This window comes from Ursus maritimus, unplaced genomic scaffold (genome assembly GCF_017311325.1).
Source record: "Ursus maritimus isolate PB19 unplaced genomic scaffold, ASM1731132v1 scaffold_10, whole genome shotgun sequence".
Classification (NCBI taxonomy): Eukaryota; Metazoa; Chordata; class Mammalia; order Carnivora; family Ursidae; genus Ursus; species Ursus maritimus.
In genome coordinates this window covers 46,999,464-47,071,552 of record NW_024423344.1, presented here as the reverse complement: position 1 = coordinate 47,071,552, position 72,089 = coordinate 46,999,464, and positions in this window count along the sequence as shown.

The window sequence follows — 72,089 nt, the reverse complement described above, 5'->3', positions numbered from 1 at the left end:
TGGGAGAGGAAGAAGCAGGCTCCCAGCGGAAGAGCCCTATGTGGGGCTCGATCCCGTGACGCCGGGATCACGCCCTGAGCCCAAGGCAGACACTTAACCGCTGTGCCACCCAGGCGCCCCATAGAGGATGTCAAGTGACGTGCTAAGTCCCTCTGTAGAAAAATCACTCCATCAAGCCACCTTCCATGCAGTTCTACATCCTTTCACTTTTCCTGTGGATCCCAAATCCTCATTCATCAGGGCCAGCCACTAACTGGTTATAGGTTTACTAAACATTCATCTTCCCGTGCTAAGTTCGGGGTAGTAAAAGCTCTAGGATATTTTTCACCCAGATGAAAGCTGATTTTCCTTTTTAAGCAAACAGAAGAAGTCCTCTTCAGACAGTACATCACGTTGTCAGTGTCTGTGAAAGGGTATTATCTATAGGATCAGTTGGCAAGGGAAAAAGGCCCTCAATTTTTCAGTAACTACTTTAAAATGGACATAACCTGATTTGTAGGCCATGAATGGCTGAAGACGACAAAGAAGGACCACTTACTTTTGAAAAATTCAGAAGTCTATTTATATTTCTTCTCCACATCAAGGAAACGTGCTACACTCACTACTTTCACTAATTTGAAAGAAAATTATCAAAGTTTTTGTTTGTTTTGTTTTCTTTCAGTGCTGGAAGTAATTTTAGAGGTCAGCCAAGACTCTCGCTTAACAAATGAGGAAACTGAGTCCTAGAAAGGTTTAGAATTCATCCGTGATCACACCCCTTCTGCCTGGAAAAGCTGGAAATGGATTCCAGTGTTTTACCTCCCTCACCACACTGCCTTATTTGAATGCTCCTTATAAAGCTTCTAACTAAAGATATAAAGATTTCTTTTTTCCACAGCTCAACATTTAGCTTGTAAATATCCTGATGAGCTGCACAACTTGGCGGAGTTGCAAATCCTGCAGAAGAGTAGGAGGTGGGAATTTTCCATACTTCTTGGATTATCAAAGGCTGAAATTAATGACAGATGCCATTGCTAGAAATCCGCAGATCCTATCAATGTGAAGTTAAATGTTTCCATTTTTTGTTAGAATATGAAGAAGCCTTCTTTATTCAGTGGGAGCAAATATAAGATATGGTGTGAGATCAACACATGGGCCCTCAACAGCCAGCGTAGATAAGATTGAAGGCTATGAAAAGAACATCCGATAACGACAAAATTCAACAAAATCTATAAATCAGAATGTATGCTGATGTAGGCAGAGGAAATATCAAGCCTAATTATTCTTAGCCATTTAAGACCATCTTTTCAGACATGACAACACCCTGTAGAATCTTCTTCTCCAGCTGTTCAGGTCACAACTTTTTTGCTGGGCTACAGCTGGACCATAGCCTATGCAGTGGAAAGAAGAGAAGCTGGAGGTCAGGGTAGAGAGTGGGCTGTATCAGGCCTTGTTCATTGTGCTAAGAGCATTTGAGAGCCATTAAGCAATGAGAAGTCAATAATGGATTATAAGTTAGAGAAGTAATTTAGTTAGATTTGAATTTTAAAACAATCCCTCTGGCTGATGTGTGGATAATCAATTAGTGGTATGAAAGAATAGAGGCAGGAAAAAATCTGTTGGCAAATATCCAAATTCTCCAAAATAAAAAGGTGATAAGGGCCTGAACTGAGGCATAGCAGTGATGATGGGGTGAAGTAGACAGATTTGAGAAATGTTAAGAAGGTAAAGCTTTGAATGAGGGAGAGGAAAGGAGGAGATGAGTCTAAGACACCCAAGTCTGACCTTGGATTACTTGGTGGATGGACATATTAATCACCGAGCCAAGAAAGATAGTTGAAGCATATTTGGGAGGAAATGTAACGGTTTATTTTCAGATATGTTGAGTTTTACTTACCTTGGCATGCAATGATGGAGAAGAAACCCAGCCTGGAGGTTTGCATTTGAGAGCGCTGAGCACATGAGTAGGTTACATGGGGGAAAGGATGAGTTTCCCGGTGAGAGAGTGCTGAGGCAACAGAGCCCAGGACAGAGCTCTAGCAAACATGACACTGAAGGGGAGGGGGTGGGGGGACATCCACTACAGGAAATGAAGAAGTCAGAGAGGTAAGGGGAGAAATAGAAAGTGATATTCAAGAAAACAAAAATAAGAGAGTTTCAGAAAGAGTATGAAACACCTCAAAGAAGTCTGACAAAATGGGTACTGAAGACTGAAGCTTTTCATGCTGAGCTAAGGAATTGGGGTGTCCCTAAACAGAGAGATGGGTAGGCAGTTCAAGAGCAGAAGTAGTGAAAGTGATAAATTTAATGAAGATGGTGAGAGCAATAAACTTTGGTGATGAACTAGAAGCATCAAGGAAAAAGCCTGTCAGGGAACATCGAACTCATGTTGAGGCCCACAAATTTGTAATGGCAAGAAGAAACTGAATATACTTGATATATAAGGTAAGGTGGGGCAGGGGGGGAATCCTTGTGCCCAAGACCAAATTCACCCTTGTGGTAGTTGGAATAATTATTTTTGTCAGATGAGTGCTTCTTCCCATGGACTGGGATGAATAACACTAACAAATTACACTAAGAAATTCTCAACTGTCCAGTTACTGTTTTTAGTTACCAAAATCACTACTATCTCAGCATTGAGCATGTTGCAGTATAATGAAGAGGTGTATTGACTGAACTGAGAAACATGCTAATCCCATCAGCAAGTCCATTACAAACCATCTCTCACTCTGGGTCGCTCCACAGACAACAAAAGTTATCTAATGAATATTGCTGTTCACCTACAGTCAATTTCATAGAGTGATCTTTCACTAACTTTGACATCAAATTTAAGGATTGTATCCTACCTAGGTTTCCTGATCATTCTGTCTGGGTAGGAACCTCTCCTGTGCGTGAGGGATGGAATGAAGCATGGAGGTCAGCTTGTGCTACGAGCACTACTGGGTCACACCTGCAGAGGGAGAAAGGGCTCTGTGTCCTTCCACGGTATCTACTTTTCTTTTCTCTCTCATTTTTAATCTCTCACTTTTTCGGTCTGGATTCTCTCTCTCTCCATAATTTCCCCCTCATTATTTTCCACTCATTCTTCTCTTTCAATTATGTCTCTGCCTGCCTGTTAACATTTTGTGTTGCAAAAAGGCATTCTGGACTTGGAGGCTAAATGATCTTGTGGAATCACTATGATTCTTTCTTTCTGATGATGGCCTTTCTTCCCAAGATCTCATTGAGATTGACCTCACAGGGAGAAATAAACATCTCTCTGTTTCAGGTATAATTTGGGAATGTACAGCCTCCCTTTTACTGCTCTACTCAGACAAGTCTGCCATGCATACTCCTCTCACAATTACTCATCCTTTCATCCAGTGAGCTTCCACCTCTTTGGACACACAAAGATAACAGTGTGTGCACACAGAATTGCTATACAGGGATCTATTTTGAGTTGGGAAGGATGTCTCTTGATGCTCATTACATCGAAAAGTCAAAGCTCTCTTATAAAGGGGAAACTCTCAAGTCATCAAAAAATAGTGACCATAAATTAGTTAGAATCTTGGCTCGTATAAAGTTCTGGCACAAAACAGACACTTAATAGATATTTGCAAGATAATTGAATAAATGATGATTTTGGATCACTACTATTAGAAATACATACTAAACGAAGTATGTATTAAATACATATTAAAGTCACTTTATAGAACATGTCAGGTCTCCAAAGTATTTATTTTATCTCTCCATATACTCTTAAAGAAAGCTGGATAGTCTGTGGGATTACTTATTGCCTTCACTCCATAGTAATTCTTTTTAGAAATGTTGAAGACATTAATTCAGTGCCTCAAAACTTGTTGTATAGTTCATGGACTTTTCTGTAGTCTTTTACCCAAATAGGGGTGTAGCCTGGAATTTCAGTTTATTACTCTCAGTCCTTAGCTGTGGCTCCCCTCTTACCTCTAGCCTGCAACCCCAAAGTCACACGAACTTATCATTTATCCCCAGGACCCAAGTTAGTGTGTGTTTGTTTATGAATTGATATGCAATGAGCCCACAGGAGCTCGGCAGTATTACATTTGAAATAAATAACACCCATGGCCAAGAGTTGTCCACAAAATGAACTTCACCTCGCTATTTTCATAAACCTCCAACCCCCACCTGCTGACTGCAAATCTCTTTCAGCTTCAGGAGAGCCAGATGTTCTTCACCCTGTGTACTCAAAACCACCGCTCTGAGCCCCAGGAAAGTGAAAAAGGAACATACTTCGCTGTCCACTGCCAAGGGCACTCCACCAGGATCCAGAAGCCTGGGAATTCTACCCTGGGGAAAGAAAGCAGGAGTTTCCCAGCCAGATTCACCTCCCACTACGGGAGGTTGTTTTTAATTGTTCTTTGAAGAGCCTTTCCAAGTTGTTTAAAGCCTTGTCCGCCCACTCAGGGCAGGTTTTGCTGGACTCCGGGAGCAGTCATGGTTTCTTCGCTGCTCTCCACGGGCGCAGAACTTTGGGCAGAGTTTCCATTTTCCACTCTCTCTTCCCACGACGGTACCCGACCGACTACTGATACGGTGGAAATGTGCTGGTAACAGCTGTGATCTTTTCCATGGCGAGCTTTTAACAGTTTGCTTATTGTTTTCAAAATATCCCTGGGCAATTTGTGTAAATAACATCCTTTCCTTTTTTTTTATTAGTGGCGAGCATGCTTTAAACAGCTTTTGAGTAAGCATGTCCATTTAAGTCGGTGAAATATCAACCAAAGGAGCCATTCTGACACAAAGTGGTGACTGATCCAGGAAGCTATCTCTTCTCCCCCTTTTATTTAAATTCAATCATAATGCAAAAGCTGGAAACTGTACCTAACACAGTGGTAAGAACTTACCATGCATCGACGCGTTCGATCCCTCAACAATCCTGTGATACCATTACCAATCCCCATTTTTCTGATAGGGAAACTGACGTTCAAATACATAGAAAATGGCAAGACTGGGATTCATCTATCCAAACCCAAGATCTCTAGTCTTTAACATTGTTCTATATCTTTCCAAAATTCTACAGTACAACATGGAAGAGTCCCCCAGGAACGTCATCATCGGTTTGAATATTGCAAAAGTGCTCCATTTAATGTAACTGATGAATCACTCAATTCTACTCCTGAAACCAATATTACACTGTATGTTAACTAACTTGTATTTAAATAAAAACTTGAAAAAAACGCTCCATTTATTCAGAGTGCCAGTCGATTTTCAACTTTACATAAATTGTCATTGAAGATAAAAATTAGTTTTTCAGGAGAAAGCCTATTTATTAATTTACTTTAACTTTGATTTTGAAACAATTTCAAACTCATAAAAAAGTGGAAAAAGAATACACAAAGTTCCTGTGTACCCTTCTCACAACTTTCACAAATGTTAACACCTTACATAACCACAGTACAATTAGGAATCAGGAAATTAGGAAATGAACACTGACAACAGTACTGTTAACTAATCTAGAGATCTTATTTAAATTTCACCAATTGTCCCACTAATGTTCCTTTCCAGGTCCAAGATCCAAGTTCCTGAATAACAGTAGTTGTCATGTTTCTTCAGTCTCCTACAATCTGGAACAGGTCCTTCAGTCTTTCTTTGCCTTTTATGATCTTGACACTTTTGAAGAGTACTGGCTACTCTGGTAGAGTGACCCTGAATTTGAGTGCGTCTGGCATCGAGTCATGATTCAGGTTAGTGTTTTGGGCAATATTTGTAAGTGCCATGTGTAATGTCAGGAGGTCCATGACATTGTTTGGTCTCATTATTGGTGATGTTAACCTTGATCACTTGGTCAAAGTGGTATCTACTGTGTCTTCACAGTTAAGTTGCTATTTTCTCCTTTGCCATGACTTCAGTATCTATTCTTTAAATTTAAACTCTCTTTCACTCCTTTATGGGTATATCATTTAATCTCTTTGGGCCCCAGTGTCCTCAGGTATTAATGGAATTAATAGTCACTGTTCTACTATCCATCAGTGCTGCTATGAGTCACAAAGAGCATATGTGAAAGTGCTCTGTCAATTTTAGAGGTATATAAATACGACAAACTCAGATACTGAATCAACTATATAAGAAGAAGCCACAAGTTGACAGATTATCCAGCATTCTTATTATGTTCTTTCAGACTTCCATTCAAAAGGGAAATTTAGGAATTAGTCTGCAGTCAGGCATGCAAGAAAATTTCTATGCTATGACGTACTCTCATAGACCACCTAGAAGAGACCAAATCTTCTTTGGGGTTTCTAGGGTTTCTGTTAATCCAAGGTTCTCTGGATCTCACATTTAAGTTAATAAACGTAAGAGAGAAATTTCAATATGTATTGTGATTTGGGATTACCCTACACAATGTGACATTGTGATTTCTCTTTAATTTTACAGTAACAGGCATGTCCTGATTCATTAACACAGGAATACAAAGCAATCATATTCTCTTATTTTTCCAGTGAGCAACCACATGACTTGTTAGTGGGAAGTCTGGCATCTCACTCTTGAGACCTCTCCTGGGAAACTTCCCCCGCCCACACACACACACACACACACACACACACACACACATACACACAGCCCTTTTAGGATTAAGAAGCTCAAGCTACTCAGTACCGTGGGGGAAAGAGTTTAATCCTGCCTTTACTGTTCTGCTTTTCTGCTACCACTGAATGTCACTGTTCAAAACCAGCCCTACCTGGTGCCACAGAAGCATGTCTATCCAGGGTGACACCTCATACCTAAACCATAGAGTATCCCATGTTCAAATGCTCAGCTTTTGTTCCAAAACAACAATATGGCAGCATAGCTGGATTCTAAGGGCATGCCAATCTCAGCCATATATATCTTTTCTAAAATAGCCTTTCTCTAGTATATGCCAAAATAGCCTTTCTCTAATAAAAACCAGCCCCCCCCCCACCTCATTCTTTTTGGTATGTTTCTTTTTCAAGAATCTTGGTGTGCTCCCTGTACACTGTGGTCTACCCATGCTGGTCCACCCAAGGAGATGAACAGGGCTGGGGTCCCTAGGTTCCTATCTACAATTTGGCAGACTCCTCTCTAGTGACCAGCAATGGCGATTAAGAGGTATGGTGGGGAGCTAGCCTTGGTCAGGCCACAAAGGGTTCCCATTATACTCTTCCCCCAGGTGGAGACTACTCAGCAGTCACTCCATAGTTATTTAACTAAAGAAACCATTCAAGAGATTCTCGAAAATGGTCTGTTACATGATGATTTACTATGATCATCAGTAAAGAATGTCTCTGGTAGTTACTATGCAAAAAATATAAAATTATCTGTTTAAGCCTCAGATACATATGAATATTAAGCAGGATCATATTTCCTTTTAAAGTTCGCAAAATGACAGCTTGAGACCTACCTACTCGTTTACCATAAATTAGTCAATTTCAAAGTGTCTTTGAGCCCCTTCTGAGAGGAGACCATGGTTCTCTCCCACAATCGCTCAGGTTTGGGTCCCTCATAGTCTCCATTGTACATTTACTCGTCATACCAGCACAGACATTTAGTTCACAACAGCTGGTGACCACCAATATCACCAGGCTTATGGCGTCTGGAGGGGCACTGCTCTCTCCTTCCAGCAAAGAAGAGACCAAGGGGTAGTGTCTGATCAGGTCTTATTGGAAGTTTATGGAACATAGAAGAGACTATTTACATACAGAGTCGATTAGGTTACACATGGGTGTGCTCGGAGCCCTCAGCCCCAAGGCCAGGATGACATTCCTTAGGAACTCCCTGAATGATATTTCTCTGCCTTCCTCCCAGTCTGCTACCATCTGGAAAAGGAACAGCCAGCCACCCTTCATCAGGTGTGCCCTCAAGCATGTCTGCTTTACTTGGATTCCATGAGGTTTCAGGGAAGTGAGAAAACATCCCAGTACCTCCCCAAACCTAGCAGTCTAAAGCCCACAATCCTGAGTTCTTACTTGTAGTTTCAAGATTCACCTCTTCCCAGGGTGATAGACCATGGGTCATTCACTATCCATATATGGCACTCCAACTTTAATGTATTTCCCCAAATCTGGCTTATTCAGCCGTAAATAGACACCAGTCTTTCAGTCCAGGTTCCATACCACCAAACCCCATGAATTTCTTGACTCCTCCAGGGTAAAGTATTACCTTACTTGAAGCCATTCCTCACTGAAATGACTCCAATTTTCCTGGGGGGGGGAGGTTGGGGGCTCCTCAGACAAGAAATGACTCTCCGAGGCCACACAATAATAAATATGCCAGGAGAGTCTAATTCGGCACAGAGAAAACAAACATTAGCCCCTAGGTACCAAGTGCTAAAACATACACTACATTTACATTAAACAGGAGGGAACTTAACTTTTTAGTTTCAAACATCTAAATCTAATTTATTTCACTATATGCAGGTTTTTCTTTAAGAACTAGGAGAAAGTACAGCTCTATCTTTTATATAACAAAAAAATGCCTATTATAAGGCTTCTCCCAGTTTGCTATATAAATTTGAGTTTCTCTCTCTAAAGGTAGAACATGGCTTGCAACTTTTAAATGATAGTCTTTCTCCACACCTATATTCATACGACTTTTTTTTTTTTCTAATTTTAGTCAAAGGACTGAATTTCACATGGATAGAGAGGAAAGCAGGACATTCCTGTGGTTTCACACTCACTATAGTCACTGTCACTCACACATTTGCTTCCTCCCGCTTGTTGACTCCCCAGCAGCCCTGTGGTCTCCACCGTCTACCCAGTGTCATTGGCACAGGAAAGTCTCCCTGTCCCGAGAGTCCAGTCACACCTTGGCAGGACTCCAAAGCACTCCAAGAGTTAGGACGCAGGCTTCAAGGTGTCTACAACCGAGGGGATTTAGAAGGAAATCTAGCAGGATCAGAGTCTCCGGCAAAGCAGAGGAGATGGTACTTCTAATATGGCTTAACGCTCTTCACTGTAATCTGAAAGCATCTGAGAATGATCTCTAGGGTATCTTCAGACTCAAACCCTATGACACTATAATATCCTTAGTGGAACTTCACAGGACCTTTGCCATCGTGAAAAATCTATGCAAAGCCAGGCTTTTTTTACTTTTTGGGCATTACCCCTGTACAGAAACATGGAAGGTAGCCATGGCTTTATGAAACCTAGGGTATGCTAACACAGAGTCATAGTGGTCCCCCACTGGAGGGCAGTCCTTCCACCTGTCTGCCTGTCGAGACCCTCCTTCAAGAACCAGCTCCGTGTTACTTTATTCACTGAAACTTTCCCAGCTCAGCTCTCATACATCTTTTCCTTTTCTGTGAACTTCCGTCACGCGAAATTCACTACCAGATAATTTAGCAATCCATTGCTTTTTCAACTTCAATTTATTTGGTCTTATCAACTGAATGATAAACCTGAAATTCAGTATTGAATCTTCTGCCTGTTGTATAACCCATAGCACCCCACAGAATGCTTAGCAATAGAGGGAGCTAAATAAAAATATTTGATAAACCCAAGCTGAAAAAATATATTTACACAGATAGGCTAAGATGCATGGGGTTTTTTTTGCCATAATATGGCTAAACTAATACCAGACCAATTTAGCATGCTGGAGAGGAGGAAGACATGGAAACATAAAACTCCTTATCAACAATCAGAAAGCTAATTAGCTGGCAAAGTATCATATTTGTTTTGTTTTGTTTCCAGAGGGTTCTTGTACTGCTGCTTAAGTGAGCCAAGACCTGCTCAGAAAACTTAGGTCCATTTTGGAGGATATAGGTTTATGTGAAGGTCTCCAGATCACTGTTGAAATGTGGTTTTAGGCTGGTTCAAAAACACTGAGTTCTGCTCTGGCTTCAAATAACTATGGGGACAGGAGACAAGGGAAGTAGGAAGCATCCAGAATTTCTAAAAAATGTATTAGGCTAAGAGGACCTGCTGCTGTAACTGTGGGTCTTCTGACTTAATGCAGTCCCAAAGCTTTAAAGGAGTAATTGTGGAATCCAGAGACCAGGAGATAACCAGGTAGATAAGAGCAGGAGAGTTGGAAAAAAATAAAAGGTTTGGTAGCTTTCTAGAATCTAGACTAGGGATTGAGTGTTTTGATAAGCTAGGTCCCTTACTCAGACCCTCATATGAGCAAGCATGTACATATAAGCATTGCTGAAGTACCAAGACAGTCTAGGAAATTAAAATGTTGGTCGCTGCTGGTGATCTGCCAGAAGTCATGCAGATAACGTAGGTCAGATATCTCTGAGCAGTTTTCTAGGATTCTTGTATTTTTGGAAAACACCACACTAAGAGATGCTATGAAAAAATGTTATCATAATCGGGTCGCAAACCCATTCCTAAAATTATCATCAAGTGCTTGTTTTAATTTATTGTCATCTTATCTGGCCCCTAAAAAGATGAAACTTGAAAATTATTTCTGACATCCACTTCATACAGCCCTGCTTTCAATAAGATCGCCTTTGTGTTTCCAATGTAAATGATTCAAACCAAAAAGATCTTTCTTACAGACGATTTCCGTATAGTCCTGGTAGTTTGTTCCTGCTTCATGTTTTATACATGAAGTTGCTGCGTAAAAAAATTTTCTGTCAACTGAACAAGTTCAATAGCAAATTAAAGACTTATTTTTCTTTAGAGAGAAAAATGTATGACAGTCGTTATAAATAAATACGCAAATGCACTTCCCATTGCCAAGATTTTCCAAAGAAAGCTTCAGTTTGCTCAAACAATAGGCGAGCTCCTAGATCTTCCAGCTACAGGAACTTGTGGGTTTTGGTAAATATTAGCAGAACAGGCCTATTCACAAAGGCTGCACACCTGACCATCTGCTCTCAGACACAGTGTACCCTCAACGCTTCTGGGAAAGACCAGTCTGAATTTTTTCATGGGTTGGACATAATGGAAATGAACAGACGTTCCACTTGTATTTGTCCACATTTCCACCAGTAACTAGTTTAGTAAACTCCATTTATTAGAAATGCATGGTAGAAAATAGCTAATAAGAAAAGAAATCTAGTTTTTTTCATATATATTCATAATATAAGCAGATACTTTTTATTCTAATTGTTGATTTCATTTATTTTGCCATAGTACACCTTCCCAAAGGTTTATTATGTATAACTATCTGGCCATGTATCTACCAATCAGAACTAATTAATTCTGCTTTTTACTGAAAACCATGCCATATCTCTTGCTATGAGAACACATCTTATATTTTTAATTTGTTTCTCATATATTTATGTGTCAGTGGCTGATTAATGTATTTGTCTAATGTATACTAAAATCTTTGATACTGTCATTAAAAAAAGAGCTAAAATATGTACTGAATGTCTTCCTAAGGACAAATTACATAATTGCAAAGATTTGACCAATCTTTTTCTGCTCTGTGTTTTGAAACATGACTGAGAGCTATTACCACTCCTATGAACGCCAGCTATCAGGAAGATGAGGAATAGCATTTCTTAAGCATCTACCTGGAGAAACGAGGGCAGACACATTTTTCTGCTTTATAAAAATACATAAATTTGTGTCCACGCTGTCAAGTAGGTTTCACATGAATATTTTCATGTTTTATTATTTCTCTTAGCCATAGGTACTTTGCGCTCTCTGCGATTATCAGTTATGAGCATATCTTTCTGGATTTGCAAAATGAAGACATCATCCAAGAATGGCTCTTTGGCAAAAAAATAAACCCATTGACTGTTTGACTGGCAGGCTTGTTCAATTATACTCTTGGTATGTTACAAATTCAAATGACATTTTCTGCATATGCCCAACATTTGAGAAAACCATCACATCCCGACTTGCTCATGGTTTTTCTCTGGGCTATCAAAATAAGAAACAAGGCTGTGTCTTCCAGACAGTAAGGCTGAAAGCAGTGCAAGGAAGTGTGATTCAGGTCAATGAGGTAATTGAGGAAATGTCATGACAACCAAAATTAAAATGAGCAGCCTCCTATTTGCATTGCCAGCTGCTTCTCAGGAAATCTTTCTGGCTGCTTTTTGTTCCTATTAGACAGGATAATGTGGCTGCAAATTACATCCAACCGAAAGAGAACGGCCTCACCCTCAGCTGATACTGTACCAGCAGACAAACCCGGGAAGGATGAAATGCAGAGGAAGAACCACGGCAAACACACACACGCATGCACACAGACGCACATCCACATAATTTTTCTCGCCATTTCTGCTGTGATGATGCTTGGAGATCGTTTTAAAGCTTTTAAAATGAAAAGTTCCTTTTAACCTCATACCACTCTAAATTGCCGCAGGACTTGCTTATACATCGTGTTGTGCAAAATGGTTCTGAAGGCCCGGGCTTCTTCCTCTTGTCACTCAAACGTTCCCCAGGAGGACAATGCTGCCATTGGAAGGTGTCTTCCCCTCATCAGGTCATGGGTTTCACAATCTGGAACAGTCGGCATGTAATACCAGTGTGAGTCCGTCCTAAGTGTCAGTCATCCAGGTACGCTTTTGCTGAGTCTTCTGCAAACATAAGATGTGGAAGGAGAGATCATGTCCTTTACTGTATGCCTCTGCTCCTTGGCGCCACAGATTTGGAGGTCGGCTGCAGTGAGGTTTCTGTACCCACATCCCAGTGAAGCGAGCAAAGGGGCATTGTCCTCTAGAAGACATTTATACGTGTGGCTTTCTAGGTGAATCTCCATGATTCACAATGACGTGGAAATCGCCATCAGTCGTTGGCATCTCTCACGGCTATTATCAGCTCAAAACAAATTAAGTCGTCACCCAGTTGACGCAGCTTCCTCCTCGCCTGTTGCAGTTGCTGAGCCACGCAGAGCAGATTGGCACCTTTGCTATCTTGATGGCACAAAACCCCAAAGAACAGAACCATTTTCACCGGCACAAAAATGTTCCAAAAGATGCTCGCTCTGTTCGATATACTTGTAAATTCATTGTAGACTAGTAAAGAATATAAAAGAAGTGCTCCATCTAAAGATAATCTCCCTCTCTCTATATATTTTTAATGTAAGACAGTGATTTCAAGTCCTAAATGGCAAATTCTCCGACAGTGCTAGGGGGAAATTACTCTTAATACCTTTATCCTGTTAAGTTACCATAGTAATAAAATCTCATTCTACTAAAGTAACTTTCTCAACAGGTCAGAGCCTGAAATTCTATGTTGTAAACTTCTAAATGCAAAAAAAAAAAAAAGGCATCTGTTTATTTATTGGATTTCAAACGGTAGAAATCTGACAGCTTTGAGGACTTTAAAAGATATTGAATCAATCTCTATAAAAGGAAAACACTCTTGACAATTTAATTCATACAGTGTATTACTATTGAAGAGACTCCTTGGTGATTTATGAAGGGCATGTTTGTGGGCTAGGTTTTGGAATTTTTGCATGAAAGGTAAATTTGTGCTCAGAATGCTTGCATCTTCAAAGGCCCATGAGTTTGGCTGTGAGTACATGTAGCATTTGGTTTGGAAACATATGAAAGAAACACTGTTATTCCTTGAGAATGTGATTTAACTATGAATTTACTCTGATACACTGATTTAATGTTTTCAGTTATTACATATGTACTATGTATATATGTCTGCATTGAAGGCATCTAACCTCCATGCTTCAGAAGCTCCTGGAGAGTTGAGATGATTTCCATGTAACTGTCAGCCATCAGTAGACACCAAAGGCAACTAGGCTTTTAACTTCTTCTAATGTTGAGTTGCTTCATTCAATGACATCTCCCAAATTCTATTTGATCTCAAGTATACTGTGAACTGATACAGAAAAGACTGACTGAGAATTAACAAGTCTAAAATTTACAAGTTGGGAAACAACAAATGTTGGTGAGGATGCAGAGAAAAGGGAACCCTCTTACACCGCTCGTGGGAATGCAAACTGGTGCAGCCATTCTGGAAAACAGCATGGAGTTTCCTCAAAAAGTTAAAAATAGAGCTACCCTACAACCCAGCAATTGCACTACTAGGTATTTACCCCAAAGATACAAGTGCAGTGATCTGAAGGGGCGCCTGCACCCCAATGTTTATAGCAGCAATGTCCACAACAGCCAAACTATGGAAAGAGCCCAGATGTCATCAACAGATGAATGGATAAAGAACATGTGGTATATGCGTGTGTGTGTGCACACGCACACACACACACACACACACACACTGGAATATTACTCAACCATAAAAAATGAACTCTCGCCATTTGCAATGACATGGATGGAACTAGAAGGTATTATGCTAAGGGAAATAGGTCAATCAGAGAAAGACAATTACCATATGATTTCACTCATATGTGGAATTTAAGAAATAAAACAGGAACATAGAGGAAGGGAGGGAAAAATAAAGCAAGACATAATCAGAGAGGGAGACAAACCATAAGAGATTCTTTTTTTTTTTTTTTTAAAGATTTTATTCATTTATTCGACAGAGATAGAGACAGCCAGCGAGAGAGGGAACACAAGCAGGGGGAGTGGGAAAGGAAGAAGCAGGCTCACAGCGGAGGAGCCTGACGTGGGGCTCGATCCTACAATGCCGGGATCACGCCCTGAGCCGAAGGCAGACGCTTAACCGCTGTGCCACCCAGGCGCCCCAAGAGATTCTTAATCATAGGAAATAAACTGAGGGTTGCTGGAGGGGAGGGGGTCAGGGGATGGAGTAATTGGGTGATGGGCATTAAGGAGGGCACTTAATGTAATAAGCACTGGGTGTTATATGCAACTGAGGAATCGCTGAACTCTACCTCTGAAACTAATACACTATATCCTTAATTAATTGAATTTAAATTCAAAACAAAACAAAACAAAAGACTGAATGAAGCCAAGGTAGCATAGATGATGCTTCTGGAGTGGCTACTTGGTTCATCCTCTTCAAAAAATAAGACACAATAAAAGGAAGAAAAACAGGGGCATCTGGCTGGCTCAGTTGGTAGAACACGGAACTCTTGATCTAGGAGTTGTGAGTTCAAGCCCCATGTTGGGCGTAGAGCTTACTAAAAAAGGGGGGGGGTGCAGGAGAAAACATGATCCTTAAACTTAAGACATGCATTCTACTTGGTAAACATAAATACACACATCTGAGTTATCTAGAGACTGATTACAAAGCAGTCTGTGAGCAAGTACAAGATTGTTTAGTACACACTGAGTGTGCGATTGTTACAGAGGTGATGAGGAAAGAGCCATCAGCCCTGGGCAAGTGGTGGTCTTTCTCCTCTCCTCCATGCTCCTCCCTTCCATCTCAACCTCCTCTCACCTGGGCACTTGCTCTCCAGGAACCCCATCACTTGTTGATCCAATATAAGGGAGCTTTATGGGATCCCAGACTTCTCTCTGTACCCCTTTGAATCATGAAACAAAATGTATTTTATTTCCCCTGGGACCAAAGTATCAACTACATCATAATAACCTAAAACAAAGGCAGAAGATGAGTTTGACAGGTCAGGCAACTTTTCAGTACCTCTCAAATCACTGCATGTAATCAATGTTCTTTCCTGCTGTCATCAGCAGAGACTTAGGAGAATAGAGGAGAGTTCAGAGGTATCTTTCTGAAAGAACTGAATTTGTAATTAAAGCATAGGAAAGACCTTGACACTCCAACCTTCAGGGATTTAGTGAAGTGAGTGAGGCACAAAAGTGTACGTTGGACACAAAATTTAAGTGGGTACCAAAATCTCAGTAACCAAGATAGGTAATATTTTAATACAGTACTTTTTAAAGTAAAAAATTATGCAAAAATATTCATAATGAACAAAATATCAAAAGTTTAAATAAAGACAGGATCAGTATTACTGATTTTTGCCTTTTGCCTCAAGCCAATGTGGCTTTGTATAAGGTACTAATCCTGTCTTTCAAAACTGTTTTATTTTATTCGTCATGGATTTTCAAGCATTAATTTTACCATTGAAAAATATTTCACTAAAATATTATTTATCTTGATTATCAAGAGTTTTGGTGTCCCCCTAAATTTACACCTGAGGTCAGGGACTCATTCAACTTATCCTAGCCAAGCCCAGTCCTGCAACAGCGTCCTTGATGATAAAGGAGAAGGGTGGAATGCCCAGATGAAGAATATGGTTCCCAATAATGTCAGAACATTAAAATTGAGTTTTTCTGGGATGAAACAATAATAAAAAGCCAGAAGGGAAAAAATAGGTCAGGGATATAGTTATATGTTTGTGAATTCTCATAGCCACAAGAGGGCATCAATTAAAATTTTGAGAGACTATGCTCTCCAAGACAGTATTAAATGAAAAGGACAGAGAACTAAGGACTAATTTGAGGATGACCATTAGTTCTAAATGACAGATTTTCCTCTAGTGATTATCACTCCCTGAGTATAACATATTCTGGAGCAGTTCTCAAACTTGCACATGCTTCTCAATCACCTCAATGGTTTGTTGAAGTACAGTCCTACCCTGAGGACTCTAATTCAGTAGATTTAGGGTAAGGCCTGAGAATTTATATATTTATATATCTGATTTATATATTTATATATCTGATAAGTTCCCAGGAGATGTTGATACTTCTAGTCCAAGACTCATACCTTGAGAACCATTGGACTTGAATAAACAGAATCTTTACTGTGGTTTATTTGGAAATTTCTATATGGAGAAATCATATTCTATCATTTCTTAATACTATAAACTCTTCTGGAAGAAACAAAAGGAATGATTCCACCATTCCTCTAAGATTAAACAGATAATTGCAACAAATATGGCAAGTTGGAGCAAGATAAGAGAGTGGCAGAGATTGCAAACTGGAGATTACATGCTCAGTGTAAAGGAATTGAAGTTCCATTAAAACAAAATAAGTCATGGTGCACCAGGCTGGCTCAGTCAGTAGAGCATGCAAATCTTGATCCTGGTGTCATGAGTTCAAGTCCTATGTTGGGTGTAGAACTTGCTTAAAAAAAAAAATAAGTCATAATGGGGTGCCTGGGTGGTGCAGTTGGCCAAGCATCTGACTCTTGGTTTCAGCTCAGGTCGTGATCTCAGAGTCATGAGATCTAACCCCTTGTTGGACTCTGTGCTCAGTGTGGATTCTGCTTAGGACTCTTTCTCCCTCTCTCTCTGCCCCTCCCCACCCCACCCCACCCATTTTATCTCTAAAAATAAAATAAATAATTCTTAAAAAAAAAAAAAAGCCACTATCTAAGACAAACAATTTCTACCTCTGACATTCTGGACCCAATAAGTTTATTACACTGGATCACCTGAGAAAGAAAGGGGTTCAGAGTCTCCATGGTTTAAATTTTGATAAGGGTAGCAACCAAGTTCCTGGGAAATTGGTTTGATTCTTGCTACTGAGGAGGGTAAGAGGATTGCTTGGCACCAGTGACATAAGTCAGAGCCCATTAAAATGCTGCCCCTTGCAATGAACCAAGTCCTGTGATCTTGGGAGCTTTGGTGAAGGTCCTCAAGTCATTCAGGGATGGAACAATTGGCATTGCCTGACAACTATCCATATTGGAATAAACCATTAAAACATGGGTTATGGCAGCCACAAGCATGCAGAGTTTGAGGAATGATGCTTTCCTCTATTTTCCCGTACCCCACTAATTTTGGGGTCTTTTTATATCCAAAAAGAGATGAAAAGAGCACTGAAAATCACTGAGTTTGGACTTCTCATAGATCTTGGAAAATAAAAAGCTCAAGCTGTGTTTAATATGATTTAGAAATGTGACATTTCTTGAATTCCAAGTGGAGGGAAGCAACCCATACTTTTTTTCAGTCAGAGAAGACCATTTGATAGCAGACCAGCCTAGTCTGTGACACTATCTTGACAACTGTTTGTTTACAGATTAATATTTGGAGTCCCATATGTTGCCCCCACCCCAGGAATTTGCTAAGAAGTCATTCCTGCTTCCTCCAGTATGAATGAGGTGGTACAACCTGTTTTCCACATCAAAATTAGTGAGTCAGCTGAGGATATACACCAGTTTGGACAGGCCAGGCAAGTTACCAACACGAAATGTCTCATGGCTAGACCTGGGTGCCTGACTGGATCTCAGTGTGAATGACCTTCCACATAGGCTGTTTGAGCTCCATTCCTTGCCTTACAAATTGTGGAATAGGGACAGATTCATGAGATGATAAAATGACCAATAAACAGAACTAATTCAGCAGAAGCAGGAACTCAGAACTAGAGATATGCAAGCAAGCAGTAAGCCATCTCCATCTTCAAGAACAGGTTTGGCAACCTATGTCCGTGGGCCAAAGTTGGATGTCACCTGTCTCCAGAAATAAAGTTTTATTGGAACAGACCCATGCTCATTTGTTTACATATTGTTTGTGGCTGCTTCAATGGCAGAGTTGAGAATTATGACAGAGATTGTATAGCCTACAAAGCTGAAAATATTTACTATATGGTCCTTTACGGGAAAAAAAAATGTGCCGATCCCTGCTCTAGAAAGAGAAAGAACTCTGAGGCTCCCAATTCACCTGAAATAAGGTCCAAGTGAATTTTATTTACATCTCAAGTTACTTTGGTCACAGACAAATTTGACAGAAAATATCAATATCCCTAATCTGGGGGAATCTGATGTATAATCCCCCATATAAGAGTTGACTTTAGCTTGTTTATAGGCTCTGACTTTAATAATCAATCTTTGGCTTCAAATCTTCCTATTCCTTTAGCTGGATTCCAAGCTGTCAGAATTACTATCATGGTTCACCCATTGATGTTCCATAAAGTAACAAATTACTCTCTGGCCCTGCCTGGCATTACTTTGTAAAGGTAAAATGAAGAAATTGGCTACTTTGTCCTCCCAGTTGCATGCCCTTCTTTCTTTGGAAAGATCTCATCCATTGCAGTGTCCACTGTCCTCATACTCTATTCCTCTCAAAACCTGCCCTCACAAGAAAATATACGAAACTCACTCAGTAAAATACAAATAATATATGGACCATATATACAATGGAATATTACTCAGACATCAAAAAGAACGATTTCTCAACATTTGCTGCAACATGGATGGCACTGGAGGAGATAATGCTAAGTGAAATAAGTCAAGCAGAGAAAGACAATTATCATATGGTTTCTTTCATCTACGGAACATAAAAACTAGGATGATCGGTAGGAGAAGAAAGGGATATAGAAAGGGGGTGTAATCAGAAGGGGGAATGAAGCATTGAGAGACTATGGACTCTGAGAGACAAACTGAGGGCTTCAGAGGGGAGGAGGGTGGGGGATTGGGATAGGCTGGTGATGGGTAGTTAGGAGGGCACGTATTGCATGGTGCACTGGGTGTTATACGCAACTAATGAATCGTCGAACTTTACATCAAAAACCAGGGATGTACTGTATGGTGACTAACATAATATAATAAAAAATATTATTATAATAAAAAAAATACAAATAATATATAACACAGCAAGATCACCTCCCCAGAAGGATTGAAGTACTAGAAGCATCAGCAAACAGGTAGGGTAAACAAATTTTTCTTTCATTCTCTCTTTTTTGAGGTTGGGATATAAAGACAGAAAAAAAAAAATAACACCAAGTTGGCTAGGAGCTCCCTCCCCAATAAGCCAATTTCTTTGTGCTAAATCTATAGTCCAAAAGCCCATACATCAAAATCACCCAGAATACTTAATGAAAGTGCAGTTCCTGAAGCCCAGTCCTGAACTGACCGAATCAAAATATCTGGAATTAAGTCCCAGAAATCTTTATTTCAAAAAGCACAATTCCCTCTTCATGATTCGTACATCGATTAAAGTTTGAAACCATCGCACTACACTGTATGCAATTGTCCATCATCCTGCCCATCGGACCTGTGGCTTGATGAGCAGTTGTGGTTGGCTGGAGACACTCCAGGACCTGACTTTGCTCAGTCTGATTGGGCACTTAATGCTCCCCTGCCTTCCAGGTGAGCTGGGGAATTTCTCACACTTATGAGGGCTCTCTCTGATAAGGACTGGTGTAGTGTTTCAGAGTGTACAAGTCACCTTTATTATTTATTTTCACATTAACTGCACAGAACAATGATATGAGGTAATCACTAGTAAGTTTCAGGAAAGTTACCCAGTTTCCTTCATTGTAAAATAGGGATTTTAACAAAGCCTATTTCAAAAGGTTGGAAGAATTGAGATAATGCACTTAAAGTGCATAGCATGCGGGAAGTGGTGAATAAATGTCAACAATTATACTGTTGTTCATTTTATTACACATGAGAAAATTAAAGCCCAGAAGTTGTAGTCAATAAATCAGTTACACACCTTATAAGATGCCAAGAAGGTGTGAAACCTAGTACTTTTTGGAGTCAGTCTTTCTTCTACCCAGAGGTTGAAGCTGATTTACCATTTACCATGAAATCCATAAAGTGAGCGTAAGAGCTCCGCATGTGCACGGACCTCTTCTATGACTCTGAGATGACCCAGAAAGATGTTCGCAAAATCTTTGTATTTGCAAAAAGTAGATAATTCCATCATAGTTGGTACAGAAAATGGTTTCTTTCCAGTCCTGCTCTGTCATGCTTTCTCTCTTTTTGTTGGCTTTGGAGTGGCCACAAGCATTTTAAGATTCCAGCTAAGGGGGAAACTGACTTCGGGATACTCTCAGCTTGGATTTTTATTTGGTTGGCAAAGCTCCTGCATGGAGTTACATTATTACCAGCAGGTCCAAAGTAAAATTGGCTTCAACAAATAATCCTACTGCCCATCTCTCTAGCCCACATGGCATCATGATACAAAGGTACCCAGACTAGAGGACCAGATCTCATATAATATGGAGACACACCAGAGTACCAAGCACTCAACACTGGAGGGACATGCAAAGTGGAAGTGAAACCAGTTATGAATTATATGGAGCCAGAAGCCAGTCAGTGGCAAATTCCTATAGCAGACAAGTCAAATTGTAGGAAGAAGTTTCTGTTCTCACTGATGTCTGGGCAAAACAGAAGTTGTCTCTTGTCAGGATTATACTCAGTCGTATGGTGTATGCAATTATAAATGTTCCACAGGTTTTTTCCCCTTTTCTGATGGGAATTGTACAAGATAGACTTTATTAGAATTCCTCAGATTGTAATAGTTCCAGTGGCACAACGGTTAGTGCACAGTACTTAGAAGAATTCCTCAGTTGTTAATCACAAAAGGTTAGCAGTTCCGAAACCAGTGACTACAAACTGTGTGTAAGTCACAGATGTTTTATACATCTCCCCAAGAATGGAATATCTGACTAGACCTATAAGAAATTGAGAAACTGAATTAGTAACTAAGCATTTTTCCTCAAAGAAAAGACCAAGTCCAGATGACTTCCCTGGTGAATTTTCTTAAAGATTTAAGAAAGAGGGGCGCCTGGGTGGCGCAGTCGTTAAGCGTCTGCCTTCGGCTCAGGGCATGATCCTGGCATTATGGGATCGATGCCCACATCAGGCTCCTCCACTAGGAGCCTGCTTCTTCCTCTCCCACTCCCCCTGCTTGTGTTTCCTCTCTCGCTGGCTGTCTCTGTCAGATAAATAAATAAAATCTTTAAAAAAAAAAAAAGATTTAAGAAAGAAATGATATCGGTATTACTCAAATTCATTCAGAAAACAAGAGAGAACACTAACTAATTCATTTTTGTGAGGTCATTATTATCCTGCTGTCAAAGCCAGACAAAAACATTACATGAAATGAAAACTATAAGACAATGTCCCTCACGAACGTAAATGCAAAAATCTTCAACAAAGTATAAGCAAACTAAATTCAGCAACACATAAAAAAGGATTGTACGCTTTTCCTAAGGAATGCACAGTTGGTTTAACATCTGAAAGTGGATTAATATGTCATATTAACAGAATAAAAGACAAGCCTATGTGATCATCTCAACAGAAGCAACAAAAACATCTGACAAGATCAGTACTCATTTGTAATGAAAAGTTCTCAAAAATGGTGAATAGAAGGGAATCTTTGCAACCTGTTACTGGCATTAAAAACAAAACAAGAACATGTATCTTTAAGATCACATTTAGTGGTAAAATATTGTGTGCTTTCCCCCACAGAAAAGGAACAAATAAGAATGTTCACTCTCACAACCTCTATTCAACATTGTACAGGAAGTTCTAGCCAATGCAACAATGAAGGAATAAAAACTTAAAGGCATGGAAATTGGAAAGGAGAAAGTAAAACTATTGCCGGATGACATGACCCTGTATATAGAAAATCATAAGAAATATATTTCTTAAAACTACTATAATAAGCAAATTTAACAAAGTTGCATGATACAATATCAATAAACAAAAAATCAATTATATGAAATACTAGCAATGATCAGAAAATAAAATTAGGAAAACAGTTCCATTCACATAACATCAAAACATTAAAGAAGAAATTTAACAAAACAAGTGCAAATGGACATTAGAAAACTTTTTGAGTTAATGGAAATGTTTTAAAGCATGTTGTACAACTATATAAATTTACTTAAAAAATCACTGAACTGTGCACTCACGATGATAAATTTTATGGTATGTTAATTATACTTCAATAACAATGATTAAAATATATATAGACAGAAAAAACTGAATTATCTTTCTATTCTCACAAGAAATAGAAATATCTTCCTTTTCTTATGGAAAAGAATATTATAAAATTTTCACATGATGAGGCAAAGATCAATCAGCAAAAATAGGAGGGAAAGGTTTTAGAAGTTTGTTAGTCAATTAATAAAGATATTTTATTTTTTCTATACTTTTAGGGTTATTCAGCATTTTAAATGTTTTCTTTCAGGGGCACCTGGGTGGCTCAGTCATTAAGCATCTGCCTTCGGCTCAGGGCGTGATCCCGGCGTTACGGGATCGAGCCCCACATCAGGCTCCTCCGCTGTGAGCCTGCTTCTTCCTCTCCCACTCCCCCTGCTTGTGTTCCCTCTCTCGCTGGCTGTCTCTCTCGCTGTCAAATAAATAAATAAAATCTTTAAAAAAATGTTTTCTTTCAAAATAAATGTTTGCCTTGGTGGCTCAGTTGGTTAAGGGGCCAACTCTTGATTTCGGCTCTGTTCATGATCTCAAGGTCCTGGGACAGAGCCCCATGTCAGATTCTGCACTCAGCAGGGAGTCTCCTTAAGGATTCTCTCCCTTCCTCTCCCTCAGCCCCTCCCCCTGCTCTCTCTCTCTCTCTGAAATAAATGAATCATTTAAAAAAATAAATGTTTGCCTTATTTTTATTTATAATATCTATTGCTTTTCCTAAAGGGGCCCTTAAGTTTGAGTCTTACAAAATCCACTTCTGCTCCTATTCTTGTTCCCTAGTCACCTTTTTAAAGGGAACACTTTTTATGAGTTTATTTTATAGCCTTCCAAACATACTCCAATTAAATAAAAATGGCATAACCTAAATTAATAATAATAACACAATAGATAATCTAGCATTACTGAGGGCTAAGCTGAGCTCCAAGGACTTTCTGTTTGTTAAATCACTCAATCCTAACAGCAATTCTATGAGATAGACACTTTTTTAAGTCCATTTTAGAGATGAAGATGCTGAGGCACCCAAAAGTATGGTAACTTTCCTATGGTCAGTTTCAAGCCCAAGCAATCTAGAGTCTTTACTCTTAGCTACCCTCAAAATTGTCTCACAATATATATGTGAGGGTGGGCTGGGGGAGTTGAAGTATACATACAGCTGTTTTTTCACCCATGATATACACAATTTTCTGCACTGCTTTTTTTATGTCTCAATAATACACCTTTTAAGGTATATTTCTTTAGAAAGAACTGACTACATCATTTTGTGAGCTCAGCACAAAATGAAAATATGAGGTCCCTTCTTCAGAAAGTATTAAGAATTTCAAGAAGACAACAGCAGAGTATTAAAGCAAGCATAGGGTTCTTTTAAGTGACTGTCTATGATCACATGCTTGTAAAGTCAGCCCCGCACAGAAACCATAGAACTCAGTGCTTTCACCTCTAACTCTTGTCCTAACCACAGCTGCTTCCCACGGAGTCTTTAGCTGATCATAGAGCTAGGTGCCACTTTTGTGCTGCAATCTAGGGACATGCCAACACTTCTGTTACAGTTGTCAACTTATCAAGGGAGAGGCAACAAGCATGCCCACACAGCCCCTGCTATTGACTAAGAGAGAAAACAAGAGTCTGGCTACATAAATACACAGATTGAGATCTGCAGGTTAGAAATCTGTAGTCTGTAGCTCCCTGGCTTCTTAACTTTCACTTTATTTTTGGCAAGGTCATTTAGGTCGCTAATATTGATAAGAGCAACAAAACTAGCACCAAGCTCTTCCCTTCTGCCTGCATCCCCCCTCCCACCAAAACCAAAATTATTCCCAACCTGCACTTTCAAGTAAAAATCATCAAGCTGCTTTTACCCAAATGATGCTGAAGAACTGGGGGGGCTAGACTCTTTGTGGCATTTCATATCATTCAGATTTGTCTTTTCCTTTAAGGGAGAGAAAGCGGAAACCACCTGAAAAGCTTCCACTCAGCTGACTGTCACTGATAAAATCAGCAGAGACCCACTGAGTGAAGACCCTCCAGACACTTCTCTGAGCTGATAGCATAAGGTTTGCTTTGTTCCCATCTCTTCTGCAGTTCCCAGCTGAAGACCTATAGCGACTCGGGGAGTTAACGTGACACCTTATTCATGAGTTGATGGGCAAATCGCTAACAAACCGGGTTAACTCTACAACTGGAAGGATTATAGAGCAAGAGGCCGTGGCCAGGCAAAGAACATCCAATTCGGTCCCCTGAAAGGATACAGGCAAGAAAACAAGCTGAGAGGAAAATGTCCACATTTCCATCGAGAAGCATGATGAAACTTGTTGACTAAGGTACCGACGTTATCTAGGGCATGCCTTTGACAATCTGGCACAGGTGACGAAACTGACACACACAAGAAACTAGCACAACATTATCTGTAAATTGGGTGTGATTGAATACTTCATGTCATCAAGGGAATAGAGGCACTGAAAGAAAAGCCTTATTTCTTTGCAAAGAAAAGAATTTCTGTCAGAAAGAGACTAGGAAATAAAAGACAAAAATGTCTTAAGAGATCACTATGCATTCTCTAAAGTACATATTGTAAAAGGAAAACGGAGAAGCAGCTTGATTCTGAAACTCTATTCAGTGTAATTTTGTGTAAGCTGTTCTGTAAGGAGAGAGACTGAACCCTAATCAGCCAGCATCTTCTTCCAGATGGCTCTAAAGTGTGCCTTAATCTGTTTTTTTAAGAGAGGATGGATCCCTTACTCCGAGGAAAGGCGCATATTGAGACTTGATCAAAGGATTTTGCCAATACATATGTATAACTTACGGAGCACTCGCAGAAGGGTTTGTAAGGGTTTTCCCTTTACCCGTTCCCTGCCTGGCATTTGCTGGCTCATGATTGTCGAGATGATGGCACACTTCAGTGGAATTTTGGTTCGTGAGTGGCTCCCAAATCATGGCTTTTTTTTTTTCCAAGAGATCCTCCATCAGTACTTGCTGAATGAATGAAAATAAAGAGAGGACATCCCCATATCCAGTGGCATTCGAGTTGACAAAGTGGGAAGCCAGGAGAAAGGCTAAGTTGACATCCTTCAGCCGGAAGGCAAGGAGCCCAAGTTCCATCCTTGTCTACACAGAAGAATGTTGCGAACGTGGCTTCAAGATTGCATCCTATTGCACTTCCAGTTTCATGAGCAATTTCAGCAGTGTTTTTAGTAAATAAACTAACAGAACTTTACCGAAACCATGCCACTGTGCCAACAGTGATGTCGTAATTGCTGAAGAGATTCTGGGAGACAGGATGCTTGAGAAAGGGTTCCTGGTCAGTCCACTTATTCATTCATTTGTTTATCCATCCAATATTTATTGAGCACCTACTCAATCATTGTGCCAAGGTCCTGAGGATATGTGGGTAAATAGAGCAACAAACCCTGCCTTCCCTCCTCAAGTTTATAATCTAGCAGGGCTCCTTCCATGGCAATAGCTTCATGAGGCTATGATATCACAGTGTGTCATGGGAGCAAATTTTGGAGGCTACTTAATCAGACTTGGAGAGTTATAAAGTACTCCCAGGGAAGAGGCAAAATAATAGACCTAATAAATGAGTATGACCCATGCAGGGAAAAGATGGAGAAGGATATTCCAGTCGAAGGGAACAGAATTTGCAGAGGGCCAAAGGCAAGTCCAGGGAGAAGCATGCAGGGAACTAAAGGAAGCTCATGGTGATGGATGGGGGAGGGGGTTGGGGAGGACGTGTACAGGTGTGGCGGAGGACGAGAGATGGGAGGACGGGATTGAAACGGTGGAGCGGACAGCAAGAAGGCACCTGTCCTCCTGTACGCTTGGGTGGGCATCTACATGTAATTGAATTAAATGTCACATGCTGCCAGAAATACAAGCTCCATAGGAAACTGTCCCTGCCCTCAAGGAGCTTGAATGGTAGCAAATTCTCAGGGTCCAGTGTCTGTGTCAAATCACAGAACAGAACCATGATGCGGGACATGCCCCAATGACACTGAGTGCTGATTCAGAAGTGTTGGCTGGTGAAGGAGGAATAGCGTCGTTCTTCCGCAAATGGATTTTAGCTGTGATTTGAGGGCATGTGTGTGTATTTGTTTAAAACACACCAAGAGAGGGACGCCTGGGTGGGCAGGTCGGTCAGACGCCTGACCCTTGGTTTCGGCTCAGGTCATGATCTCAGGGTCCTGATCTCAGGGTCATGAGATCGAGCCCCGTCTCAGGCTCCGTGCTCAGCAAAAGTCTGCCTGAGATTTTCTCTCCCTCTGCCCCTCTCCCCTTCTCTCTCTCTCACTCTAAAATAAATAAATAAATCTTTAAAACACACACACACACACACCCCAAGAGAGATTCTCGAATTCTTTGCATTCTACCAAAATCAATAAATGAGGGTGCTCTAAAGAAATTAGAAATCAAAACCATCTCTTTTGAACTCTAGCAATATCGAGAGGAGGGAAATTCCGTCATAAAATTATAATACATTTATAATTTTATATAATAAATTTATATTTATTATTATATATATTATATAATATATACATATTATATAATATATATAATAATAAAATTACAGCACGTGCCTTGTGATCCAGGGGCAGCAGGTGAAACTTAAAAATGTAGAGAAAGAATTTACCTCAGAGATCCCTTGCTTTTGGCAGAAGTTTGAAAATCTGAATTCCATCTGACTTTGTAGAATAAAGTATCATTTTCTTCTTGAGGTCCGTGTGTTTGACTAACACATCACCTAAAGAATTTTCTAGGACCTTAGGACAGTTCTCGGAAGACACTGGTAATTTGGGTTATGTAAAAATAAAGGCAGTGCGAATTTTACAGCCACAGATACTTAAATGAATGCGCTGAGGCTGAATTAAACGCCAAGCTACTCAACATCGTGCAGGAAAGCTGGTGGTATTTAGTAATATTGTCTCTTTCGTATGGTTTTGGTGGGTTGAAAACAAACTTTTCGATAAACTCCTTTCTGGACCTCAGTCAGGTCGACTCCAATTCCAGTCTTAACCAGAGCTGTGATTTGTTGATCTTCGGAGTAGGCGCTCTTTGGACAAAGAGCTACACAGCAAATTACAACTAAACAAACACTTAAAATAATAATTGGAAAACCACTAACCTAGATAATGATTCCCAACGTCTGATGAGAAGACTCCCGAAATTACTGCGAAAACATTTAAAACCCATGTGTTCACCGAGCAATGTCTCTATACTATACACCCAATCTTATGCGAATATTTGTGCCATCTCTTAAAACACATTAAGATACTATTATGTTTTAATCGATAGAAAAAACAATTAAGGGTTATGAATTTATGGAATTTTTTGGTCATATGTTCTCAAGCAACACATTCTAAAAGAACAATTACGAGACAGCTTAAAATGTTTTTACCTTAAAAAAGAATCCTCTTCTGCAGGACAGAGGCCTGTTTAGTTTTTTCTGCAAGTGAGACAGTTGTTAGGTTTTTTTGTGGTTTTATTTTGCTGTTGCTGTTGTTCTAATTCACAGACCACTTACAAGCATATTTATTTTACACAACATTGCAAATAAATAGTTAAAGGATACAATTAAGCCCAGCAGAATTTTAGCTGGTTTGAGTAATGTACCCGTGTGCTATCCTCCACCTACGCAAAGTCCCACAAAAATCCCAGGGCTGTTCAAAAAATGAGAATATATCACCTTGTCTGTTAAGAAGTGCCAAACTTATCTTACTCTATGGGACGCCTGGGTGGCTCAGTCATTAAGCGTCTGCCTTCGGCTCAGGACGTGATCCTGGCGTTCCGGGATCGAGTCCCACATCGGGCTCCTCCACTGGGAGCCTGCTTCTTCCTCTCCCACTCCCCTGCTGTGTTCCCTCTCTCGCTGGCTGTCTCTCTGTCACATAAATAAATTAAAAAAAATCTTAAAAAAAAAAAAACTTATCTTACTCTCAATCACTGCAACTTTTCCATGGTCTAACTTATCAGGTAATGTTATCGCCTGTTTCCATTGCATTATGCTTTCGTGCTGTTTTTGAAGATGCGATTTTTCATATGACTCATGGCAAGCTATCTCAAATCCTTTTTGGAAGTAGGTGTGGCATGAATAACAATAAATTAAATTAACTTCTAAAGCCATACAAGAAATAGATTTTGCTATCAAGAGTTCTCAAAAACTTGTGGATATTTTTTAAGAACAATGTGTCCCACTGGGCCGAAATCTTGGTCAGAATGAGGTACAAACTTTTCAATGCCAGGCAAATAAAATTAATTCAACACTTACCGACCATTTCATAGGTGCTGCTTAATGCTAGGAAACACAGATGAATTTGAATCACCTGTCATATTCTTCCCGGATCTTAGCTCAGGAAATGGTGGTGATAGTGGCTGGAGGTGTCCTCAGTGGCTATGTTCACAATTTTGCTTTTTTTTTTTTTGAAGCTCTATAGAAGCAGAAAAAAAAGAAGAGCTTTTATAGCACTTGGGGAGGTAGAGAGTGAATCAAGAGAGTTTTGCTTAATTGAAGAGACATTTGAGATGTCTTCAAGGATTAGCTGTATTTTACCACGCAAAGAAGAGAGGGAGGTCACTCCGGGGAAAGGGATCAGTATGAACAAAGGCACACTCCCAATTTTCCTTCCACTTCTCCTGCTTTTTTATTAGCTCTTCCTTCTTGACCCATCCCTAAATATATGGGGTTACCCAGGACTCTAGCCTGGACCCACTTATCTTCTCATACTACAAACATGCCTTAAGCAATCTCATCCACACCCATGGATGGCTTCATGCCCATCTTTATGTTGATGACAACTACGGATGTATCTCCAGCCCAGATCTGCCTGTTTCACTCCAGATGAATATAAGCAGCCCTTCCGCGACATCTCTTCGCTGGTATCTCACAGATAGCTCAAACTCAACATGTTCAGAACTGAATTCATCTCCTTCTCATACTCTCCTTCCTGTAATTTTCCTATTTTGGTGACTGGCACTACCACCCCCCAGTGCTGACACCAAAAACCTGGGGGCCATCCATCATCACTCCTCCCTTTTCCGCCCCCAGAGCCCCCCTCCAATAAATAGTCAAGTTCTGTCAAGAGAGCCTCTGAAGTGGTTTATGAATTTATCTACTCACTCTGTCCCTATTGCTTCCACTTTACTCTTATCCTAAATTATGTCCTTAGTCTCTGTGTCCTGAATTACTGCACAATAACTAGCCAGCGGAAGGTGAGGAGGGGACAACCAAGAGCATGAGGCCCAATGGAAACAGTATATGCTGGAAATGAGGCCCAGAGCTAACGAATGCCACCGGATATGACTTGGTGTTTCTTGTAGGCAATTACAGCACGTCTAGCTATCTGAAAGCTACAAACTAAGTAAGCACAGTACACAGCACTCCTCTGTGGTAGGGAAGTACCAGCAGTGATCCTAGAAAGTCCATTTGTCTTAAAGAGATGCTCTCTGTGGTCACAAGACCCGCAATATTGATGGAGCCTCCTAATGTGTAGGAGGTGAAGGCCTCTCTTCCTCATTTGGAACATTTATTAGTCTCCCTTAGGGACCTCATGACAAATATGTGAGGCTCCTATCTCAAGGACTCAAGCAAAATTGTATCAAATTAATGAATGAGTAAACCATATTTCCTCATTTGAGAACTGCTGATTTACAGCCTTTGCCCATTTATCTTCGTGTATGTTGAATAAATTTGGAAAAGCTCATCTTGTTATAAAAAGGCTAACCTTGCTTATGTCACATTTCCTGCAAAAAAGATTTTTTCCTAGTTTTGTGTATGTGTGTTATTTGTGGTAGCAAATTTGTCTACCTGTTCTTTTTCTCTCCCTTCCAGACACAGGACTCCTTTCTGCTTTGGCATGTGGCCTGAGTGCTTGGAAATCCCTAAGCGAGCCCGGCAAGGGCAAGCCAGCCCAGAAGGGCACTCCGGATCATAAGAAGACATGTCTCCCAACGAGATACTCTCAATCAGGCAGGGCTTTTCACTTTAACATAAAACAATTCCACAGTTTACAACATGTTTTTCAAAGACAACATGCACTCAGTGAACCGAACGTTCGGGGTAAGTTTTTAGTATAACTCATTTCATTTGAGTATATCTATTTTCAGAAGGGCCATTGTGCCAAGGACAAGTTGATCAAGTGACTTCTCCTAAGTGTTCTGGCAATCCACCCCGATGACACACTGCCAGTTATCAAAAGCACAATCGAGTTCAGTAGAACTGAAGCCTAAGCCTGTAGGGCTGACACCGCCGGACTTCCAAGCAGTGGGCTAGGGGAGCACTGCTTCATGTCGGTCTAGATTTCCCAATTCATTTAAAACAGCTATTTTCATTGTTGTCATTAAAGTTAATCATGATAAAGAACGTAAATGGTACAGAAGGTAGAAATAAAAGCTGACCTCCTTCTTCAGTCCCCCGATACTCCTCATTACACTATACATATTGTTCTGAACCTTGTTTTCTCACTTATTTTTTTTTAAGACTTTATTTATTTATCTGACAGAGAGAGAGAGCACAAGCAGGGGGAGCAGCAGAGGAGAGAGAGAAGCAGGCTCCATGCTGAGCAGCGAGCCCAACATGGGGCTCGATCCCAGGACCCTGAGATCATGACCTAAGCTGAAGGCAGACGCTTAACCAAAGGAGGCACCCAGGCGCCCCGTTGTTTTTTCACTTATACATGTTTTTTCACTTTATATGTTCGTGGTATAGAACAATAATCTGTATGTGGAGCTAATTTTTATCCTGATGAATACTACAACATATTGACGAGCCTCTAGCAAATATAAGGAGAGAACACAAATTCAAGGACACAGACCAGTGAAGTGACTATAGATAGAAATTGTAGGGGCGCCTGGGTGGCTCAGTCATTAAGCGTCTGCCTTCGGCTCGGGGTGTGATCCCAGGGTCCTGAGATCGAGCCCCACACCAGGCTCCATGCTCTGCTGGGAGCCTGCTTCTTCCTTTCCCACTTCACCTGCTTGTGTTCCCTCTCTCGCTGGCTGTCTCTCTCTCTGTCAAATAAATAAATAAAATCTTTCAAAAAAAATTGTAATGAATTTTAAGTTTGAGGAGCCCAGCACCATACAAACAAAGTTGAAATCGGAAATGAATAAACAATTTTCCAAGAAACTCATAAATGATTTATAAGGCTTCCCTGGGACCTTGGACGCAGAGATCATTTTAAATTCAGGGTACACTAAGCCCAGATAGGTCCAGCTGATCTACTTAACAGAGTCACCACGCCTGCCTAACGAAATACTACGCCTCAAATAAAGTCACTGTGCTGTGTCTAATAAGTGACTAGCACTCAATATATATTTATGGAATGAAGGAATCCACTGTGCAGAGTGAACCAGTAATTAACCTTGAGAGCTTGCTTTCTGCAACCCTCTCCTCTATGGGAATATCACCCACGGCTCCTATGACAGTCACCATCTGCAAGTTAGATGTTGAAAAGTTCTTCTTTTCTTTAGCCCTACCGTCATTAGGATTAGAGACAGATCCTGATTTAGCAGGAGCTTATTTTCACGACTACCCTTAATGCTCTCCTGCCCAAATTGACGGGAGGTAATTAAATCCATCCTGGTTATATCAGAACTCCATGTTATAAATTTTCTCCCTGACAATTGATATTAATATCTTTTGGAGACGAGGGTGGGTGGTGTAAGGACAGCGAAGCCCTTTGATTTGGGATCAGGTACTTAAACGAATCCCCTCCTTGTACAGATATCTAAGTCAGAAACATTAATTTTTGTGTTAAATTTTAGTTTTTATATAGTCTTTAAGGTGGCTTCTAATTATTTAACAGTGACAGAGTAAATATTGTTTCTGTTCCCTGAAGATGCTTAAGATTACTATTTACTCAGTTTGAGGCTTTGTTCACTGGGGAGGAGAGGGGGCATCCAGCCACGGAGGGGAGCCATGGTATCTAGCAAAAGGAGATTCAGTTGATTTGGGGGTGTAAATAAACAAGAATGAAAGTAGAAATTGGATTCCCTTGGGCAAGAAAGGTTTTCATCGGATGAGGCAGAAAGGAAATGTGATCATTATGGCTGGTCAGAGATCTATGTCAGTAAAAGAAAGAGAAAAGACATGTACATTTCACTATTTCAAGGAGAGGAAAAGCCCTCTCTGAGTTTTACTATGTAGTTTAATTGACAGGGAGGCCTGGAAATCGAGACATGTTGGTTCTGTTCCCATAATTCGAATGCTTTCATGTTGCTCTTTCTGCCTTGATCAAAACACCCTCCCTGTGCGGTGGTTTAAGAGCGCAGCTCCGTAACCGCCATTAGAGAACAAGCAATTCAAGTAAGTCATTACGTTTTAAGTACTTCTTAATTCAGAAATAAAGGAACTAAATGTAGGCAGGAGATTTAAAAGTCCATAATGATATCAGCTTAAATGAGGCTTCTGGCGTTATGTTGTAAAAAAAAATCTGCCGTGCTCTGTTATTCAACAGCGACTCGGAAAAAGGGAACCCGCAAGCAGACCAGCAGACGTTGCCCAGGATTTGCTCCAGGTAGAGCTCATTTTACCCCCACTTCCTTCTCCCTCGCCCTGGCCTCCATGTCGGAAGCACCTGAGAGAGGGAGGGTTCTCCAGTATCAAATTATCCAGCACCTCCCACTGCCACCTTGACCTCTCCAACACGGCCCGTCCTTAGATCGGCACTCTCTGGAGCGGCGGTTCTCAGCTGCGGTCGCGCACTAGGGTCACTTGAGGCAGTTAAAAAATAATGCTGTTGCTCAGGGCTTAACCCAGACCATTCAAATCAGAATCTCTGGGGTGACAACCTCATGATTAGTGTTTTTGAAAGTTCCATATGAATTTCTCATGTGTGGCCAGAATTGAGAGTGGGTCCTGGCAAGAAAGGACAAGAGACATCCCCAAGACCTGGCCCTCCAGCTTTGCTTCCAAGACTGCAGCTGTCCCGGAGACCTAGCCCTCAGGGATTTCTGGATTCCTGGGGAAGCCTGGCTTCCTGTGCTCCATTTGGGGCCAGACTAAATGTGGACACCAGTCCTGCCTTCTCTCTTCCTTACCCCCAATGGAGGGGTGGAAAGAAATAATTACCTCTAGACTGCCCTAAATCAGAATCCAAAGTCGGGGATGGGGGGCAGGGTGGAGGCCTGAGGAATGTCTCAGAGAAACTACGATTTCGAGCCCTGCGTTTAATTTCAGAACAGTTCTTCAGGATGGAATTCTACGCGCTCAGCCACCTTCACATCTCATTTCACTGGCCCATCAACCTCTTGAGCTAGGGTTAATGGCCCATTTTATAGACGAGGAAACAGAGACAATTCAGAGAGCTTCAGTAATCAACGCAAGATCAGCCTTCGGGGAAGTGGCCAAAAGAGGATTTAAACCCAAGTCTTTCTTATTCCAAATGCCCTTTTTTCTATTAGCCTGGCGGGCTACCCTCAGCGCACTGTCCTCCTGCCAGTGAGCCACCGAACCGGGCCGAAGCGGGAGGGAACCCAGTCCATCTCCATGATATTATGATCACCGTCTCCATCTTCGAGGATGTTGGCTGAGCTTCCAGCCATTTTGGTGTTTTTAACCCAAAAGGAAATCTCTCAAGACAATTTTATAAGGGACAAAAGAAAAGCATCTCTCACTCAGACTCAAGGTTTCTCAGGACTTGGGTTTTGAGAATTCAGCTACCTGTGCCCAACACACACTCTCGCAAATTGGTGACCCTTTTCTTCCTGAAGCCAGGAAGAAATGAAAGGATTCCAGAAAGGAAGGAGAGAGAAGCTCCTGAGATTCTCTGGCACAGAGAACCGGCTTCCGTATACGCCACTCCGTGAAAAATGAGATAAATAGGTAAAGAGAGTGCCAGAGAGCTTGCGAGGAAATTAAGAACGCCTGCCCCTTCACGGTGTGTTCCGATAATTAAAGATTGATTTATGGTCACAAACTCTTTTAAATGGATGGAGCTAAACTTTATTCTCATCTTAACGTGAATTTCTTTAATTATCAGAGAATGGGAGTTTTAACTGGGGCCAAGAAAAGGATGATATCTGAACGGTGGCAAGCCTGGCTAAGATAGGCAGGACAGCCAGAACATAAAGTAGTTGGGGGTAAAGGTGAAAAATAATCTGTTTTCCTTTTGGATGCTTTTTTTTTTTAATGAATAAGCAAAACTCCATGTATGAAACTACCAGATTTGTGTTTCATTCTTTGAGCCACTCTAATCATTACACGTGGGACTTTATCTAAAAGCTCCGTGACAGTGTCTTTTTCTTATTGATTTATTCAATACCTAAAGTATTGAATAAAAACAATCAAGATGGGAGGAAAGACAAATCTTACCTGTTTTGCAATGGGCTTAGCCAGGGCTGCTGGATTAGGGTCTGGATTCCAACTGGTGTCTCGCGAGATAAGGATGCTCGCAGTCCCTGGGTTCCTGAGTAAGTCTCTCATAGCGCAGAGGACCTTCAGTGTTTGTGATACAAATATTTAATTTTCTATGAGTAACATCCTGTGAAAAATGTTGGGATCCCTCCAGACAGGAAGCAACAGCTAATGTAAAATCAAACGTTTCTACTGTATATGGCCCAACACAGATCTAGATTTGTTAAGGCAACTTAAATCCCAGTTTCCCCTTCGCTCAGTTTATGCTCCCTGCCCAAAAGTGGAGACCTTCTGCCCTGTTCAACCAGATATTCCCCAGCAAGAGAAAGAGGTATGTATGTGGCCTGACCTTCCCCCAGTATTTCTCCAGGCAAGCAAGAAAGGGCCACCCTACGAAATCCATGGGATTCCTATGTTCACTACCACACTCATGGAATATTCAATATTCATGGAATTTCTATATTTAATAGGTGAATAACAATTAAATTCTAATGTATCTCATACCGAAGATTTGATCCAAGAGAAAATCTGAGTTTTTTGAAAGCAGAATGTGTCGTTAAGAAAAAACATTGACATCATAATCAAATATACACATACACATATATTTGGCAGTAAAACATGTATATATGTTTGCCAATTCTATATATATTTTGCAATTAGGTACAGATATTTGAGATTTTCAAACATCGGCTCTTTGAAGAAATGAAACGCCTTAGGAACGTTCACCCTCTTACATACCCTGGCAAATAAACATAAAAGCAACTATTTAAGAATGAGCATGAGGGCCTAGGCTGAGTAGAAAGCATGGCATTCTAGGATTACAATGATAATTCTACTTTTACAAAATTGAACCATACGGCATTGTTAGCCCTAAGTGCCTTTCCCTTGGAGGTTATATAAAAGAACGACAGTATATTGAATGACTTTTAATTATTCAGTTTCCTTCTAAGGATACTGATCTGTATTCTAGATCCAACTGTGGGTCAGGGACTACATAAGAGAAACTCAAAGAGAATAGTAGCAGAGAAACAAATAAATTGAAAAACACAAGCACCTGATCTGTTTCCTTCAGACAATTCCTTTCGCTCTTTAGGGCGTATTTAGATTCGTCTTGCCTCCCTCCCTTTTTGAAATAAATAAGTCTAATAACACCAGCTGCGAATGGCACATTTGAATTTTAAATTTCGAAGGGCTCTGAATGCTGCAGGTAAGAAGCGGGTAGAAACTGGAGAGTGGAGTTTCACCTTCCGAAAATACAACCCACCTCCGCGTGCACAACAAGCTATGGGCCTTGCAACAGGCGGCTGGGGGGCATGGCAGCCCAGGAGCCCACGCCGCTGCTTTATGCACGGTGTGGAGATGAAAGGGGAGAGGTGTTCAGCACGGTCAACANNNTTTGTCCTCGCCAGCACTGAGCCCCCCACTCACCCCCCAAGCCTGCTCAGCCACCCCAAACCCCCTGCGCCCAGCAGAGGTTCGTCGGGAGGCTGGCTTCGACTCTAGTTGCCCATGCCCAAATGCGCACACTAGAGGGGCACTGCCCCCAGCGGGGATCCCACCCCACCCCCCAGGGAACAAAACAGCACTCTTAAGTGTGGGAGGTAGTGCAGGAGATGATGTTTCGAAGACCAGGGACAGATGGTAAAGAAAGGCAAGTTTGGAATTTATAGAGAGGCCGCACTAGAACGATGTTTTCAAGTTCGTCCTAAGGTCAATAGAGCTTGCTAGAGATGAGAAACATGGAAATAAATGTTCTTTCTCTTCTCCAAGTGATTTGAGGAAAATATTCACTCTGAGAAAGCACTTCCTTATGCTTCTCGAGATGAAAAGAAGGTTTCTATTTATGTAGTATCCAAATGTCCTGGTGAGAAGCAAAACTTATTTGTCAAACACACTGAAGCTACCCACCCATATTGACTCATCCACACTCTTAGACATACTCTGCAGTCCAAACCTTTAAAAAGGAAAATCACATAATTTGTTGCTGTTTCTTCCCAGATAGTACTTATTCTGACTTTTGTAGCTTTGTGGGAGTTTTTTTCTACTTCACTATGTTCCTTTTAAAAGCTTTTTGGTTTATTGCTAATTTCTCCCTTTTCAGGCTCGGTTGTACAATATGGTATGTGTGTTGGCTTGTCATTTTGGAGCTGAATTCATGGGCCTGCTATAGTTCAAATGATATTCTATTTTTGCTTGTTTTATTTTTGCCTGGGCTTGATATGTTTTATGAGTTTTCTTTCCTATAGTACTGGCATTCATATCTGGCATAACCTAATTCTATCTCTTATTTAATATTCCTTCAAAGTTTCAAACTTAAGTATTTTCTTTTCTTTTGTGTGATGTTGGAGCCTGTTGTGATTTTTTTTTTTTTTTTAATATCTGGAAACATTTCCTTCCACATCAGAAATTCAAGTTTGCAAGAAATCCCTTTGGGAGTCTTTAAATGTGTATTTGGAGGGCAGAGAGGAGAGACAGCCAACATTGGATCTCCTGTCCACTGAGTCCCCGTGTCCTTCTGTGCAGCTATGGGGGAAGGGACGAGGTTGGTGCAGGGAGACAGAGGGTCTGATTCTCTGCCCCTGCCCTCCAAAGCATTTACCTGCCTGATTTCCTTTCTGCTCTAGTGAGACGCTGTCTTCCTGGTCCATTAGTAAGCACAGCGCTCTTTGCTATGCTTCTCACTTTCACAGTAGAAATGAGCCAGTGCTGGGATATCTTAGACAGGCTGACTTGACCCGCCACGGGAAATCTGTAAACAGACGGCAAAACTGTAAAGAGCTTTAGAGAAACACAGGGCAGCTCAGAAAGATGGGTGCCTGCAATGGCCCACGGAATAAACATCTTCACAAGCCACTCCGCCCATAGGAAGCTATAAAAACCTTCATGATTCCTCAGGGACCCTAGATCTACCCTGGCCCTGCCTCTAATTAAGCTGTATGGCTTTGCACAAGTAACTTCTTCAGGACTGATTTTCAGATAAGCCAGACAGGAAAGGGACAAGGGAATTTTCAAGCCCAACTCCTGCTCCAGTGGAGAAATGGAAGGTTGGAGCAATCCAGTAAGTGGCCCAGCACGTTAGTTTGTTAGATGCAGGTCTCCTGAGTGTCAGTCAATAGAAACATTTTTTCCACCATATCATATAGTTTCTCTCTCCTATAAGACGTGTGTGTGCGCACATGCGCTTGTGGGTGCGTGACTGGCGGGGGGGGCGGGGATGACAGTTAAAGTTTGTTGAAGTTTTAATGCCATGCAAGTCCGTGACCAGCAGAAGCTGGATTCGGGGCGTGTGGGAAGCAAGTTCAGAGCAACCATTTCTCAGCCCTCTGTCCCTCCTCTTTTGCCTCCTCCCTCCCTCACCCCATTTCTCCACAGCCCATCCCTCGTTTCTTTTCTCTCCCCTATTTCCCTTCTGTTCATGATTCTCAGTTTGGAAATACCTTCTCAGGGGTTAGAGTTTATTTTGCAGTTTATTTCCTTTGGAAGAAAAAGACTAGAGATAACCAATCGGTAAATAAAAATTAGGTCCCTTCAATGAGAAAGAGTTTCCCTATGTTTTTTTTCTTTTTAGAGAGATGGACTTGGAGAGAGAAAAAGATTTTGTTTTATATCCTGGGTTTCAGAGTCTTCACCATTTCTGTAAAAGGGCGTTACAAATCCAAGTAAGGAAGCTGGCTTCTGGAAAACGCAGCATTGTAATTCCAGTGTTGTCTGAGAAGAAGCAAGAGCAGAGAGTACCCGCTGTACTAATGTGAAAAAGATGAATGACACCTAAATGGGTTTTCTTTGCATCACAGACCATGGTTAAGTGTTTTACATGCATTTGTCACTGCTATTAATGTAATCGCATAAAACTTTCTCCTGTGCTCAAGTGCTTTTAAAGTGAGCTATTTCAGCTTTGCTTCTGCAGGTTTTCCTTCTCGTTTGAAATTAGCAAAGGTAATATGTAAGCCCTGAAACTTTTTTTTTTTTTTAATGTAAGAGCAGAAGTAAAGAAAAGAATATGATAGTTGCTTGGGTAAATTGAGCACTGCGGGTGTTACCTTTCAGGGGCTGTTACCCATAATTGTAATAAAAATATCCTGAGAGGATCATAAAGGATGTTGCAAATATTGTAAGTGTGTTATAGAGTATTAATGCCAGATCATCTCCGCAGGCCTTCCGCGTAAGTGTTTTCCCTCTGACTCAGGAGCTCCCAGCTTCCACAGGGAGAAACCCCAAATCCCAGCTGCACCCTGCCCAGCAGGGGAACCTTGGGATGGGGACAGGGCAGTCATCGACCTTGCTACAGCACTGGTTTCCAAGGCCCACGGAGTTGTAACTGTCACTGTGGCCTTCCTGGCACTGTGGCCTTGGGCAAATTACCTAGTCTCTCTAAGCCTCAACGGCTCCACTGAGGTAATGCAGGAAAGCACCTAGCAGAGGGGCTGGCAGCCCAGAGGCTCTTACTGATGAGTGTTGCTTCTTTCCAGTGTTCGATCGAAGGGCCATGAAATTACGGGAAGCGTCCTTGCAAGCCCTTGAAGATTTTCTTACTCTGCCATGGCCCTGAAAAAGCAAGCTCTTTTTCGTTTTGTTTTTTTTTAAATTAATAGAATTTATTTATTAGAGCAGTTTGGGGTTTAGAGAAAAATGGAGCAGAAAGTACAGAGAGATCTCATTTATTCCCCATCCTACCCCCACTGCCTGAAGCTTCTCCTACTCTTAACATCTTGCATCACTGTGGTGTGTTTGTTACAACCGAGGAGCCAACATCGATATATTACTCTGTACCAAACGTCACCAGGCTTCATTCTTATTTTTTGTGCATTCTATGGGTTCTGACAAATGTGCAGTGACATGCATCCACCATTACGGTATACAGAGCGACAGTTTCACTGCCCCCAAAACGCCCTGTGCACCACCTTTTCATCCCTCCTTCCCTTCCCCTGAATTTCTGTCAACCTTGACCTGTCTCATAGTCTTGACTTTTCCAGAATGTCGTGTAGTTGGAAGCCTACCATATTTAGTCTTGTCCGACCGGCTTTTCTACTTGGCACTATGCACGTCGGTTTCCCCCATCTCTTTTTGTGGCTCAGTAGCTCATTTCTCGTCACCGCTGAATAGTTTTCCATTGTCTGTGGATACTACAGATTGTGTATACCGTCCCCTGTGGAAGGACATCTGAGTTGGTTCCAAGTTTTCGCAATGATCAACAGACCTGCTATCAACATCTGTGTGCAAGTTTATCTATGGTCATAAGTTTTGGATTCATTTGGGTAAATACCAGGAAGCACAATTGCTGTATGATATGATAGGGGTATGTTTGGTTTTGTAAGAAACTGACAAACTATCTTACAAATATGCTGTACCATTTTGCATTCTCACCAGCATTTTTTAAATGCTGAAAAGTTCTTTGGATGAAAGGGCACATTTCTATTATGAGTCACGAACATTTGCTAGTCTCTCTATTTTGTGCGCATCCAAAAATTGGGGTTATTTGAATTTCTAAAAGACTCAAACTTACATTCCAAAAGCTCCCTGCATCTGAAAGTTATTTCTTCTTATTATAAAGAGTATAATGACCCACATGGGAAAATATTATTACAGGCATGAGAGGTCAAAAATTTATTAAAAAAGCAAATTAGATAATTTTATTTTAAAAAAATCTGAAATCCAATATACACCAAAATATGGCAGATCATTCACAGAATATGAGAACCGTAAAACCAATGTGGAAAAAATATTTCAACTGAAATGGTGCTGTGAAATGGGTCATTCTAAGTGGATGCAAAGAAGAGAGAAAGGAAAATAAATGTTGTTTATGGAGTCAACGTTACGTTTTGCTTATTTAGGTTATTTTAAGATTGGATGACTGCATGTTCATTCTTATATATTATCTAAGCCAGAGCACATTATAAGAAATGTCCATTTTTCATGATAGGAGAGTCAGGGAGGAAGGGAGAGGGGGATTAAGTAGCGGCCATTTTGGAGCTCTATTCTTGAAAAGAGAACAGTTATCTTTGAAAGATTGTCCTCACGTTGACTAAGAGTTGGCAGACTGCAGTGGAATGGCTTTGCCTGAAAACTCCATGGCTCCTTATGTGAAACTTTGGTTAGGAAAATCCCAATCCATGGTTGGTCAAGTAAGCACCAGGCACCCCTTTGATGGTTGTCCAGTTAGCCAACAGGCCTGTAATTTGGGAAGAGTAATGAATTGTTGCCTTCCAAAGTGGTCAAGTACCCCCTGATTCAGACAGCAAGTATGTCTACTTTGCTGATCATGAAATCAAATGTACTGAGGCAAGACTACAGAAGAAAGGGCAATAGACATGCCAGTGGGTAAAGCGGCCATTACCTGAGAAGAACCCAGGAAAGAAGAAGGGCCTAGAGGCTCACAGGGCAGCAACAATAAAGGAGTAGGTATGGCCATTACCCTACCACAGAAGAACCCCCGCCAATATAGCTGTCCCACTGGATTTCTACCTGCCTTTCCTTCAGTGGGCGATACAGATGCCCGTTCCCTGCTGGCTTTTCCTAACCAGACAACTCTTCAGAAAGCCTTTGAGCTAAGAGATGACGAGAGATGCCAACTGGGGGGAAGGGGCTGTCCGCAAGTTTAAGCAGAAGCAGATTTGACAGAGCAAAATACGTTTGGGCAAAGGCAAATGAAGGATGCAAATCCGAGGATACTAGGTCTGCGAAGAGAGGTGGAGAACCAGGAAGAACAAAACAAGAAAACTGGCCGAGTTAAGTCGGTTAACACCTAACAGATGATTAAAACAGAATAACTTGTCATTCTTAGGATATATGCGGTCTCAAAGTTTCACAAATATTGATTGCTAAAATGGAGCTGTAAAATTTTAACCCCTGTCTACTTGAGGTAATGTTTCCAGGTAGTTAGAGGAAGAGAAGAAAAGTCATGCTGGGCTGGGTCTGTTCCCAGCTTTGGAATTTGGCAGCTTTTTCAGAGTTTCACTCAAGTTCTCAGGTCAAAGGAATCAAGTAGAAAAGGTATTCATGTAAACACGCTGTGTTTTTCTGTGAGTAACAGACCTACTCCAGTTATTTATTTTAGATTTGCAAAAATGTTCTCATCCCAGTAGCTTCAGGGCATGTGACAATATAAAAATTGAGACTCTTTAGAAAAAACGTCTATACTTCAGCCCTATCCACTACTTTCCTCCTGATCCCCTGGAAAAAAAAAAAAAAAAGATAAGAATTCTTGTAGATGGTTTGCATTATTTCCTAATTGCTGATGAATTTTAAAAATGTCTTAGGACACATCTACCATTAAAGAATAGTCTCAGCAGTAGGGGGACAATATATTTTTTTCATGGCTCACTATAGATTATAAAGTAGAATCTGAAAATTTGCCCCCTACACTTTCTTCAAACACTTTTTCAGAGGTTACAGTGTCTCATTCTCTCCATAGTTTTGATGTTTTCTCTGCAAGTGTTTTCTCTGCTCTTTCTACAGAGTTTATCATTCACTGCATCTATTGACGAGTGAGACCTTGAGAATCTAATCCAAGGCACCAGACTCTTAGGAGAGCTGTACTTGGCTTTGCTTCATTTAGAAGGAGGGACGTCTGTGGTTAGTCATCTAAATATATTATGTATAAAAGAACTTGCATTAGAACTCTGACACTGCTTCTCTTTTAGAAATGGACATCTGTGAGGGAAGTAATGCATCATAGGTAAGCTTTAGATGGTTAACATTTTGGCCTTTCTAGATGTCACCATTATCTTATTTCCTTGATGTCAATAGTTTTCAAATATTTGCTTCTGGTTTTATAAAACTGGGATTTTGATGACTCATTAGGATCACTAAGAGACAGTCCATAAATACTTACGGGCACCCGTGGCATACAATTCACAGTAGTGGCGTTACTTAAAGGTAAATAGTAAAATAGGGAATAAAATAGTTTATCTCTTTTGTCAAACAGCTTATTGTCTCTTTGGAGAAAAAAAAGTTTTTAAAAAGCAATTTAAGGCAACAGAAAACACATGCAAAGCAATATAATGGTCTCTGGACTGTGGAGAGATGCAGAAACAGAATTAAGAAGAAAGTGGAATGGGTTGGATTAAGTTGTGATGACTTCCCGGAATACCTAAGTTTTGACCCAGATTTTGATGGTTAGGTAGAAAATGGGAGGCATGACAAACAGAAGAAAGAGCATGTTAAGGCAAGAAGGACTTAGCAAGTCTAGGACATGAAATTCCCAAGTGAATTAGACAAAGAGAATGTGCACAACATGAATAGGAAAAATGGACATAACTAATGAACTTCTACTTTAAATGTATTTGAAATTTTGTTTCGGGATTAACTTTTCTTCTTGTATTAGTTAGGACTTTGAAGTTCAAATCATATAAATCAACTTGACATAGCTAAAGTGGAAAAAAAAAAAAAGGATTTATGATATTGATACTGGGAAACCCCTAGATCCCTGAGGGGTCTAAGGGAAGTTTAAAAGAACATAGGAGCATTCACAATATGCCAGAAGAAGGATAGTCACGGGGAACCTCTCCAAAGCCCCCAACTCCCCACCAACGTTTTCTTCCAGTCTTTCTGCTTCTCTTTCTTTCCTTCTGTCTCTCTAAGCTATTTTATCTGCTCCCTGATCTATGTGGCCCAAGTGTTTATATCTTCTTTCAGCAGCCCAGATTAAGGTTGGAATCTCTTGGGCTCCTTTCAAAATTGTCAAGAAAGGGACTCTGCTAGGCTCAGCTGGTGTCTGGTGCCTACTCCTGGACCAATAACACTGGAATCTATGGGACATTCTCACAATGTGTAAAGATGGCTGGTAGAAACTTGCTCCTGGGACCAAGTGAATGAAGGTAGAGGACGAATCCCAAAGAAGGGAGGTCAATGTGTGTCTACTACACTTATAGATATAAACTCTCATTCTTAATTCCACTGGATTCACACACATGAGAGCTGTAAAATATTTAATGAATTAGGCTGCTTTAAAGAATTATTAGGAAGCCTGGAAATATACTCCCCATTTGAAAGATGGCATGTCCTGTGGCACAGTCATGCCAATCAGACAGGGTTGAAGTGGCCTGAGCTCCGGAATTGGAAAATAGGGGACTAAGAGTCATCCTTACCAAATAACAAACTTACCATTTGATCAAATCAAGTAGACTAAACACAGTTGCATTTTTCAAGTTTTATTGAAGTATAACTGATATATTAAAATTTGCAATGTTAACGTATGCATCCTGATGAATCGGACATTTGCACGCATCTGTGATGCCATCACCAGGACTTAAGCACTACGCATATTCATTACCTCCACAAATTTCCTTGTGTTCTTCTGTGTTGTTGTTGCTGCTATGGTTGTTTATAAGGACACTTAACTTGAGATCTATCATCTCAATATATTTCAAAGTGCAAAATACTGTATGGTTAACTCTACCGTTGAATCATTTTTTAGAGATCCCAGATATGAAAGGGAAAATAAGGTCCATCGTGAAAAAGAAATTAAGAGGTCCTTGTGTTAGCTAAGATTCAAAAGATGTTAAATGTTCCACCCATGGACATTGTATTCTGGAATTTGTTCTTGATTTATAGCAGAAACTATCCCTTTTTAAAAAATGCGAATCAGAGTAAAATGTAATTTCTCACTCTCATAAATCTTTTTCTGAGCATGTCCACTATTGCTTCGAATATTTATGGACTTTGTTAAGATCTTTGAACTCAGTTGACTTATTTACATGCACGTTTCTTTTTGCCATGAAGACTTCTCTGCTACTAATAGAAAATCTACTCGATGGGCCAAATGCGAAGTCCTGTCAATAAACACAGCAGGACTTCATTTTCTCAATATGCCTGGAAGGCCCTAAGTGAGGTACTGACATGTTTACAATTGTGGCTATCAGTACTGTCAGCCCCCAATAAAACTGATTCCTAAAAATCAGGCTGGCAATGAACAATGTTCATCAGCCATGACTCATCGGCTCTGCTGTCAGCACGATACTCTACTGGCTCTAGCTGCTCCTGACCCCGTACATGCAGGTCACCCATAAACCAGCGTACATGGAGATCAAGGTACTATTGGTAGGTTCCACCGCTTTGGGCTCTATCTAGAATTAGTCTCATACAGTATCATATTAAAAATAACTCCGTCTCGAGGCGCCTGGATGGCGCAGTCGTTAGGCGTCTGCCTTCGGCTCAGGGCGTGATCCTGGCGTTGTGGGATCGAGCCCCGCATCAGGCTCTTCCGCTGGGAGCCTGCTTCTTCCTCTCCCACTCCCCCTGCTTGTGTTCCCTCTCTCGCTGGCTGTCTCTCTCTGTCAAATAAATAAATAAAATCTTTTAAAAAAAATAACTCAGTCTCAAGAAATGATTTAATTTTTCTCATGACAGAGAACATCTTAACATTATTTGTCCCTCCTATAAAAGAGCAATAAAAAAATAAAATTGCATGACAGACCTATGATTGTTGCTTCATTTCAACAAGAGATAACATGAAAGAGGAGGCATTAAGTCAATAGACCAAGGGAAAAGTATATGGAATATGCCATAAGAAACCCTTACTATGTCTTAAAATAGAATCTATTAATCAACATCATCACTGGTTTGTTCAAAGGAAAGTAACTCGTTATTTTCCAGCTTATTTTTCTAATACCTAACAACGTATTGGGGCCGGGTCCCACTCAGGAGGCTGAAATGACCTTGGCAATGTTCTTCATGCAGGCTGAGAAGTAAAAGGAGTACCTCTGAAAGCTTAGGTCTTACTCTGGAAGTTCTCCAAGATTATATGAAACCAAGAAAAAAAGACATGAGGAGAGAAGACAGGGAAGCTGATGTTTCAAGCTCAAACAGGGTGGATTGTGTTTCAGTCTGAAGGAACAAGGATGGGCAGCCAGCCTGTGGCCTCTGGAGGCAGAGGGAACAGAGTAAGAAGAAAGCCCTAAAAAGCAGGCTCCGTGGAGGAAGAAACCCATCTAGCTTGCCCAGTCCCTGAAATAATGCCTGGCATGGTGTGGAGGCTCCGTTAGTATTTGTAAAATAATAAATGGTTGGCTGAATGATGAATTCACAAAAGGTGAGTTTGTACAACTCAGTATACAAAATAGATGCCCCTTTTGTGTCAACCTCAGTGTGTGCTGCATAAAATGGCTTTTGAAAGTCTCTGACTATTACCGGAGTGGAAATATGCAGGGCGGAAAAGGGTAAATGCAAGAGTGAGAACTTACGCTGTGCAAAAGGCCTTTCCTTTCATATTTCATTATAATGATTATCTCCATTATTATCATTGTAATTATGCTTCCATTAAGTGTAGAATCTGTCTCTGATTTTTTCTCTACTGCTTGAGTGTACTGTTTTTTCTTTCTTTTTAAGAAAAACTTCAGAAATGATAACAAATAAAATCAAATGTGTAATATTATTATAATAACAAATACATCTTCCCCATTAAAGATATTTACTTTAAGAACAGTATTTTCCATTTACTATTTCTTAATCTTGGAAAATGTCCTATTGCCAGAATTAAACTCACCCCCCAAATATTTGACACCCTCTACCCTCCTCCGACCCCACATTATAAACTCAATCTCGTGTCTTTCCATGTTTACACCCCAATTAAACTGACTTTTCTCTTGTCTCATGCCACTTTATTTCTTAGATTTGGGTTATGTTTAGTTCCATATGTCAATACTATCCTCCTTTCTTAGGAGTTGCTACTCTCATTTTCAAGCTCTAGTTCAAGTTGTAATGTTCCCTTTTTATCTGTCCAATCATTTTTTCACAAAGTTTTGACTGAATTTTTAATTTTTAGAACAAAGTTAGTGTTTTGGATACTCTGCATAGTTTTTTTAGATAGGCATTGGATAAATATTTGTTGCGTTGTTGTTCTGGCTGTGATTTTGTGAGTCAATATTTATTGTCATAATTGCATTGAAAGGCATCTACAGTCTAGGCGGGGTGCTCCACATTCTACGTGAGCACACTATGGGACACGCTTTTCTCCATCCTTCTGAAGTAGGAACATACGATCTGCAGCCGATGAGTTTTGCTCATTCCACTGCAGACTATTATTATTTCCAAATTTCATCAGTCTTGTGTTTTTCTTTGATTTCCCTTTCTGCCAAATGATGAGTATATTAGTCACACCAGGTCAGAACTAAAAGTCTTTGCTTGAGTTTATGAACTTTACAATGGTTTTTTCAGAAGCAACATCTGGCTATAAGAAGGACTTCACAAGACAGCTGCAGGGGTTGCTGCGTGAGCGACGGCGGGTTACCGTGAGTTCAAGCTGCTGGAGGGCTCTGCTGGTACCGTGATTTTCTCTTCTGCAGTTGTCTCCTACTCTTTAGCTGTCCTCTGATAAGCTCTCAGTCACTCTCTAATGATGATGTCTTATTGTTAGAAAGCACTTTCTATGGCCAGATGTGGTACTAGGCTAAATTTTACATTGATAATGCCCTATTGATAAAAAGATGATTAATATTTGTAATATAATTTATTGAAAATGCATGCTTCTGGCTTGTGATAGTGGGAGAGTAGCATACACCAAAATAATCCTCCTGCCATTGGCTATTATAAACTCTGAACAGAATATAAAACAGAACTGCTTGAAATACTGATGAGCACCTGAAAGTGGGCAGAACATGGAAGCAATATGATCTTTGAAATAAGAGAAACACACTGGACAAGATCATGTGCGTGTGTGTGTGTGTGTGTGTGTGTGTATATTTATTTATTTTCTTTTTAGGGTAGTCCCCAGTCCAAGCAGCATATGGGGTCTAGAACTCAATCAGAAAAGAGAAGTCCTGTGCTGAGAAGTCAGAAGTCAGAGTTCAGTGCTGCCAGAGCAGGTGGAAATTGAAGGAAGAAATTCCGCAAATGAAGCATTCATCAAAGGGGGCAGATCCTCAAATCTGCACACAAACTACCTTTAGATTCTTAGCTAAATCCTGAACTACACAAATGAGAAATAAGAATGCCATATATCTGGGGGCGCCTGAGTGGCTCAGTCGTTAAGCGTCTGCCTTCGGCTCAGGGCCTGATCCCAGGATCCTGGGATCAAGACCCACATCAGGCTCCTCCTCTGGGAGCCTGCTTCTTTCTCTCCCACTCCCCCTGCTTGTGTTCCCTCTCTCGCTGGCTGTCTCTCTCTGTTGAATAAATAAATAAAATCTTAANAAAAAAAAAAAAAAAAAAAAAAAAAGAATGCCATACATCTGGGGCACCTGGCTGGCTCAGTTGGTGGAGAGTGAAACTCTTGATCTCAGGGTTGTGAGTTTGAGCTGCACGGTGGGTGCAGGAATGACAAAAAACAATGCAATGCTTTGCATTGCATTTGCGTTTCCACTAGGAAATATTTCTAGTGGAAACTGAATGCAGGGAAGCTGAAAGAACTAGCAGAGATTTCAATATCTCCTGCCTACTTCTGGGGGAGCAGAATTTGAAAATCAAATCTGATTAAGTTGATGGGGCTAGGTATACATCTTGAACTTTTTAGTAAAACTCCAGAAAGACCACACTTTAGGAGTAAGAACCACATCCCAGACCTAAGATTAAAATTAAAATAGTTCCACCTTAACAAAGCTCAAAAAGAAATCTAAATATTGGTGGGATCAAGGTGACCCACCAGTAATTTAACTGCCTGCGAAAACAAAAACAAACAAATAAAAGCCCTTAATACTTTCCAGAGGAAACTGCAGAATACAGGATCTCTAAAATGTATCATCATGCACAAAGCCCAGTATAAATTTTTTAACCATTAAATTTTGAAATGTGTATTGAAATTAAATAATTATTAATTATTAAAAATTACTAAACACACGTAAATGTGATCCAGAGTCAAGAAAAATATCAAGCAATAGAAACAGACCCACAGATCCCTCAGATGCTAAGATTATTAGTCAGGGGCTTTAGAATAACTGTAATAAATATATCGAAGTATCTCCAGGAAAATGGATGAAGAGATAGGTAATTTTATGAGATATGTGACAACTCTGAGAAACAAATGATAGAATTAGAATTAAAAAATACAATGTCTGGAGTTTAAAAACATTGTTTGGATCAACAGCAGACTGGACAACAGAATAATCAGCAAACTTGAAGAAAGGTTAATAGAAATTGTTAAAACTGAAGCACAGAGAGCAAAAGATGAAAAAATTGAAGAGAACTTTAATACGTTATATGACAGAATCGAGTGGTCAAACACATGTACTTAAGGTCCCAGAGGGAAAGGAGAGAAAGCTGAGGGAGAAACAAATATCTGAAGGAATACTGGGCAAAACTTTCCAATTTGATGAAAACCTATAGCATACAGATCCAAAAAGATCACCAAACCCCAAATAAAATAAATTACACACCCAAGCACATATGTTGAAAAACAAAGAAAAAGTCTTAAAGCAGTCAGGGGTTGGGTGGGGGAGAAGAAACAACACATTTCATACAGGGAAACAACAAAGGGAATACCTTTGCCTTGCTATCAGAAACAGAGGAGACTGGGAAGTAATGGAATGACATCTTTAAAGTACTGAAATTAAAAAACCAAAACAAAACTATAAACTTAGAATTCTGTATTCTATAAAAATATCTCTCTTTTAATTATGTTCAGTTAGCCAACATATAGTACATCATTAGTTTTTGATGTAGTGTTCAACGGTTCATTAGTTGCATATAACACCCAGTGCTCATCATAACACGTGCCCCCCTCAATACCCATCACCTGGTTATCCCATCTCCCCACCCCCTCCCTTCTGTAACCCTCGGTTTGTTCCCCGGAGTCCAGAATCTCTCATGGTTTGTCTCCCTCTCTGATTTCTTCCCATTCAGTTTTCCCTCCCTTCTGCTACAGTCCTCTGTACTATTCCTTATGTTCCACATGAGTGAAACCATACGATAATTGTCTTTCTCTGCTTGATTTATTTCACTTAGCATAATCCCCTCCATTCCCTCCATCTTGATCCTATAAAAATATTTTTCAAAAATGAAGGCAAATTAAAGAAATCGTAGTAATGTAAATTGGTGCGGCCACTATGGAAAATAGTATTAAAAAATGTTAAAAAATTTAAAATAGAATGACCATATATGATTCAGCAATCCTATTTCTGGGTATATATCCAAAAGAAATGAGAACAGGATCTTAAAAAGACATCTGCACCTCCATGCTTATTACAGCATTATTTACAATAGCCATGACATGGAAACAACCTAAGTGTCCACCCATGGATGAATGGATAAAGAAAATATAGCAAATATATACAATGGAATATTATTCAGACGTGAGAGAAGAAATTCCGTCATTTGCAACAGTACGTATGGAACTGGAAGACATTATGCTAAGTGAAACAAGCCAAAAAGAGAGAGAAATTCTTCATGGTATCACTTATATGTGCAATCTTAAAAAAGTAAAAAGAAAAGGAAAAAAAGAAAGAGAACCCTCAGACTCTTACAAACAGAGTAGAAAACTGGTGGCCGGGGACAGAGGGTATGGCAGAAATAGAGAGAGGTTGGTAAAAGAGTACAAACATTCATCTGTAAGATGAATAATCTGTGAGGCTATAACGTAAGACGCGGTGACTCTAGCTGATTACACTGTATTATATTATTGAAATGCACTGAGAGTAGAACTTGAATGTTCTTGCACGTATGCAAAAAAGATAAACATGTGAGGTGATGGATATGTTAACTAGACGGTGGGGCTCCTTTCACAATGTATAAATATATCAAATCACCATGACACACTCCTTAAGTTTCTTACAATTTTATCTGTCAATTCTACTTCAATAAAGTTGAAGAAAAGAGAACATTCTAGAAAAACAAAAGTGGAGATAATTTACTGCCAGCAGACCCTTGCCACAAGAAAGGCGAAGGGAGGTCTCTGGGCTGAAGAGAAATAGTACCAGATGGAAATTACAGGAAGGCATAAGGGTTACACAAATATGTTTGTGGATCAGTAGAAAAGATGATTTTTCCTTCTTTTCTAATTGTCTAACAGACAATTGGCTGTTAAAAGCAAAAATAATAATTATTCCTAGGCTATAATTTATTAAGAGCTTACTTTGTACTAAGCACCATCCTGTGTTTTACGAATGTTCATTTATATAATCCCCCAATAAGATAACAAGATGCAGAGATGTGTAGGAACTTGACCGATGTCGCAATTAGTAGTCATTTAGGAGTGTAATGGTTCAAATATGGGTTCTGGAGTTAAATAGACCTAGATTCAAAAGCTCTCTTTCCATTTACTGGCTGAGCATACTTGGAAAACTACTTAATACTCTAACATCAGTTTCCTCATGTAAAAAATATGCATAATGATGTCTTCTAAGCTGTGAAAATTGAGTGAAAAAAAATCAAACAAAGAAAAGCATCCTAAGACCTGGCACCTAGTAAACTCCCATAAATGTTAGCCGTTGTTATTACAGGGTCTGATATTAGAGCTCTGTACTGCCCGCCTCTAAAGCCCAGGTCCTTCCCCAGGGCACCATGCTACCCCATCTTTTAGAGGACAACTCTAAAACATGAAAAATGAAAAAGACAAAACAAAACAAAAACTCTTTCCTATCAGGGAATCGAGAATGTAGAAAGTACAAGTGTCCCTGCCAAGTTAAAAGGGAAAAAAAAAAAAATCTGCTACTTTCTTTGATAGAAGACATCTGTTTTGAAAATTGTCAAACTCTCGGGTGGGAATATTTATTTTAAATACCTTTAGATACTCAAGATTCCATCTCACACAGTCTTTTGTGGGTTTTTTTACAGCAGCACATTTTCTGTACCAACGAAAACAAACAAACCGTCACCAAAGATGAGCATCTCAGAACATGAACACTGATGTCAGCATTTAGAATGCTAAGAGTGAAAACATTCTGGCTAGTTAGGTTTTCTAAAAAAAAAACAAAAAACAAATCGATCAATCTGATAATCCAATAAAACTGTTTGATTCATAGGTTATTATTTTGCTTTCTTTTTGGCCTTTTGAAAGGGTCATAAGTAGCAAGGAAGCTTCCTGTCTATGAAATACATATCTCTAAAAGTTGTTCCACTATTCATGGGGTTTTAAAATGGCTCAATCCCAGGCCCTTAAATAATTACAGTATTCATTAGTTCATTCATTTGTTTACTGAGAAAATTTAGTGAGAAACCGCTATATGCCAGGCGCCATGTAAGGTGTTATGGGACATGCACAGAAGCATAGACATCCGGAAATGACCATCTGGGAAAGGACTCCGCAGAGTCTGCGAGTAATGATGTATATTCAGTATGACAACTGCTGTGACAGAAAGATTAGGACAAAGGGCCACGGGGGGATAGAGAAGAATTCTAGATTGGCCTCATAGTGAACTGAGTGTTAAACAGTGTAGAGTTAACCATAGCTTTTTATTTTATTTTATTTTATTTTATTTTATTTTATTTTATTTTATTTTATTTTCAGACCTTTATTTTAATAAATAGTTGAGAAATACACAATCTAAACACACTAAGAGCCTAAAGGAGCAAAATGGGTTAATGTTTTAAAACTAAAACAACATCAAAAGCTTCTAGATACTGGACTTGACAATGAATTTTTTGGACGTGATACCAAAAGTACAGACAACAAACGCAAAAAGAGACAAGTGAGGCTACATCAAACTAAAAAGCTTCTGCACAGGAAGAAAAACAAAAAAAAATCAACAAAATGAAGGCAACCTACAGAATGGGAGAAAATGTCTGCAAACCATGTATCTGATAAAGGGTTAATATCCAAAATATATGAGTAAGTCCTATAAGTCAATAGCAAAAAGCAAATAGTCTAATTTAAAAATGGGCAAAGGACCTGAATAGCCTTTTCACCAAAGAAGCCACACAAATGGCTAACAGGTGTGTGAAAATGTGGTCAACATCACTACTCATCAGGAAAAACCAAAAGCACAGTGAGAGCTCTCCTCACACCTGTTAGAACGGTTATTATAAAAACAACAACAAAAGATAACAAGTGTTGGTAAAGACATAGAGAATAGGGAAACTTGTACATTACTGGTGAGAATATAAATTGGTGTAGCCGTTGTGGAAACAGTATGGAGTTTCCTCAAAGGCATAAACAGAATTATCATTTGATCAGCCATTCCACTACTGGGTGTATAAAAGGAATTGAAGTCAGGATCGGGGAGAGGTGTCTGCCCTCCTCTATTCACTACAGCATTGTTCACAATCACCAAGATGTGGGAAAAACCTTCATTGAAGGATAAATGGATAAAGAAAATGTGATATACAAACTTCTAGTTATAAGATAGCTAAGTACTAGAGATGTGATGCACCCCATGGTGACTATAGTTAACACTGCTGTATGGTATATATGGAAGTTGTTAGGAGAGTAGATCCTAAGACTTCTCATCATAAGAAAATATATACGTATATAATAGATATGTATGTATGTAACTTAAAATGTATGTATGTGTATATACATGTAGAACATATACATATAATCTATACATACATATCCATATGTATGTATAGAACTTAAAAGTTCTCATCACAAGAAAAAGATTTGTAACAAAGTATAGTGATGGATATTAACTAGACTTATTACAGTAATCATTTCCCAGTGTATACAAATATCAAGTCATGTTGTACACCTGAAACTGATATAATGTTATATGTCAATTATATCTCCGTTAAACAGTATGATATATACAAACAACAAATATTATTCAGCTCTAAGAAAGAAGGGAATCCTGCCATTTTCAACAACATGGTGGACCCAGAGGACATCATGCTAAGTAAATTAAGCCAGTCACAGGACAAATAACTGCATTACACTTTTATGAGTAATCTAAAATAATGAAACCTATTGAACCAGAGAGTAGAATTGTGGTTACCATGGGCTGGGGAAAGGGGAGATGAAGAGCCATAGGTCAAAATATACAAAGTTTCAGTTATTCAAGATGAATAAGTTTTAGAGATCTAGAGATTATAGTTAACAACACTGTCTTGGAGACTTAAAATTTTGCTAAGAAGGTAGATCTTAGAGTAAGTGCTCTTGCCACAACAAACAAAAAATATTATAAATAAATAGATGAAGGAAGCATGGAAGCTCTCGGATGTGATGGATAAGTTTATGGCCTTGAGCATGGTGATACAACAGTTCCATAGTGTATTCTTATTTAAAAAAACTCATTGAGTTGTATATAGTAAATATGTATAGCTTTCTGTATGTCAATTGTACCTCAATAAAGTGTTTTCAAAATAAAATTGAAAAATAAAATTCAAAAAATAAAAGTATTAGGTATTAAACATGCCAGTCTTAAAATGGGTCCTTTTCTGGGTCTATGTTATTTTGCGATAACATTCTACAAATAAATAAGCCAAAAGTAAAAAATAATACTAATATGTCCAAGTATATTTTTTGTCTTCCAGTCTTTAAAAAATAGAGTACATCACGAAGTAGGTTTTGGCATCGACTCTGTAACAGACATTTTATGAAACCAGATTAAATCAAACAGCTTTAGACAAATAGAGATAACCTGAATTAACGATGTGGAGTTATGAGTAGACAGACCAGCCACATATTTCTGGTTTTGTTTGGCTTAACTTGGGAGGTACTTTCTTGTTTTATCTTGGCACAGATTATAAAATGGCCTCATGTCCTATTTACTTACTCTGAATTGACTTCTCACGGAGGACATGCTGCTTAAGAAACCAATTGTTTCAGCACAATCCCGAGGAGTCATTATTTCGGTATAACGTGATTTGCTTCAGGACTCAAGTAAAGTTTGAACACCTTGTTTTGACACAAGCTGGTAGATGATATTTACTTAGATTTAAATAAATGATGATTTGTCATAAAAAATACCCATGACTCTTAACACAAGTCTGTTGAAACTTGCTCACTGAAACCACTAATGATGTCACGCTTTGTGCTTTGGAGTTTGGGGGCTTTGGTAATGTCAGGAAAAAGGTAAAGAAAATCCTCTTACCACTGTAGTACATCAGTGGATCTCCCTAATGAGTGATTATAATTCACTCCTCACATAATAATAATAGCGATAATAATAATAAATGGCATGGATATTTGGAACATTTTTTTTTTTTTTTTTTTAAAGAAAGAAGGGGAAAGAAAGAGAATGCACTCTTTCGGTGGAAGGTATTTTTGTCCCTTCCGAAGGGCGTGGAAAGCATTGGTACTGCTGTAAGTTCAAGTCTGAATGTTCTACTTACTTCATTTTGCCGTGAACAGAACTGGAAAACTCGAGGCAGTGTCCTCATATTGGATTATCCAGTGTGGGGAAGCAGGTCGGGGTGAAACCTGAAAGAGAACGAGTCCTCCTTGCCTTGTTTTTTTTCTTTAACTAATAAAGAAAAGCCAAGCAACATCCCGGCACTAGGGTTAAATGACAGGTAACAATTTAATGGAGGTTTGAACGTCTGGAAGACAGATAATCACAAGCGCGGGCTTCTTGGGTTCACACCTGGGGCTGAGGACAGTACACGCTCCTTGTTTGATTCTCAGTGTGGGAGGAGCTCTTCAGCTTGACTGTAAATCTCAGTGACTTGCAATATCATCTTCCACCCCGGGCATCTTCTCCACTGTGACGATGGGACCTCCTGGATTCCAAGACAGGGACACCTCGTGTCGGCCTCGGCTTCCCACCTCCAATGCCCCAAGGCACACTTGGATTTGAGCCTGTCTTAGAATATCCTCATTTCTGATAAAGCCTGGTGACCTTTGAAGTATGTCTAATTACTTGTCTCATTTACGATCAAGCTTTACTGTCTACTTTGGAAGGATTTTTATTAAAGCACCGATCTTTAAAAATATAGGAACAAACTGAGGGTTACAGAAGGGAAGGGGGGATGGGGTCGCTGGGTGATGGGTATTGAGGAGGGCACGTGTGGTGATGAGCACTGGGTGTTACATGCAACGAATGAATCGGTGAACACTACATCAAAAACTAATGATGTACTTTATGTTGGCTAACTGAACATAATAAAGAAAATAAAAAGTTTCTATACTATTTTCTTAATCTGTAAATTTAAATGATAAAGACTCAAGTTCCTCCCGGAAAAAAAAAAAAATGTTCAAGTGGCTAGAAATGTATTCAACTATTGGGTATATTCTTACAAATACAATGGTCATAGGAATGAGATTCTTCGGCAAAGGAAAATGTGGAATAATTTGTATTTGCTCTAACTGTCTGATGTTAGGATTTGGCATTTCCTTGTGGGAAACTGATGACGGGGATGTTCTGCCAAGATAAAGGAAGGAGGAAATAAGCACCGCACCCCAGTAAGACTATATGGAGTATTCAAAAAACATTTTTAAAAATAGCTTGTCTGATGATAGAATCAATTGAACTTAAGGACATTTTCCTAATCCTACTGCCATGAAGAGTTAGTTTCTAAATTTATAGGACTATCATTCTGACTATGGTCCCAGTTCTCTCTTTCGGGATTTCCCAAATTCTGTTCCTAGCTCTGTGATGGGAAGGGGGATGGTTTCACCGAGCTGATTTGAATCAGGATCCCAATTGTGTAAAGAGCACCAGTGCATAACCTTCCCACGGGGCACCTGGGTGAATCAGTCAGTTAAGCGTCTGCCTTCGGCTCAGGTCATGATCCCGGGGTACCTGGGTTGAGCCCTGCATTGGCTCCCTGCTCAGTGGAGAGCCTGCTTCTCCCTCTCCCTTTGCTGCTCTCCCTGCTTGTGCTCTCTCTCTGTCAAATAAATAAATAAAACCTTTTTAAAAATTAAAAAAAAAAACAAAACCCTTCCCTAGAAAAGTCTCTCTTATTTGGGCCTCACGACTTTTTTCAGTACTCTTTTAGCACCAAGACAAAAAGAAATTTTTCTTTATGCAAAAGCATCACTTATAATTCTGAGATGATTTCCCAGTTAAAGTCAGAATTATTTGTCTCCAAATTGGCAAAGAAGTGGTATCCTGAATCTCAACTGATAATAACCCATGCTCTAACAAATGTAAATCACAGATAAAGGGCAAGGGAAAAATTGATTTCTGAATTTCCATTACCAGTTTCCCTTGATTGATGTAGACCAACCAAAATTATATTTTGAAATTCTGGAAGGTCTCCAAGGATTGCTCTGCTGTTTCCCATTCTCAGATGTGCACCTTTCCAGCTATCACAGATCTAAAAGTACTAGATAGTTTGAATGCCGGTTACCAAGGAAGGCACATATCTTTTTTGATCAAAATTGGTTATAACTGGGGCGCCTGGGTGGCTCAGTCGTTAAGTGTCTGCCTTCGGCTCAGGGCGTGATCCCGACGTTCTGGGATCGAGCCCCACGTCAGGCTCTTCCACTGGGAGCCTGCTTCTTCCTCTCCCACTCCCCCTGCTTGTGTTCCCTCTCTCGCTGGCTGTCTCTATCTCTGTCAAATAAATAAATAAAATCTTAAAAAAAAATTGGTTATAATTCTCTATGAATAGAGTGAGAAAAAAAATGTATCATATAATTTTTAGAAAATGGGAGGAAAGAGGCATAAAGGGGTTTAATATTTTTCTCTTATAGGACTATAAATGAAGGCCTGTCTAACCTATTGAGCCTCGATAGCAAGTCCTGATCACACAGGGGCCTGTTTGGCTTAACTAGACCCAATTCTTGGTCAGCACAGAGCCTTTTCTGTGGCTGCTCCATGTGTAAATTCAATTGCTAGATATTTTGAACACGCTTTGTATGTGAAGCAGTGGGGAAATACAGAGGTGAAAGAGATAGGATCTTTGTCCCCAGTGACGACTTAAAAATCTATCAAAGTTGTACAGGAAATAATGGTAATAAGATTTCTGTCCCGACACAATACCAAGTCTGAACTCCGGCCTTAACTTTCGTAAGTTAGCCCTTCATAGAAATACACTAATGAAGCAATATTGTCGGAAGGGAGATTATTAGGTTAATTACCTGTAAGAGAACATTTATTTTTCATGTGAAATAAACATGAGCAAATTCAGCTTCTTGTGCATTGGGTTGAGGGGCTAAAAATAGTTTAAAAGCAGGATGACTATTAGAGCTCTAAAAGCTCTGAAGTAGCATCATGATGGATTCCTGCAATATTTTTTCTCAAGAAAGTAAGCAATAATTGAAATATGTCACCTTGTTTCTGTTGACTCGGGTGTACAAGTTTTACGTTATGTGTGTATCGATGCTGATTATTAATGGCCAATCTTTATGTCAGGGTGACAAGTTTTCTGCTCACGTGATGTGGCAGCATTATTCTGGGTGTTTCAGGTACACAAAGACAAGTAAAACACAATCTCTTACACATAGCACTGGGACAACCGTAGAAAAGCACAGCACTGGGGAAGATTGCAACAGGAAAGGACACTTTACAGTAGGGAATTTTTGAAATAAAAACTGACCCTTGGAATTTTTAAAGGAGAAAGTAAGCCATGGAAACTGAACTCTAGCAAAAACTTGAAGGCAGGATAGTGAGGGGAAAATTGTCCAAGTTTGCTAGAATAAAGACTTTTGGAAACTTAGGTCCACTCTTAAACATCAAAAAAGTTTGTTTCTCACCAATATGATAATTATTGTACTTTCAGTAGCCTTTCACAGAAAATAATACACAAATACATAAAGTTACTGTAGACAAAGTCACTCTAAATTCGCTTTGGAATAAATTTGTCACAGCAGCTATCTACATTTGAACAACATAGAGATGAGATATACAAGGCATAGTGTGGATTCAGTCTAATGTTGAGGGATTCATGGATTCATGGATCCATTCACAGGATAAATTTGTTCCCCGGGGCAAGGTCTTTGGTCCTCTCTTTAGAAACCACTGGTAGCCGGTAGGGCAGTCATGGAGGGCAAGGTTAGAAAGGTAGTCTAGGATATCATTATAAGAGCCTGTTGAATAAAGACCATAAAGCTTGTTTTTCATTTAGAAGAAGATGTTATAAGTACACGAGCACATAGCAGCATGATGCAAAATGTGGTTTGGGAAAATTGTTTTCATTTGATGTTAGCTCCATAAGGGTGGAGAGCTTCTCTGTCATACTCACCATTGGACACACAACGCCTAACAGAGTGCCTGGAACATAACAGATACCTGTTTCTTGAGTAAAGAAACAAATGAATGAAACCAATCATGTGGACAGTTTCAAAAAGTACAGAGGGGTTGGGGCGCCTGGGTGGCGCAGTCGTTAAGCATCTCCCTTCGGCTCAGGGTTCGTGATCCCGGAGTCCTGGGATCGAGCCCCGCATCGGGCTCCTTGCTAGGAACCCGCTTCTTCCTCTCCCACTCCCCCTGCCCGTGTTCCCTCTCTCGCTGGCTGTCTCTGTCAAATAAACAAATAAAATCTTAAAAAAAAATAGAAAGTACAGAGGGGTAAAACATGTCAAGTGCTACAAAGCAACCAAGGAGGATGAGAATAGCAAGTAAGGACACCAGATCGTGAAGGGTAAGGGGTCTGATATGATCTTCACAGGAGCCCCTCTGTAGAGGGCCAGAGTAGAGCCCAACGTGACTGGACTTAAAGATCAGTGAATGAAGAAGGTAGAAGACACAAGATTACTTCAGAAAGTCTGGCATCTGCTTTGGAGAAGATGTCAATATTGTCTAGTGAATTACACAGCTCAGCAGTAGCAATGGCAGGACAATGGAGAAGGCAGTGTGGTTTCTCACTACGGGGAGCACAGAGATGAACATTACTGAAGTCTCTGTCCCAAATCATAAATATTTAGGGGCAATGGCAACTTTCTCTGAAGTGACTAAGGGAGAAAAAGTATTTTATAGTATATTTGCCCATTTTCTGAAAGTCTGGGACTGCTTCAAATTAAAAAAAAAAATCACTGGAAATGTTTTTAAATAGAAAAAGAAGTTTAAAAAGGTGTGTCAACATCAATTTTAAAAGCTAGAGATAGGGCAAGAATTTGAATAGGAGGCATTATTAAATAAATGTGAAGTTTTTGTTAAGAGACTTTCTTGAAGGAGAAGGAGTTGTGTTTTAGAATCAAGAGAATGTTAATATATTTACAGGTAGGGCAAAAGAATCAGGTTAGAAGAGAAATACAACTGGAACCCGGTCTAATAAATGATTCAATTCAGCATGCTACATTTCATGGGATAGCAGAAAGAAAGTAATTGGCAAAGAGGCCAGCAGCCTCCACTTTTGCCTTCAGGAAGTTGGATTGCAAATGCTTGAAAGCAGGTATATGTGCCTTTCAGCTCAGAGCGACTCTAGAATGTGTTAGTAGGTAGACTGCATGTCCGTCTTAGTGGGAGTGGACATAACAGGGGCTAGAATTTTCAGGGCCAATGTTCCCAACAGTCCTGGACATCAGCTCCTACTGGAGGCTCTGATTTAGCCTGCCTTCTGGTTACTAACACACCAAGGCAGGTGTCCTTAGAAAGATCTCGTTGTTGTATATAATCAATGGCACTGTATTTCTGTTTACCACTCTTCTGACTGCGTTCCTCTGAACAGTTTCCACAGAAATCAGGGGCCTGTTTGGTACATCTTGTTATCTAAATGGGGCTCAGGGAGACAGGGCTGCTGTGGGGTGGGGTACAATAGACAGAGCTACATAAGAAGTGGCTTCAACTGGCTACCATGGCAGACTGCCATCTTTGGAGATAAACAAGAGGGTCTATAATCTGTTTTAGGAAAAGATTATTACTTTTTCATCCATTATAAGCTCCAAAACTATTATAGGTAAGTGAGTAAATAGTATCACTCCGGTCCCTGGTATTCAACCATCGGTTGCAGAAAGCTGTTGTAATTCCGTTTGGTTAAACATGTTGGCTAAGCAGGCTTAACAGGTAGACCAGGAAATCAACTCCATAGACAACATAAATAACATCTTTATTTTTGCTGGAAAAGACACATAATATTATATTGTAATTACAGGTCTTTAATCATCATGGAGAAAATTTGAGATGATGGAGAGTAGACAAGGGCAACTTCCAGATCTTTAAGAGAGACACAACTCATACAGTGAAGATCATGGGGTTTGGATTCAGACAGTGGTTCTCTTTCATCCCAATTTTGTGACTTTGCAAGCTAGTGAACCTCATTTTCTGCATCTGTAAAATGGGGCTAATGGTACCTTACAGGGTTTTTATAAGGATTAATGATAATATATGTAGAATGACTAACTATTATTATTATCTGCTTACTCATACTCTGCTATACTGTTCATTAGCTATTACCATTTTTAATATTTACTATACACAAAGTACATTCTATTCCAGTAAGTCCCTAACTAGTGGCTTACAAACATTTCACAATCATCAAAAACAAACAAATATACAGATTAAATAAATAAGCAAACAAAAAAGCCTTTTCAGGTTGAGGTATCTTACTATAAATTTTCCATAATGTTTTTCTAGCTTCCATTCCTCAACCTTGTGGAGGAACAAGGGAAGGAAGGAAGGAAGGAAGGAAGGAAGGAAGGAAGGAAGGAAGGAAAGGGAGGGAGGGAAAGAGAGGGAGGAAGGGAGGGAGAAAGAAATTGAATGAAAAAAAGAAAGAAATCAAATGAAAGATAACCAAATTAAAGAGTTAGTATAGAATCTGTCTTGTCCTTTAAGATATCAGAACATTTTTTTTTCACAACAGAAACAGGCTTTATTTCAACCAGACAAGTGAATACTTCAATTAACATCAAGTTCTTCAAGACTTGAAGATATGGTAATTAAAGATGGTGCTCAGGAGGCAGAAAAGGAAAGATTCATCATGGAGGAATTGTACTGCCTTCAAAAGCAGAGAAAGACAATTATCATGGTTTCTCTCATCTATGAAACATAAGAACTAAGAAGATCGGTAGGGGAAGAAAGGGATAAAGAAAGGGGGGGTAATCAGAAGGGGGAATGAAGCATGAGAGACTATGGACTCTGAGAAACAAACTGAGGGGAGGGGGTGGGGGAATGGGATAGACCGGTGATGGGTAGTAAGGAGGGCACGTATTGCATGGTGCACTGGGTGTTATACGCAACTAATGAATCATCGAACTTTATATCGGAAACCAGGGATGTACTGTATGGTGACTAACATAATATAATAAAAAAACATTAAAAAATATATCAGAACATTAAGAGGTGTATCTAAATAAGCAATTTCAAGAAGAGTTTACATTCAATTATGACAACATTCCCACATATATTTTATAATCTTTCTCTAAATAGGGTGCTCCCTTGCCCTGGTTTACCTGGGACACTTCCAGTTCGTTCCTGTTATTCTGGCTTAATTATTAATAGTCTCTACAATCCTTCCACTCTTAAAGGTATCCTACTTCGGATAATAAATATACTCATCCTATATAAAGCAATTTACACTTGAATTTTCATGAGAACCCACAGTTAGATGCAATATATTGAGTATTTTACCTACAACCTGCCTAAATTTCACAGAAGGTATTGAGTATTTTACCTACAACCTGCCTAAATTTCACAGATTGGAAAAAAAAAAATACAGATTGACACCAAGAATGAAATGTTTTCACAGCAAATTTTCAAGTTAACATGTTATTAACAGGTTGCAATATAACAAAAGAGATCAAGCAAGCAAGAAAGATGTACAGAATTGAGAGAGAACCAAAGCAAATGGAAGCCTGTGCCCAGTCACTGGCGGGCAGGACTCCTGGGGGCCAGGGCCATAAGGAGAACTTGGACATTAAATGTGCAACTTTTGGAAAAAATTGCATAATGTATAGATTTTTAAAAATCACTGACAGAGTTCAAAACTTAACTTATTTTGAATTCCAAAGTCCTGTTCCCCAGAGATGAGTTTATTGAACAGAATCAAAGAATGATGGAGCATGAAAAATATCCAGTGTCTAGATCGCTTCTCGTTTTTCCTTTTCCCTCCCATTGTGTTCCTTCTCACTTCTCCATAAATTTTATATTTCCAAGAAAGGGAGAGAAGCTGGGATCATGCTGTTGCCTATTAGACACTGAGATTTTTGGATTAATTCTAACTTGTGGGAAAATCCAAATCTATTACATTTTGTAACTTTAGTCAAAATTTCTGTAAACTCTACGCTTAAAAAATACCCAATCTGAAGTCCTCTGGTAACCCAGAGACCCTCTGTCATTAATCTATTACTATTTTCCTTTGCTGAAGGTACAAGGAGGCTAGTACATATTTCTTTATTTCTTTTTAAAAATTAGTTTAGAGGCCTTTCTGAGCATGCCGCCCAAAGGCAGAAATTATTAAGATAAGGTCTAGTAGAATTGACCGAGTAAGAATGAACTCTTGTGCAGAGCAAAACCCACCATCAACAAAACCTAGGACCAGGAGGTGTAAAACATAGGTGGACAAAAAGTTGCTACACTTAATACAGGCGTTCTCAAAAATCCATTTGCCTCATAGAAAAAAGGGCAAAGATTTCGAAAGACAATTTACATCTTAAGACTTACAAATAGCAAATTAGAAAAGATATTCAACCTCAATGATAATCAAAGAAATTCAAGTTAACATAACAATGGGATAAAGTGCTTTTACCTGGTAGACAGAGAAAGAATTTTCAGAGTGATAATGTCGGTACTGAAGAGGCGGAAGGACACGAGTCATTTTCACGCATTGCTGGTGAGAACGTAAGGCCGTGAAACTTTTCTCGAGACAATATGGTGACATGCCTTAAAAACCTTAGTGATGTACAAATCATTTGACAGAGAAATTCTCCTTCTAAGGATTATTCCTAGGAATTGATTGGAGAAGAGAGCAGAGTATTGTATATAAAGGTACTCATCACAGGGATTCACAGATTGGCAAAAATTAGAAAGTCAATTGTCTACCAATATTGAATTAAATAAATATGGTACATTTATAGATGGAATAGTATTCATTCATTAAGGATATAGATTTATATTTATCGACATATAAAAATACCAATATACATTTCATTGAAAAAAACTAGTTACAAAAGAATGTTTATAGTAGAATCCCATTTTTAAAAAGAAGAATATATGCTGGGATGCCTGGGTGGCTCAGCTGGTTAAGCGTCTGCCTTTGGCTCCTTGCTCAGTGGGGAGCCTGGTCTCCCTCTCCTTGCCACTCTCCTTGCTTGTGCTCACTCTCTCTCTCTCTCTCTGACAAATAAATAGACAAAATCTTAAAAAAAAAGAATAGACACTAAAATTATATCAGGTTTTCTTTCTGTGGTAGGATTATGTAGAACTTTTACTTTCTCCTTTCTGTTTGTACTTCCTAACTTCTTTACAATCAGAATGAAAACAATAAAGTTATTTCCCTATTATGAAGGGGGGAAATGTCATGGTAAGTAATTTCTGGTCATTTTTTATTAGGTCTGTGTGAAGTTTGATTCTCTGTCAAAAAAAAGAAAAGAAAAGAAAAAGAAAAAAAAGATCATATTTATACTCTATTGAAAACCTAAATGGAAAGTGTGCTTCATACCTGAAACCTTCTGACAGTGACAATGGGAAATTTCTACATGTGAGGCTATGACCTCTGCAAACAAAAGGGTCACGTGAAACGAAAGGTCCCATATGTGATGGCTTAAATCGGCTTTGTGAGAGGGGCAGGCCATTTGGAGGGAAGATTTCTCAATATCGAACTGTTGTTATTCTAAAGGTTGGCACTCTTAATTTTATTCTCAGCCCCATTTCTTCTTACTTCGCAGCACAAAGTGAACCAGATCTTGGGAACCTGGAGAAAGAGAAACTGGAGGGAACTGGGAAAGAAAGATATGATGGCAAAAAGAAAAACTTCCTGCCCGTGGCTTAGAAAACACTATCAGGCCCATCAATTTGGTGCTAATTTTGTCTGTGGAAAATCACAAAAATGAGCCCAGATGCCTCTCCTCCTGGTCCACACACAAATTTTAAATCAAAATTTAGCCCAGAGGGGGGAAAATGAGCCAAATAAATACATGTAGCCGGCTAACTCCCTCACAAAGGGGCCTTCAGTGTTTCTACTCAGCATAAGAACATAACTCCTGGCTCTTCTACTGAAATGATTCATGAAAAAGAAAAGCTAAATATGTTTTCTTAAGAAGCAAGTCAATGTGTCAGAAAAATATGATTGTCCTAATCCAGTTTAACTTTTCACCTCAATAAATAAGCAAGAGAAATTTGCAACCTGAACCTTTCTTAGCAGTGAATGTTTCTCTTCCTTCTTACTCCTGAAGAGTTTTTCTTTTTTATCCTGGGGATGAAGGGGTATTAGAATTCATCAAAATTTCATCCCTCCAGGGATCTGGACACCCCCAAAAATTGAGCTAGTGAAAGAAATGATGAAAATTGCTTTCACAAATATTTTTTAAAAAGAGGCAGGCACCCATTTGGATACAACCTGGGGTGAGAGCAAAGGATGAATGCAAGGCCCTCTGGAAGACTTTCTCTCCCAGGAGGAGGAGCAGTGGACCAGGGGTCAGGACACAGGACTCCACCAGTATCAACCAGTTATGTAATCTGGACTGAGTCCCTTCACTGCCCCAAAAGTCCATGTAAGAAATGGAGACAGATTGTGGTGCCAAGGGCAGGGGGCGGGCAACATGGCTAGAGGTGATCAAAGGGTTCAAGCTTCCCTTATAAGATCAGTAAGTCCTCAGGACGTCATGGGGAGCATGGTGGCCACAGGTAACAATACTGTATATTTGAAAGCTGCTAAGAGAATAAATCTTAAGAGTTCTCATCACAAGAGAAAAAAAGTTGTAACTACGTGTAGTGATGGATGGTAACTAGACTGAGAGCGGTGATTGTTTCACAATGTATACAAATACCAAGTCATTATGCCGTACGTCTGATACTGATATAATGTTGCATGTCAATGACAGCTCAATAAAAGAAAAACACAAACGACACTGACATTTTTTTAAAAAATGGTTACACGAAACGGTTTTACTGGAGTCTCATAGTTCTAAGATCCGATTACTTAGATTTTGCTAAACTGAGTGGGGGGCCAGGAAGGATACAAACCAACACGCACAGTATGATCCAATTTTTGTTAAATCAAGGAGAAACACAGTCATAAAACAAAAACCTACGTGTAAGGTAAAGGCTGGAATTAAAAAACAAAAATTACATAGATTGCAGCTTTTAATAATTCTTCATACACGTTGTTAGTCAGTATAACATTTCAAGTAGTGTCTTTTCCCAACCTGTGTCTTGATTTTTTTTTACTCTTCTAATGCTTTCTTTGAGGAACAGCAATCAATTTTAAGGCAGATCAATGTATTATTTTTCCCCTTTAAATGAGCACTTTTTATGTCCTGCTTAAACACTCTGCCTACGCCCAGAAATGACGCTATCAGTGGTTTATTTTTATCTTCATCTTTTCATATCAAGTTGGCCAACCAGTGGACCATGGCAAACACTGCACTGGACGTGTCAGAACGTGAAATGGCTTGTTTCAAAATGGAACTTCCAGGGAGGAAGTCAAGGAGAAGCTTTGAAGATCTGTGTTTCACTTTTTCTCTGCTGATGGTAATCTGTGAGTCCCCCTGGGAAACTGATTCTCTCTAGCTCTCCCGTACACTCTCTGAATCTCACCATGTGTCACTGGCAAATTCCCCTATTTCGTCAACCTGTTCCCTGAATGCTCTCTTGACTTTCTTAAACTAACTGAAACTGCCTGCTGTCCCACCCCACCCACCCCTCCCAGCAAGGGTGGATCCAGGTTTGTTAGAGTCCTGAAATGTATACAATTTGGGGAACCCTTTTAAAGAAAAGGAAATAAGTAAAAGAACAAAATACAAAAGATCTGAGGCAGTGCCTGTGAAACTGACAAATGTATGAAACCCACAGCGGCCTGGGCGGGGCCAGTGCAAGCGAAGGTTCTGAGCCCAGGTCACAAGTCCCTCCACAGCCTTCGGGGGAGATCTTTTTGTTCTTACCATCTTTGGTTTCCCTCCTTCCAACAAAAGCCCTGACGTATGCAGGCCATCCATCTACTTTTTCTCGTTTTAATTACTGACTTCCCTTGGCCAATTATCTTCTTTTATTGAGAATTTAAACTCACTTGGGAAGGCTCTCGGCGCACCTTTGTCACTTAACTTCCACAAAGACCATTTGGCCAACATGATTGTCCTCCTGGTCTAGGCTGCCCCAGCCACGCTACAGCCCCCGATCGCCCTCACAGCACATCACCTCGCAGAGCTTTCTGAAGCGGCGGCTTTCGCCTCCTCACCCCCAAACTATCCTCAACCCTCTTCACACACCAGAAAGTGTCCTTCTCAAGTCAAACACGAGTCTCATGTGTCCAAAGCAGAGTTCTCTCTTTGTCTTCATCTTACCCATCACCTGAGCAGCTGTCTGCTCCCTCTGAAACAAACAAACAAACAAACAAACAAACATACAAAACCACACACCTTTATTTTCTGGTTTCCCCCACCTCCTTGGCCAATTATTGTCTCATTTTCCTTTACCAACTCCTCCCTCCTCTGCTCAATCTCGAAATATGAAAGCACTTGGGTCTCAATCTTGATTCTTGAGCCTTTTCCTCTTTTCCCTCTACACTCACTACTGAAATGGTTTCCTCCAATCACCTGGCTCTAAATGCCACTTACATGCACATGATTCCAAAATGTGTGTCCTCCACCATTTCCTCTTCCCTCACCTCCAGATGCAGATCTGTCTGTATCAGTTTCCCGGGAATGCTATGACAGAGGACCACAGACTGGGTGGCCTAAGGAACTGCCATGTATTGTCACAGGTCTGGATGCTAGAAGTCCAAAATCACAATGTCAGCTGGGCTGGTTCCTCCTGAGGGCTGTGAAGAAGAATCTGTTTCATTTTTTCCTTCCATCTTCTGGTAGCTTCGGATATTCTTTGGCTTCTAGATGGCATTCTCCCTGTGTCTTCACATCATCTTTCCTCCATGTGTGTCTATCTCTGTGTCCAAATGTCACCTTTTTATAAGAATACATTCATATTGAATTAGGGCCCACTATAATAATCTCATCTTAACTCGATCATCTGCAAAGACCCTATTTCCGAATGAGGTCCTATTCTCAAGTACTGGGGGTTAGGACTTCAGCATTTGACGGTGGCAGGGGGACATAATTCAACCCATAACACCATCTAACTGCTTCTCTGACACTCCCCTTGGATAGGAAAGTCAAACTTAATATGCACAAAACAGAAATCTTGATTGGTGTTTCACCAGCTGAATTTCTCTCTAGGCTTATATACTTTAATAAGTGGTACCACCATCTACTCTCTAAGGGGTTATCCTTGCTGATTCTCTTTCTCTCCTGCCACACAGCCAACACTTCAATGAAGTCAGCTCCATTACATGCTCTCAATCTGTCCACTTCTCCGTCCACCACTACCATTTTGATCCAAGCTACTATCATCCCTCACCTAGACCAGGGAAATAGCCATCTATTTCCATTCTTCCTTCCCCACAATCTAGTCTCCACTCTGCCACAAGAAACTTTTGCCTTAAACTGTTTTAATTCTTGGTCAAAGTGATATACACATAATATTGAAATATAGGATAGTAATTAAAGTCTCCAGTGTGAAATACAAGTTCCTTATTGTTTCTTGTGTTGTGTTATCTTGTTTGTTCTGGCATTTACTTATATTTCTAAATAACATGTTTGTTGTTTCTTGTTTCATGAATTTGGATATTTTCTATTGGCTTCCTTTTATGTTTGGTGAAGACTTAGCTCTCCTATACCAACCACCACCCCCCACTTCTCCTTCCCATTTCCCTCAGAATAGTAATATTACTGTTTTCTTTTTAAACAACTTATCAAGGTTTTCATGAGTTTGTTTAAATATATTTTAATTCTAGAGCTGGGTAGTTACATTTTTATACATTTTTTGGATTTTACTTGTGGATATAATTTTTTTAAGATCCTGCATGACTCAAATGTCTGGAAATAATTTTATTTTATCTTATTTGGCTGGGTATAAAATTTAAGGTTGAAAATAATTTTCTTTGGTACTTTGTAAGCATTCCTCTGGGGCCTTTTGTCAGTAATATAACAATTGAAAAGTTGAATTGTGTGTTATTGTTTTCTGTAACCATTTTTTTCTATCTCTGGAAGCTTCTAGAAACCTCTCTCACCATGGTACTCTTATAGGTCAGGATGCTGTGTCTTGAAGTATGTCTTTTTTATTCCTTCTCCTGGGTATTCTATCAACTTTCTCAATCTAAAGATTCATGTCTTCTAATTGGGGGAAGTGTTCTCTTCTTATTTTTTTTCATAATCTCCTCTCTTTTCTTAGCTCCCTGAAATACTCTGAGTTAAATGTTAGACAACCTGATCCTCCAAGTCTTGTCTTTCCTCTTCTTTTTTCCATCAATTTGGTTTTTGTTCTATTTTTTGAAAGATTAATTCAACTTTATTTTCCAACTAGTTTCTTATATTTTTCATTTCATCGGAACCTTTTCTCTTCATTGTTTCTTTTCTTATAGTTTTCTGATCTTGTGTTAGATTTGTGATATCTTATCTTCCTAATGATATTAGACTTCCAAAAATAATAGTGCTGTTCTTTGATTTACCTCTGTTTCCTCCAGGACTTTTTTTTCTTTCTGCTTTTTATCTCTCTTTGGTAAGTAGGGAGATTAAGTCTAAGGTTTTTCTCAAATGTCTGATTATTATTATTTCCTAGTTTATATTTAATAACACTTAGAAATCAGAGCCAGTCCATGATCAGGAGTGATCACGTGGTGGGCTCCCCTGGAGGCTGAATAATCAGGGAATTACGTGGATGTGTATTGCCAGAGTTTTTCCATTTCTCCTGATTAAAGTTTCCTTGAGTTTCCTGCCTGTGTAGTCTAGACCAATATTCACGCAACAGGCAGGTACAAGGGGATGAGAATTATTCTACTCAATTTGCAGACTTTAATCTCTTTTCATCCCCAAGTCGCACATACCCATCTTTCATTTTCCCTTGTGCCCCTGATTCCTTCACCTCTCAAGTTCAGATCCTCCAGAGAGTGCATGCCCCTTTTCTTGCCATAGAGGACATCACCTTGATGCATGACTGGTCATGCTTATCTTGAGACTAACAGCTTTGTGTACAAACTTTTGTCCAATCCCTCTATTTCCAGGCCTTTCCCCTTCCCTCCTTTCTGTGGTATGCCATGACTTCAAGTCCTGGTCAGTAAGAATTGACTCACTCATCTTTGAAATTCTCTGCACATACTTTTGGTTATAATTACCCACTTCTATCTAAATCAGTTACCCTTCCTCTGTCCATCTGTTTGCATTTTCCAAAAATACGTGGTAATGCTTTAGTTCCTGCTCTCTCCTCTCCTTTTTTCATTGTTCTTAAAGTTTGATGCCTTTTTTATTCCTTTACTACTATTTCAGCAAAGTCTTTGGAATAAAGGAGAAAACTACATGTGGTCAAACATTCGCCCTTTACATCTTTGTCCAAAATAAATGACTTGCTGTTTAAAATTCTCCAAGGAATTTTTATCACATTAAGAATAAGATCCATGGGGCACCTGATTGGCCCAGTTTGTGGAACGTGAGACTCTTGATCTCCAGGTTGTGAGTTTGAGTCCCACACTGGGTGTAGAGATTACTCAAAAATAAAAAAATCTAAAACAAAAATTTTAAAAAGTAAAAAGAATAAGATCTAGACATGTCACCACGGCCTTCAAGGACCCATATGATCTGGTCCAATATGTCTGCCCCATCGCTTACCCCCTCCCTTTTTACTTGCCACACTCCAGTCACATTGACCTCCTTCCTGTTGTTTAAAGACTTTGTTCTCAAATCTTCACATGGCTTGTTTCTTTTTGTTATTCAGATCTCAGCTCAACATCACCTCTTCAAAGAAACCTTCCTGACTTTCCTTACCCCAAGTACCGCCCCCCTCAGGACATTCTACTATATCGATTTGTTTTATTTTTTTTTAAGAGGACTTTTCACCAGCAGTAATTATCTCATGTATTCACGTGTTAGTCAGTTTCTTGCCTATATCCTCTCCTGTAGAATGTCATAGAGTGTCAGCTTCTTGGCGCAAAAGCTTTATCGAGCTAGTGTGCTGCAGTGTCTCACGACATGGGCATGACATCCCATAGATACTTACTCAATAGTTACTAACTGATACATACTGTAAGTTACTGTCTTGATGTGCCAAACTGGGCAAAATACAGTTATCTTCTCTGGTACAAGAAAGCAGTTTTGGAGAACCTTAGAAGAATTTATTCTAGAAGATTTACTCTAAAATATAAGATACTGTGAACAAGGAGAAAACTGAAGACGCAGGTCAGAGACCCAATATTTGGAAAAGGAACCAGGTTAGTGTGCCGTGCAAGCCAAGGGAGAAGTGAGCAGACAGAACTATCAAAGACTGTCGGTGTGTCACGGACACAGGACTGAGACCAGAGCTATAGATTCAGTGACTTTTAAGAAAAAAATTTCAATGGCGAGTTGAAGGTAGGAGATGGACTTTGGAGAGTTACGGAATGTGTGCTAGTTAAGAGGTGAAGACTAGAGTACAGTTTGGGGGTACAGGGGGCTGGGGTGTAGATTATTAACCATTCAAAATCATTAGCAGGAAAGGGAAGGAAGGAGGGTAGAGCAGGGTGAGAGAATGGTGATTATAAATTAAGAGTGGTATCAGTCCTGTAATTCACTCGAGCCCCACTCAGCTGCCCTGGCTCTATACTTTCCGAGGAGAAGAAAATATTCCTTCTTTGTTGCTGCCTCCTTTACTGCTTCTCTCTCTCTCGGTCTTACTCCATTCTGTCCTGTCTCCTTTTTTCCCTCCACCCCTCCTTCTCTCCATTTTTGATTTTATGGCACTTCCCATCTTTAGCTCTATGTCTGCAGATGATTCTGTAAACCAGCAGTTTTCAGAGCACGGGCTGTAGACCAGTAGCAGCAGCACCTGAGAACCTCTTCGAAATGAGGCATCGGGCTCCACTCCAAACCTACTGAATAAGAACCTCTGGGAGTGGAGCCCAGCTTTGTGTTAACAAGCTCGAAGGTGATTTCAATGCATGTTAAAATTTGATAACTACGGCCATAAGCTACACCCTCATTTCTGAGCCTTCGTCCAACTCAAGGCCTGGCAGTCCTGGGAGCCCACGTGACCCCCGGGCGTCTCGTGTGGCATCCTCTCCTGCTACTTTCCAAAGCCTCCATCTCTCCTTCCCCATGACTTCTCTGCAAGCCGTTCCTTGCTTAAAATTGTTTCAGATTGCTTCATCGTTCTGATTGGTTTTTGTGACATCTTTAATTTTTCCATATCCCTTTTACAATAAAATTAGTTTAAAGAAATAATTGTAACGCTCTGTAGGTGGCCTGACCAATAACATTTATTCATTATTGTTTGTATTTCCTTGTATGTGAATCACCTTTGCCAGTTTAGCTATTTGAGATCTTTGTATTTTTATAAATATTAAAGCTCTTTATATACTAGAGACACCAATTCTATTAATCATATTTATCACAAATATTTTCTTTCTTTTTTTAAAACAGATTTTATGTATTTATTTGACAGAGAGAGAGAGCACAAGCAGGGGGAGCAGCAGACCGTAGGAGAGGGAGAAGCAGGCTCCCCGCCGAGCAGGCGGCCCAACCC